This window comes from Quercus suber, unplaced genomic scaffold, assembly GCF_002906115.3.
Source record: "Quercus suber isolate HL8 unplaced genomic scaffold, Cork oak 2.0 scaffold_448, whole genome shotgun sequence".
Lineage (NCBI taxonomy): Eukaryota > Viridiplantae > Streptophyta > Magnoliopsida > Fagales > Fagaceae > Quercus > Quercus suber.
Window position 1 is genome coordinate 385,989 of NW_027069899.1, and position 61,852 is coordinate 447,840.

The 61,852-nt window shown below is 34.4% G+C and overlaps 5 protein-coding genes and 3 long non-coding RNA genes across 20 annotated transcripts in view; 4 read left to right on the plus strand and 4 right to left on the minus strand.

Moving 5' to 3' along the window:
• LOC112000097 (uncharacterized) overlaps positions 1 to 2,423 on the plus strand; it is a 2,736-nt gene extending 313 nt beyond the window's left edge. The window contains exons 1-2 of the mRNA XM_065762225.1: positions 1 to 8; positions 150 to 2,423. The exon at positions 1 to 8 is cut by the window's left edge and continues 313 nt beyond it. Coding sequence (XP_065618297.1) covers positions 656 to 1,888 — 1,233 coding nt within the window. The 5' untranslated portion in view covers positions 1 to 8; positions 150 to 655 and the 3' untranslated portion in view covers positions 1,889 to 2,423. The remainder of the gene's footprint in view (positions 9 to 149) is intronic.
• An 11,222-nt stretch (positions 2,424 to 13,645) lies between these two features.
• On the plus strand, positions 13,646 to 17,557 carry LOC112000105 (E3 ubiquitin-protein ligase MBR2). Of its 3 annotated transcripts, XM_065762228.1 has the most exons (6): positions 13,646 to 14,077; positions 15,321 to 15,935; positions 16,017 to 16,521; positions 16,624 to 16,674; positions 16,747 to 16,845; positions 17,067 to 17,557. In XM_065762228.1, exons 2-6 carry the CDS (start codon positions 15,346 to 15,348, stop codon positions 17,274 to 17,276), a joined length of 1,455 nt encoding a protein of 484 aa, XP_065618300.1. In that variant the 5' UTR covers positions 13,646 to 14,077; positions 15,321 to 15,345; the 3' UTR covers positions 17,277 to 17,557. The 3 variants fall into 3 exon arrangements, with proteins under 3 accessions (XP_065618300.1, XP_065618298.1, XP_065618299.1); XM_065762226.1 differs by having other exon boundaries at positions 13,656 to 14,077; positions 15,321 to 16,521; XM_065762227.1 differs by lacking the exon at positions 13,646 to 14,077 and having other exon boundaries at positions 15,318 to 16,521.
• Positions 17,558 to 19,066: 1,509 nt separating this feature from the next.
• Positions 19,067 to 20,491, plus strand: LOC136062743 (uncharacterized). Its single transcript, XR_010624451.1, has 2 exons — positions 19,067 to 19,489; positions 19,950 to 20,491. It is a non-coding gene; the product is annotated as an uncharacterized LOC136062743 (long non-coding RNA).
• Positions 20,492 to 29,509: 9,018 nt separating this feature from the next.
• LOC111987784 (pentatricopeptide repeat-containing protein At5g10690) lies at positions 29,510 to 34,284 on the minus strand. Its single transcript, XM_065762235.1, has 9 exons — positions 33,757 to 34,284; positions 33,444 to 33,541; positions 33,078 to 33,239; positions 32,901 to 32,969; positions 32,371 to 32,506; positions 31,049 to 31,281; positions 30,248 to 30,325; positions 29,759 to 29,827; positions 29,510 to 29,673 (listed from the first exon to the last, which is right to left on the minus strand). The coding sequence occupies exons 1-9, from the start codon at positions 33,809 to 33,811 to the stop codon at positions 29,599 to 29,601; spliced, it is 975 nt and encodes a 324-aa protein (XP_065618307.1). The 5' UTR covers positions 33,812 to 34,284; the 3' UTR covers positions 29,510 to 29,598.
• A 152-nt stretch (positions 34,285 to 34,436) lies between these two features.
• LOC111987786 (large ribosomal subunit protein bL28m) lies at positions 34,437 to 46,804 on the minus strand. 8 transcript variants are annotated; one of them, XM_024019527.2, is made up of 7 exons: positions 40,606 to 40,896; positions 39,523 to 39,638; positions 39,301 to 39,393; positions 38,230 to 38,304; positions 37,917 to 37,998; positions 37,602 to 37,816; positions 34,437 to 35,054 (listed from the first exon to the last, which is right to left on the minus strand). In XM_024019527.2, exons 6-7 carry the CDS (start codon positions 37,796 to 37,798, stop codon positions 34,622 to 34,624), a joined length of 630 nt encoding a protein of 209 aa, XP_023875295.2. In that variant the 5' UTR covers positions 37,799 to 37,816; positions 37,917 to 37,998; positions 38,230 to 38,304; positions 39,301 to 39,393; positions 39,523 to 39,638; positions 40,606 to 40,896; the 3' UTR covers positions 34,437 to 34,621. The 8 variants fall into 8 exon arrangements, 7 of the variants coding, with proteins under 7 accessions (XP_023875295.2, XP_065618305.1, XP_023875293.2 ...); XM_065762233.1 differs by lacking the exons at positions 39,523 to 39,638; positions 40,606 to 40,896 and adding an exon at positions 46,416 to 46,441; XM_024019525.2 differs by lacking the exon at positions 39,523 to 39,638 and having other exon boundaries at positions 40,656 to 40,896.
• Positions 46,805 to 46,867: 63 nt separating this feature from the next.
• Positions 46,868 to 48,440, plus strand: LOC136062744 (uncharacterized). Its single transcript, XR_010624453.1, has 2 exons — positions 46,868 to 47,150; positions 48,011 to 48,440. It is a non-coding gene; the product is annotated as an uncharacterized LOC136062744 (long non-coding RNA).
• Positions 48,441 to 48,643: 203 nt separating this feature from the next.
• Positions 48,644 to 50,913, minus strand: LOC112000099 (uncharacterized). The gene is made up of 2 exons (XR_002881680.2): positions 50,561 to 50,913; positions 48,644 to 49,430 (listed from the first exon to the last, which is right to left on the minus strand). It is a non-coding gene; the product is annotated as an uncharacterized LOC112000099 (long non-coding RNA).
• Positions 50,914 to 53,378: 2,465 nt separating this feature from the next.
• LOC112000106 (pentatricopeptide repeat-containing protein At5g10690) lies at positions 53,379 to 60,206 on the minus strand. 4 transcript variants are annotated; one of them, XM_024032215.2, is made up of 12 exons: positions 59,876 to 60,203; positions 59,484 to 59,666; positions 59,125 to 59,257; positions 58,802 to 58,899; positions 58,421 to 58,582; positions 58,248 to 58,316; positions 57,720 to 57,855; positions 56,348 to 56,580; positions 55,547 to 55,624; positions 55,058 to 55,126; positions 54,038 to 54,214; positions 53,379 to 53,672 (listed from the first exon to the last, which is right to left on the minus strand). In XM_024032215.2, exons 1-12 carry the CDS (start codon positions 60,026 to 60,028, stop codon positions 53,412 to 53,414), a joined length of 1,752 nt encoding a protein of 583 aa, XP_023887983.2. In that variant the 5' UTR covers positions 60,029 to 60,203; the 3' UTR covers positions 53,379 to 53,411. The 4 variants fall into 4 exon arrangements, with proteins under 4 accessions (XP_023887983.2, XP_065618309.1, XP_065618310.1 ...); XM_065762237.1 differs by lacking the exon at positions 55,547 to 55,624 and having other exon boundaries at positions 55,011 to 55,126; positions 56,353 to 56,580; positions 59,876 to 60,206; XM_065762238.1 differs by lacking the exon at positions 55,547 to 55,624 and having other exon boundaries at positions 59,876 to 60,204.
• Positions 60,207 to 61,852: the final 1,646 nt, after the last annotated feature.

Below are 61,852 nucleotides of genomic sequence, written 5' to 3' on the forward strand. Positions count from 1 at the left end.
TTCGAAAGGTCAGGAGCTCAATCAATCTCTAATCTTCTCTCAAGCTTACTTTTTTGCTCTTCATTGGTCTCTCTCTCTCTCTCTCTCTGCGAAAAATTCTTACTCTGTTTAATTCGTCGAACTCACTGATCTCCTTTGTTCGACTTCAGAAAGTTTGGGATTTTGTGGTTGTTGTTGTTGAAGTTTGAAGCATTTGAATTTCGTGAAAAGAAAACGTAGGGGGGGTTTTGGGGTTGGTACAGTGGTGCAATTTTTTGTAGTTTGTGCAAGTTCAATTTTGTTGTTGTTGGTGATGTAAAAGTTTAGGGTTTTGATTTAGAATAGGTTTCGATAAATTGAGCTTGATTTTGGTGGGATTTAGTGAATTTTTGTGGGTTTGATCTCTAGGGTTTTGGTTTCGAGAAGATGAGATTTGGGTTTGCATTGTATGGTGTTTGTGGGTGGTGTGAATTCAGGGTTGTTTGGAAATAAGGATACTGGTATTCCTGTTGGGAGTTGGGGGTTTTAGTGATTTCGTTGGATTTGCATTGAATGATATGTGGGGGGGAAATTTTTGGGTCGTTTGGAAACAGAAAGAGGTGTAATTTGGGTTGAATTGGGATTACTGGGGGGGTTTCTGATTCTGTGGATAGTGTATGAATTTGTTTCTCGAGAAATGCAACCTCAGCAGAGCTCGAGAATCGATTTGGTTGACTTGAAAGCTCAGATAGCCAAGAAGCTTGGGGTGAATAAGTCGAAACTCTACTTTTATCACTTGCATAAGTTTTTGAGCAACAAATTGGGCAAAAGTCAGTTTGAAAGTTTTTGTATTCGGGCTTTTGGGAGGGAGAATCTTCCACTTCACAATCAGTTGATAATTTCAATCTTGAAGAATGCATGCCAAGCCAAGACCCCACCAACAATTCCCCAAAAATCTGGGATTCAAGTTGCAAATAGTTCTCCTGGTGGGGAAGATGGGCATGAAGAAAGTGGGGCCCTTTTTCCGAATCAGAATCAAAATGTACCAGGTTGGTCAAATGGGGTTTTGCCACTCTCCCCACGGAAGGTTAGGTCCGGCTTACGTGATCGGAATAAGCTCAGGGATAGACCAAGCCCACTTGGACTAAATGGGAAGGTCGAGTGTATCTCGCATCAGTCCATGGGAACAGAAGATAGTTGTAATAAGGTCAATATGGTAAATGGTGATTTGACTCCTTGTGATTATCAGAGACCAGTGCAGCATCTTCAAGCAGTTGCTGAGCTACATGAACAGCGACCTGCAGAAAAGCCTAGAATACATGATAAAGATCAGACTGCAGTAACTGGTGTTGAAGATGGGGAAGAGGTGGAGCAGTTGAATCGCCCGAGTTTCTCTAGAAGTCCTCTACGTGCACCCCTTGGGATTCCGTATTGCCCAGCTAGTGTAGGTGGGGCCCGCAAAGTTATGCCACTGGTTAGCAGTGGTGATTTTGTTAGCTATTATGATAGTGGTGGATTGTCTGATACAGAGACGCTGAGAAAACGTATGGAGCAGATTGCAGCAGCACAGGGCCTTGGAGGTGTCTCTACGGAATGTGCTAACATGGTGAATAATACGTTGGATGTGTATTTGAAGCGGTTGATCAGGTCTTGTGTTGATTTGGTGGGAACAAGGTCTACACAGGAGTCAAAAAAGCAACCTGCTCACAAGCAGCAGATTCAAGGGAAAATTATCAATGGCATGTGGCCGGCTAATCATTCACATATGCAGAGCACAGCTGCACCCACGGATGTTATGCAGGAGCAAGGATCCCAGTACTCGATATCTTTGCTTGATTTCAAAGTTGCCATGGAGCTGAATCCTCAGCAGCTTGGGGAAGATTGGCCATTGCTGCTGGAGAAAATTTGTATGCAAGGATTCGAGGAATGAACCATCCCTTCAAAGATCTGCTTATTCAAAATGTGCTTGGGTTGGTTTGTTCTGGTACCAAAGGGGTGGACAACTGTTATTGGAGATAATTGATGCACTCAGTTCTGTTCCTACTGCCAGGGTAAACCAGATTTCTCCCAGTTGGTTAAAGCTCTGGTCCTTGCAAAATGAATTATGGGCTTGAGCATCTTAATGTCTGTATTTGCCTGCTGAAGAGCCTGGACTGGTCAGGAAATTATTTAACTGCAACCAAGCAAGGGCTACTTTCAAAAAGAATGCCCATGATTGGTTGCACTGTTGTATGTTTAGAATTGATATTGGCTGTATTTGCCATCTCTACAGACTCAAGCATTTCCTGTAATTTACACAGCCAATGAGGAGGAAAACTAAGAGTTTTGCAGGATACTGTTGTGTAGCTTGGTGAAAGGTAAAAAATTCACTTGTGTAAGAGCTGCAGTAACGCTCTGTATGTATTTTTAGACTGAGAATTAATTGGAATTTGAATATCAATAACACATTAACTTCCATTGTTATCTCCTTGATGGTTTGACATCACTGTTTTAACTAAATTACATCTGAATATCCTACTGCAAATGTATCTGCAGCAATTTTATGGAAATTTCTGACTGTAAATGTTACTATGTCATCTTGCAAATATTAGTGGTGGCATATCTTATTGTGCATTTGCTGAAAGTACTGGTGGCTGTGAAAGTGCTCTATTTTTAATTCTCTTTTACCATTCAGAAGGAGATAGCTTTCTCTCCATGGCTTGGACTCAAAAATTAGTTTTGATGTCTCTGTTTGATATTTACGAATCTCATGTAGCCTGCGGGACAACGCAACATAATTACGAATTGAAAGGGGGAAATAGCAATAAGTCATTTGTGTTGGCTTTCTTATATCATCATTACAGATCTTGGGCTTCTCATGTAATTTACAGCAAATGACAAGGATTTCTGAGAAATTTTTGAAGCTATATTGTTGTATAGCCTGATAAGGTGTAAGATGACTTGTAAAAACCTGCAGTATGCTATCTGTATATTATTTAAATTTGAGAATTAATTTCTTCCATTAATGACATTCTGATGTCCATTGTACTCTCCCCGATGGTTTATACATGAATTTTCCAACTAATGCAGTGTTGATTTATCTCAGAAGGTATCTTGGTGATTGTTCTATATTGTCTTGTTTCCTATAACCATATATCAAACAAAAGATTGTGGTTACACAAGTATTCTTTTATTTTGCTGAGGTTGTAATGTCGTCATAACGATATCATAAATGGGAGATGGGGAATGACTTTGATGCTGAGCACATTTGAATGCTTAGTACTGCTTTTGGTTATTGTTCTTCAGAAAAAATTTGGAATGAATTGAGGACAGCTATTTGGAAATTGATGAGTAGAAATTTGTAAAGTAGTGGATGTTAGTTGACTAAAACATTAAAAAAGTTTGTGGTATCTTTCCACATTACTCGATATATTCATAAAATATATGAGAAAAAATTATTTTATTTTACTTTATTCGGACCTTGGTGTGATGATTACTGCCCTCCATCCTAGAGATGTGTTGCGTGTTCGCTCCAAAAAATTGGGATAAGGCTGCCTACCAACTATCTCTCCCAATTTGCTGAAGTGGGAGCTTCATGCACTAGGTGCGACTATTTTATGATATGAACTTGCAATGAAATTGGGTTACTTCTTTAAATAGGTGAAGATCACTATATTGAATATAGTTTATTTGATCTTTCCTTTTTCTTCCTCTGTTTTCAATCCCTTATGCTGTAAAAATTTTTCATCAGTTGAATCACTACCTCTGGAAGTATGCAGTACAGCCTGTACTACTAAGTGCGCATATCCTGAGTTAGTCTTTAGTTCATGACCCCAAAGAAAGAAAAAAAGGCCATTAATGTATCCCTTAGGGTTAAGGGCTGGCCAAAAGTGCAGTATGCTGGAAGTCTTATTGAAAGGTTTGTGCTTAATTTTTCAATTTATTAGTCATTAATGGGCCTGTTGAAAATGTCTTTATTGCCATGACATCCTTCTTGTTGATCTTCTGGCATTGAACTCTTTTTGTCAGTTCTGTTGTTTCCATGAGTAGTTTCGGTTGTGTGCTGACACTTTGAGGTTTCTCACAGCATGCACAATATAGGTTCAAATTTCAAGCAGTTATCCAGCCAGTCCAAAACCATCCAGTTGTGTAAACTGCCTGCAAATCTGAAGGGAAGAAAAGTACAGGAATGCTTAGTATCTGAAAGAAGCAGAACTTTTCGATACATTATTGGTGCATCTTTTACCTGCAATCCTTGTACTTTCCATTTGCATAGGGAGTCCCATATATTATGGCAAGTGAGCTTTCCTTCAATTTCTGTTTTCGGTTGACTTAAGGACATTCCTTCCAAAATTGGAACATGTCACTTGTAACGAGAAGAATGTCAGTCTCATTTTGATTATATTGTAATAGCAGTACTTCCTCAATGCCTTTCCTTCCAAGATTTTTGATTGGAAGCTCAGAGCACAAACATGCTTATCATTAGTGATTTGACTCTGCATCTGTTGGACTCATTGTACAATCTGAGAATGAGAGCTGTTGGTCAGGGATTCATGAACCATGGCAATAAAGAATGCTTTTGTTTTTGGGCATAATGAAGATCATATTGAAGTAGCTGTAGTTGAAGATGTAGAAATGTGGACCTTGTCAGAAATGTGAATTTCGTCCTTTGTTTCATTAAATTCATTTTGCTCATCTTGTATAAGTGGGATGTGAGAAGGTTGACTCTTTCAAGTAGTAGTCATTTCAATGGTACTAAAGGTGGGGGGTTGTTTGGCCATTGAGCTATAGCTCAAATGGCACCTCCTCACCTTGTAAGAGTAAGATGGAGGGTGAGATTTTGGGTTCAAGACCCACCAGGTGCATTTGTAACTTACCATAAAAAAAGGTGTGGGGGAGGAGAGGTGGGGGGTATTTGTTAAGGAGATACTGACAGAATGTACAAAGTTGATTGTAGAGCCTCAAGGCCATAGATGGGTTTCATTTCGATGTGCTTGTATGTTGAATCTTGATAAATGACCACTAGCCCTAAAATCTAAGCTCACGCAGGATATTTGAACTTTTTTTTAAATGAGAAGTAGAGTGGAAATAAGGTTTGAACCCAGGATCACCTTCTCTGATATCATGATAAATTACGCTAGTCCCAAGACCTTAATTTGTTAGGAAATTGTGAATTTAATCATTATTCTAACAAATTTATGCATGCAGTGGTTCTTCAGTTCAGCATGATCTGTGCAAAGAGCCATAAAGCACTGTGCCCTGAAGCAGTAGATTCAAGTCAAGCTAAAAGCTGGTTTGTTGTCAAGTAATTTCTTACATATGCAAAGCTGTGCTGAACCTGTGCAAATTATGAAGGACGAGAGAATGCTCAATGATTTTCTTTTGTTTGATGTCTAGGCTGTAAAAAATCAAAATTGCAGCCACTTAGAGAACACCAAAATCTTTGCTGTTAATAATTTGCATGCATGTGTCTAAGGAAATATATATGAATGAATATTGATTTTCCCTTGGCAATGTTTGGGTCACTCTGTTCTTTGTTTAAAGGGCTTGTTTGGAGGGCTGGATTACTGTTCTTGGACTTGGACGTCATTGATGCACTTGGTTTTCTATATGTAGCCATGAGGAATCAGATGACTTCCTTCAGGTATTGCTCTGACACTAGTAAGGTGATTTAAGATTTTGAGCATCAAAACATGTACTCCTGCAGAGCCTTGATGAAATTCCAATCATGGGCTACTTTAGACATGATGCTCATGTGTGGTTGTCCTGTTATGTATTCAGCGTTATCTGTTGCCCTTATTCTCCCAATACCATATTTATTAACCTTTCTGAAACTACAGCCAATCTGAAGAGAATTTAAGAAAATTTTTCAAGTGCTATTGTATGGTTGGTGAAGGGTTGCAAAATTGAATTTTCACCAATGGTTTGACTTTGTTATCCCAAATAACGACTTCTTAATTCCTGTATTATATACTAGAACATAAGTGTTACATGTGGATTTATCCATCTAGTTTCATTGGTAAATCTTAGACTGAAACTTTCCTGTAAGTTCTCAACAGCCATTCAGAATTTATATTTTCATTAGCTGCAAAACATTGAGGTGGCATGAGTAACTATTAAATATATTATTTTGGATGCATTGGAGCTACACCATTTTTTTTTTTAAATTCCTGTGGGAAATTAAGAAGTTCCATCTTCTTCAGAGGAGGGAGACAGTCTGATTTGGATGAGTTTAAAATTCATGCAATCTCAAACATCCAGCTTGCAAACTAAAATTTGAGATTTGGGATTTAAGAAGAAATTTATTCAGAATAAGTTGGTTCAACCTTACAAATGAGGTTTGGAATTGTACAGAATGATTTCTGTCTAGCACGATTAGTATACTGATTAGAAATATGTTGCTGTTTGTGTAAAACATTTGATCAGGGTTCTCTTGATTTTTTGGGTGGGGGGTGTGGTTGGCTTTCAGTTCCTTGTCCCGTCAACTTTTGTAGCCTAATGCTGAACACACTAGTACATTTGTTTGAGTAATGAAGATGTTTCTTTCTATTAGTTAAGCATGAATTTTGGCTTTATTTGTCCGATACTTCATGCCTTTCACAATTGTATTGTAGAACTTTGAGCAGGTAGCCAGCACAGGTGGGACCACCCAAATTTGCCGTTTGTCAGAATCTGATGAGAAAGTGAATTGAGAGGAACAAGAGCACTTGGCATTTGAAGGAAATAAACTTTTCATACAGTTATAGCACGCCATTTGTCAGCTTGCCTTAAACAGTATATTTAGCAAGACCAAAAGCCTCTGTACAGATTGGAAGTATTGAGGTTTTCTTCAATTTCTCTGTGAGATTTACAAAGATATTGTTTCCAAATGGTACTTGTTGGCTAATACAAAAAAAAAAAGGTAGTATTTGTAATACTCACCATTTTGATGGTTTGTTTTGCCAATGTACTTGAGAAGGGCAAGCTGGGAATTATTATGAGAAGTGGCCTAACCCCCTTGGAACAATGTGAAGGTGACTTACTCTTATCAACACGTCTGAAAGACACAAGCCATAAACATAATGTAACATGTGGGAATGATTTTGTGACTTCCAGATGCCACTGCATCTTCCTCAAGTACTTGCTTCAGTTTCTCAACAATAGCAGAGGTCCAATTGAAGTGGTTATCATTGAAGTAATACGTGCAGCAGTCTGTCCACTGGAATTTTAGTATAAGTTATCTATTATGGTCAAAACTATCATAGGTGGGTTGCATTAACCTTTGTTAGCCATTTTGTTGGTGGTGACATAAATGAGGCATTTGGGAAACATCTGGAGGAGATCACAGCAGTGTTGGACCCTTGAGGCCTTCTAAAGGAATGTCTTTATTTATTGTTACTTGTTGGGTCAGTGTGTTTTTGAAGTGTTTTATTACAACTGGTGTTTAATTGGTGGGAGTATCAAGATTGAGCTAAAAAGGCACCCTGCCTCAAAGCAGCAGTCACAGCCATATGCAATGAAACAGTTGGGGGGTGGACCTAAATATGCAATGACTAATATATCACTGCCTGATGCTGCTGGAGAAAATTTGTCCCCAATGAGTGTACACGCGCGCGCACAAAAGTTGGCTATTTCCTGTTTGAAGGGCTTATATCTATCTTGGGACACTGCTGAAGCAGCCATTTTCCTTATGTTGATGAGGAATCAGATTACCCCTGGTCAAGCTAATCTGGAGATTGAATGAGGTCTGAGCATGAATTGTTTGTATTCTCTTTGCTGTGAGAAGCATACATATTCAGTATCCTCGCAAAAGCAAACAAAAATGGGTGTTTCCAAGCAGAATGCTCAGGTCTGATTACCCCAATTATGTGCTGTCATCCACCACTATTTGTGTTGGCTTGAGTATCAAATATCCTCAACCCATGATGCAGAGCTGTGTGTGACCAAGAATTGATCTAACAACAGCCAGTAAAGCTTTTTAACATAAATGCCTGTCTGCTTGCTGTAGGTGCATTCAGCTCATGTAGGTTTGTCTTCTGTCATAAATAAATATCTTGATCTTTCCATGCAATGTACCAACGAGTAGGAAACCTGAGAAAGTTCTGAAATGATATTGCTATGTCCAGACGTGGAGCGAGGAATTGTTCTTTTGGGATTTTGTTGGGAAGGGAGGCGGGGGGGGGGGGGGGTGCGAATACACTAAATGAACTCAAACTACACATCCACACATATGTACATAGTTATGTAAGCATTAACTTGAAAAACATATGACTAAAATAATATTAGAGAGACTCTTGATTAATAGAAAGATTAATGAGTTCTATACAAAATTTAAATTTCTACTTAAATTGAACATTCATGTTGTATCTACAACATATTAACTTTATTCACATTTTATGAAATAATTTTATGCTTTATTGAAATTTCTAACCTCTTAAATATTTAAAATTTTACTTTCAGATGTATATTTTTACTATTCATAATACTAACAAGCTTGTGAAATACGTCAAATGCCTAGCACATATTACAGTTATTTGACCCACAAATAACAAAATCATTTTAAGAAACTACTACTCGATTAATCTCTCAAAAAACTTAATCTTTTGCTCAATCGACATTCCATAGGATTTGTGCCATGTCTTGTCTCTAAAATCAACAAAATACTAGATAATAAGGGAAAAAAAAAATAAATTGAAGAAGAAAAAAACTGTAAGCACTCAAGGAACTTACAAAAACTAGGCATGTCGAACGTATACAAACAAATCTTAACACTATTTTGTACTCATACCAACAACGAGAGAGAGAGAGAGGGGGGGGGGGGGGGGGAGGAAGAAGAGGGGTGGTGCTTATGTACACATTTGTTTTAATGCTATGTTGCTTTATTTTTATTAATGACTATTCTCTACTGGACAATGTTAAATCTTCTATTGGGAATAAGTTCTATTTCCAGTTTTTTCTCTACTCTTGTCTGGCAGATAATGGAAAACATAATGGCAGAAAATGTTAAATCTTCCATTGGGAATAAGTTCTATTTCCAGTTTTATCTCTACTCTTGTCTGGCAGATAATGGAAAACATAATGGCAGAACAGATACAAATGGGAGAAGTTGTATGTATGGATAATATTGTGGAAGACTTGATACCCAATTTCACTTAAAAAAAAAAAAAGTGGAAGACTTGATGGCAGGTTCTAAGATTCATTGAGTTTTGGTGAACAGTTGATAAATGATATTTGCTTTTGCTTTTGATTGTTGAATTTATAGATGTCATAGCTTTATAAAACATGTGGATTGTTCTTGGAGGACTGCTCTTCCACTCAAATACTGTAACTTTAATGCTAGGGGAGTTGGCTAATGGAAGTCCCAAGGCTGGGGATTATGAGGGAAACAGGCTACTTATAAATTATCATGAAAATTTGAGGAAATTCAAAATTTGACGAATATATTTGGACTTCGAAAAAGTTAGGGAAGTTTATGCATAAGCTGACTTGCGCCAGTGATAAAGGTAGCAATTGTTGTGTTATGTGCCAGTATTATTCAGACAGCTTGAAAACTGACTTCTATGTGGAGGGCAATCTCAAAACTGTAAAGTTTATTTTCTATGTACACTAAAATTTTTCATTTTATAGGAATGGAAAACACAAAATTTCACTTTCATACTCATCTGAATGTTGCTGCATATAGTCAGTCATTTGAGACCATAATTTTTGGGAAGATTGGTCAGATGTGGGAAGGATGTCTCTTAGTAATCACGTTTTCAGAATGGGGCAAAATGCATTTCAGGGATTCGTATGATAAGTTTCATCTCATATTATTTTTGGTCAGTGCACTCCACTTCCTGGTCTGGTTGCTTTGCAGAGATCTCCATTCTCATTTCTTGACTGAGGACCAAGTTGAAGAGTCACAGCGACTTGATAACTTGGCTATAAGACGCAACAGGTGCCTTGTTTCTAGGGAAGTGCAGGTGAGCTTTGTGACAACATTCTTCTGATGTACTTCTCTTTTGCTTCTGTTTGTGAATATGAGCATGCTGTTTCCATGTCACACTTCTTTCTATCCCATCAGTCCCTCCATTTCTCATGTGTCTACTGCCCACAACTTTATAATTAAATCAGTAGCATGTTCAAACATTTGATGTTATCCATTTTTAGTTTTTCTCACAAACATCTTGATGCATTACTTGGAAATATGCTCATAGTTTTGGCAAAAAAGGATAGACCCTTAAAAATTACTCCCTCCGTCCCAATTTGTTTGTCTTGTTTGAAAAGTCAAACTTTTTAAGAAAATATCATTTATTATCTTGTCTGCCTTATAAAAATGTACAAGTTTACAAAACTACCCTTAAATAAATTTATCAACTTTTTTAAAAAAGAGTTATTCTTAATGAGGCAACTAAAAAGGTGCCCCAATTCAATTGATTTTTTTAAATATTAGTTAGTTTTCTCTTCAAATAGTTTTGAAAATAAAATAGGAGTATAATAGGAACATTAATAAACTAATAATTTTTGTTTTTAGAAATAGGACAATATTTTAGAACATCCTAAAATAGAATAGAGGACAAACAAACTGGGATGGAGGTAGTACATATCTTCAACATGATTATTATTTCTTAAGACATCTTACTTTAAACACAGTTTTTGGCAATTATTATCCACAGTTTCCATTTGCACATTACAGGATTTTTTTAGAAAATAACTATAAAACTCAAACAATATTATTAGTTAGCCAAAGTTTGAAACTATTTTGGTTTCTAAAAATTCGAGTTCAGAGAGGTCGATTTTGATGTATAAATCGAGTATATTGTACTCAATTTCTCATCACCCTCAGCTGAGTTAGACAAAGTGTCCACGTAGGCCGGAAATTGAGCCCAAAGAACTCGCTTTTCCTTCATTGAAGTCAAGTCCAAAGGACTTGGTTTAGCTTAATGGAAACCGAGTCTTCTGAACTTAATTTTAGTGAACGAAGCACGATTTCAACAAAAACAAAGAACAACACAGAACCTAGCAAACGATTTCAGTTATCAGTGCTTTCATCCTTGAACTTCTGCTTACTCTTCTCTTTCTTTTCTTTCTCCAATATAGCTGGTTCAGTAGCAGCAGCAAGGCTCGCAACCACTGAATCCCCACCAATCAGTAAAAACAGATTCCTCACTCACTCTTGAGGTGTTTTCTCATTTGGCTTCCCATGCTTATCCAACTTTCCATTCGCGACCAATTTTTTCTTCATTAACGCCCTTGGCCAATACCCAGCAATACCGATGAATGAAGCATGATTTCAACAAAAACAAAGAACAAACACAGAACCCAGCAAACGAAGAACAAACTTGATTTCAATAAAGAACAACGATGCAAACCCAACAACCCAGGCGCCGATTCTGACCAAACCCTAGCGAAAGCTTCAGGTCTTGTCTAATGGAGGAAATCGGATCGGACATGGTTTCTCGCCACCGTTCCAGTGGAAGAAAGAATCAACGATGCAAAAACCTAGCAACCCAGGTGGCAAATCGGATCAGATGTTTGGTTTCTCGCCACTGCTCCAGTGGAGGAGAAGAACACGTTGGAGAGTGGGATTGATTTGTTTTGGATTTGAGTTTTTCATGGGTTTTTGGGGCTTGGAAGTGGAGAAACCCAGGCGGCATTTGGGGGAAAAAAAAGGAAAGGGAAGAACAAGAAAAAAAATCTGTGTAAGTCTGAGTGGTTTTTGGCTGAACTAAAATTGAGTTCAGTGGACTCGGTTTCCATTAAACTAAACCGAGTCCTTTGGACTCGATTTCAATGAAGGAAAAGCGAGTTCATTGAACTCGAGTTTCGGCCTACGTGGACAGTTTGTCCAGCTCAGCTGCTGGTGCAATGGGAAATCGAGTGCAATATACTCGATTTATACACCAAAATCGACTCCACTGGACTCGAATTGTTAAAAACCAAAATAATTTCAAACCTTAGCTAACTAATAATATTGTTTGGGTTTTATAGTTATTTAAAAAAAATCCCACATTACGTACAACTAGAAAGAGCAAAACATAGGATCAATTCTTTAGGTTCTATACATTAAGTTATCTCATCAATTAACCATAGAGTTGAATTTAATTCTTTTTGAAATCAGATATACGATTAGTGTTGTTTTGGTCAATTCAAAGCGGTTATGAATTCAATGGTGTTTTGATCGAGCATATTAGTTAAGTCCAACTTATTCAATTTGATTCGGAGTTTAACATAAAATAGACAAATAAAACAACATTGCTTTAATAATTTATTCACTTTGTAAAAAAATAACCACTGTTTTTGCAACCTACCTATAAACATTTCTCTCAACATTAATAGCCAGTTTAGATTGAGGGAAAGGGAGGGGCAGTAGAGTAGAGTTTAGTGGGTTTAAAAGATTGAAGAGAATGATCTCACAAGCTTTTGCTTCGCAAAAGAAAATACGCAACTATCAATTGTTTGCTTCCCTGCCACACCATTACTTCATCAAGCTGATATCGAGTTCTTACCATAATTGTCACGCCTATATCCACCATTGGATCTGCATAGATTGCAGTATGTTACAAAGTGCCTCATTATCTGGTAAAAATAAAATTTATATTATGCCTAACATCAACTACAGAGACTGAACCAATTTTAGTACAACAGAGGGGTTGAACAGGGAAGAACTAAAATAAGGAAAATAACAGATGAGATTCTTCGAGACCGGAATGTTTATTCACAATTTCAATGTAAGAGTTCATCTATCAAGCCAATCGCCTGGGTTTATTAGTTCTTTGAGATGAAAGATATTTCCTATGTACAATAAAAGAAAAAAGAAAAGAAAAAAACAAAAAAGAATGAATTAAGGCAGAGACGCATTTAATTTGTACAAAATGAAAAAGACAGTCTCCTTTAACTGTGATTTAATCAATTGAACTAAAGACTGCAACTGATTTAATCAATTGAACTAAGAGGGCGACAAAGGTGTTGGCGAGGGTGAGGGCGCCGCCGATGCTTTGCAAATGGGGCACCAATTCTTCAACCCCAGCCACTGTTCTATGCAGTCCACATGAAAATTGTGCTCACACTGCAATCTACCCACTTCATCTCCAACAACATACTCCTCCTGCACAAAAACATAAAAGACACTTAGTTCAAAAGAAAAGATAACATTTCAAACCCATGGCAATAGCTGATAGATTGCTTGTATCATTGGTTAATGCAATCCAGAAACTAACTGGAACAATTTCATTCGTTTATTTACAAGCACATCCAGTTTAATAAATACCGAAAAACCATGACAACCCAAAATTACCTTCAGCAAGATATTGGCTTGTCAGTTGATCAAGTACCAAACTGTCTAGTCAATGGGGCTTACAGCCCAGTGCCACCCTTTCCCCTCTTTAAAATAGGCCAGGAAAAAAAAGAGAGTAACAAACTGTCTATTCAAGAAAAAAAAAAAAAGAGTAACAAACTTCCAAGGGATTGTAATTTTTTTTTTTTCATAATTCAATAATTATATTTTATTTTTCTTTTGGGTTTTATTCCTGTGGGTGAATTTTGTTATCAAATATTTGTGCTTTATTAGAAATGGGTTATTTATTATTTCTGTCAGTGAATTTGAAAAGATATTCTCTTTTGACAATGGATTTTTATTGGTTTTTAGCTCTGGTGTACATAAAATTGTCTTGTCTCAATCAATTTTTCTGTTTGGCTTCTTGGAAAATATTCAAATAGCTTTCTTTCTTTTTATTTTTTGCTATAAGTTTTTATTTTAATCTGTGAAACTTGGGTTCTTTTTATCAATGGTTTATGTGAATTATATTGAGGGAGCTATAACCATAATTTTTTTTTTTTTAAATCTTTCGCTTTTTATTATTGAACTCTAGTTTTGGTGGGTTTGTTGAGCTTTATCTGCCCCGAAATCACGGAGAAAGAGTCACTTATCAAAGGAGAATTCTCGGAGAAAGAGTCATGAACAAAAATAGAAAAAACAGAATGATTGTGCGGAGAAAAATTCATGCAAAGTTGATGTCTTTAAACAAATTGAAAGACACCCACTTTTTATGGGAATGAAATATGGGCATGTAGCCATCTGGGTCCTCTTTATACTCGTTTGTTTCTTCCCTTTTAATTGTTCAGAGATTGCCTAAATTGTTTGGTTGTCTTTATTGGCAAGTTTGATCACTTTGTAACCAAGGTCTTCTAATGTCCTCCTGCTTTCTCTCCTCTTTTGTTTCTGTAAAAGTAAAGTTGTATTCGCATTTGTGCAGTTGTTTGTGTTTAATTATGATCAAGTTTTACTTTTTAGGAAATGGGGTTCCTCTGTTACCTGTTAATTGCTCTACTTTATGAAGTTTTTGTTTCTCAATTGGTATAAAAAATTGTATTTAATTAAAATTTTATTAAATTTAGATCACAAAAAAAGAGGTATTTGATCGTTTTATTCTTTTTGAATTAGCAGATGGAGATGGTACTATTCTTTTATTTTCATCCTTGTACTATTGTAGAGCTTGGCTGTAACTCTGTTTGCATATAATTTATTTTTTTGGGCGCTTGACTGCTTGTTGTTCTGTTGATTTTGCTTGACTGTTTCAGTTAATTTTAATAAAAGTATAGGCAACACATTGGAACTCAATGTTATTAACAATCTGAAATATATATTTCAAAAAAAAGTTTCAAAAAAAGGTACATTAGAGAATTTTGAAGCCAAAATTCTGGAAATTTATTTTGGCATGGGAAAGAGCTTACTGATCTTCAGCTCTAAGCAGGTGTGCGATGTCAGCCTTCTAGAAATAGAGCTTGGGGTTTGTTTGCAATGTCACTGTAAAATAATTCAGGAAATTGTTTCCTGTGTTTTAACTTCCTATAGATTTGTTGGATCAATAAATTAAAGTTAAGTTCTTGTTGGAAATATCAATTATAATGCCATTCATGTCTCCCATGATCTTAGACTTGAATAAGATATCAAATTTTGTATTTGGTAGTCTAAAGATTTGGAGCATATTTTTATGCATGAAAGATGTTCCAATTATTTTTATGTATTGTGATTAAGTGTATATATAATATCATTTTTCCTTGGTGAAAATTTATATGTATGTTCTGCCTTATTTAGCCAAAGCTTTCATATTATTGATTCCTAGGCGTAGTGCTCATTCCTATTTGTTTGTTAGGCAATTGATTTTGTTTGATTTCTCCTACTTTAGGTCCCCTGAAACTGTAATTACATGTCTACCTAAGAAACATTTGGCTAACTTAAGTAATTTACACAACTTTGTATGATTTCCGTCAATGATAAGTGCCATGTGTGTGTTGCTTATATTTCTGTTAGGGATTCTTCAGCTGTAAAAATATTTTTGTTCAAGTAATTTTGTTCTTCATGTTAATACTAACCTGGTGGAGGTTCCAGTGATTTGAAACATCTGTTTTTGCTCTTTTAGCAGATTTGAAAGGTACACCTCCCTATTCATGGATGAATATTCTGGTAAAAGAGTTGTAGATGGGATTGTGGTCTCTAGAAAGGGATCTGGTCTTGCGTTGAGAGAGAATGCCAACAATAGAGATCATAATGCTCAATTTTGCAACCGAATTGGTTGCAATGGCAGACCGAATTCTGCAAGAGGTGTTCAATATGGCTGTTCAGAAAAGGCCAAACCTTCAAGGCCTTTACGCTCTTCTTCAAGTGGCAAGGAAATAATTGGAAGTTCCTCCAAGACTTCCTCTGTGATCAGCAAGGGAAGAAAATCTGTCACAGAGCCTTCAAAGAAGTTATCATCTCAGTTAGAAACTGATTCATCTGAAACTAGTAGTGTTCAGGATGAACCTGAGGTTTCAGAACTCACTGCCCCACCTGGAAAGATTCAGAAAGGGTCGGAAAAAGTGGAGTCTAGCGGTGTCACATTAATGGAAGAGGGAAGCTCTAGTGTAGCATCAGATACAAGATCTCGAAGGAATCTTCATCAGGGATCCGGATTGCGCAACCAAGATAATCTAGTGGCTTCATCCATGTCTTTGGGATCTAAGAGCACTGTCCAGGCAACACGTGCTGGTGCAAACAGGTATGGTTTAAGAAATCTCAGATGTAATTCAATATCAGATGTCATCCCATCAGGTTGCTCATCCTCAGAATCAAGTTTCAGTAAAAGGAAGGATATGGTAAAAAGGAGAAATTCTGAAGGAGAAAGTAGCTCTGCTGCCAGAGGGAAGAAGATGAGTGGGTCTTTGTTGGAAGGACGGAGTTCCAATTCTAGCCCCAGCATCTCCATTTCTGATTCAAGACGAGCTAGAAATATTCCTTCTCACAGGGATAATAGTGTACCATCAGTTAGGAATAAGAGACCAGTTAATAGTCACACCAGGGCAAGACTCTCTAATCAAGGAAATATGAACAGTCTGTCACCAAATGAGCCCTCTGTTGCAATCCCACAAATGCTTCAAACTGGCATATCTAGTGACATGAATGGTCCTAGTTCATCACATCAATTATCTTCTGAAATTCCCTCAAATCATGCACTTTCTTACAGTCGACCTGGCAGTAGCAGTGAGCATTTGCACAGTATTAGGCCAGCTAGTCCTGCAGAAGTGGGCATTACCCGCTCTTTGATGAATCGGGACAGCATCAGGCGCTACAATGGAATTGCAGAGGTACTAGAGTTTTAGAAATTTTATCAAGTACATCTCACTTAGTATGGTCTTAATAGAAACCTGCACCACATGTCACGTTTCGTTTATCTAATCTTTGTGCAGGTATTAATGGCACTTGAGAGGATCGAACAAGATGAAGATCTTACATATGAGGTAGTTGTTTATGGGTTTTCTTCTTCACCTGATTTACTGTTCATTGTTTAACTCTTCTTTTTTGTCTTGCAGCAAATACTTGTTCTGGAGACCAACTTGTTTCTTAATGGCCTATATGTCTATGATCAGCACAGAGACATGAGACTGGACATTGATAACATGTCATATGAGGTTAGTTATTATGTTAAAATGGTGCTAAATAGACTAGAACACAAGTGTTTCACAGCATCTTTCTTCTGTCCTATCTTCTTGTAATTATTTTTCGCTTTTATTGCTTTATTATTATGCATACTAGAATTAAAAGAATTTAAATGAATAATTTATGAATTATATAATTTTATGTGTTCAAAAGTAGTACCCGTTTGGCAACCCATTTTACTGCTACATAACAGGAATTATTAGCTCTGGAAGAGAGGATGGGAACTGTGAGCACAGCACTAACAGAAGAAACATTGTCAGAATGCCTGAAGAGGAGCATTTATGAGTCTACAGCTCCAGAGGATGCAGCAGCGGGCTGCATTGCGGAAAATGATGTTGGGAAAAAGGATGATGTCAAATGTAGTATATGCCAGGTTTTTTTCACCATGATACCTACTCCATAATTGATTTCATTTGCTTTTAATTAACATTGGCAGAGTAGTTAGGTTTGGATGCGGCTGAAGTCAAATTCAAACCATTTGTGGTCAAGAACACTAACATAGGAACACCTTAGTTTGTAAATTCTAGAGCTAAATCAAGCCATTTGAGTATTCTGGTGGCTGCTGGGATTGGAATAGGTTTCAGTTACTCTGTAGTGCCTGTTTGGCATTGTTGTAGGGCTTAATTTCTCGTCTGGAGCTTTTGTGATATAGAGCTTTAACTGAAAAGCTTTTTAATTTTTTGAGTGTTTGGAAAATTACAATGAATATTGCTTTAAACTTCTAGGTTTATAAAGCGTGAACAATGAATATTAGAGCTTTTCCCTAAAAGCTAAGCTCTCCTTAAAAGCTGTTTTCTTTGGCAAAACTTGCCAAAACATATGGCAATTCCAGCTAAAAGAGCTTTAATTCCCTTAAACACCCAAAAGCAAAACCAGAGATGTGCTTAGAATGAATTTTTAAGAGAACTTAGGTATTGAATTCATCTAATACCAAGTTCAATAGAGGATTCGTGGCTAAAAAATTACAAATCCCTTGGGCCAAGAAAGATGTCCAAGGTTCAAATCCCCTCTCCCCCATTGTTATAATTATTGAATTATGAAAAAAAAANAAGAAGAAGAAGAAAGAGATGATACTGTATTTATCCCTACCACTAAAAAAGAGTGAAAAAATAATACTAATAAATATTATAAATTCTATGTTTACACTTTAAATCTCTTCTAAGGGACTAGGCTTCTTCCAAAAAAACTAATGTTTTTCTTTTTTCTATAAAGCCTGAAATTTGATAAGCCATGCATATTATATGAAAAGGTAAATTCTAACCTAAATTAGGCACCATGTAAGTTGACACCTGGCTGATTTTAAAGAATGGTTGATGTCAATTTCTCAAGAAAAGTTTAGATGCATTCATATTGAATGTTGGTCAACAAGGTATAGAAATGTGATATTGACTGAAATTAAGCCATTGAACCTTCAAGAAATAAATAAATAAATAAAGAAAAAATGTATGGACAAAACTGAAAAACCAACAAGAATAGTCAATTTAATAAATTAAAACCATTTTTGTCTAATATTATAGCAGATGGACCTTTCTCCCATACGGTGTAATCAATTGAATAAAATGGATCATTTCTTCAACTTAATCATAATTAAGAAGGATAAATAAATAAAAAATAAAAATAAAAACTTGTGGACGAAAACGAAAAACCAACAACAAATGTCAGTTTCAGTAATTAAGAAGTAAAAACCATTTTCATCTAAAACAATTTAAAATCGTCAAGATTTCTTTAAGAAAAAATTGACTTGCTAAACACAAAATACATAAGACAAACAAATAATAAATTTCCAAACTATATTTAATTTTACAACCAAAAAAAAAAAGTATAAACTAATAACGAATATGATTCACCTCATTAGAATTTATATAAAATGATATTGTGAAAAGAGGCCTCTAGCCAACAGCCTCATTGCAGCTCATATGGGTATTTCTAAAAAGTCGCACATATTTTAAATTACACATCTTTCTTATAATTATCAAATTTATAAATAAAATCCGATGAGTTTTGAACCTTGTTAATACTAAAAATCAATTAATATTTTCTCACGATATTATTGATTAAAATTTTGTCTTATATATATAAAATAAATTTAAAAAAAAAAAAAAAAAAAGCGATAAGAGGAAAAAAGACATACGTGTATATAAATACAGGCGCACAAACTGTTAGAGGACTAGGCGGCTCAGCCGGTGTGTGGGGCAGAGGGGGTAAGGTAATATTCATTCCCTTCCGTCCACAAAAAGGTACAAGAGGTTGAAGATGACGTCATGTAATCAAGAACCGTTGATCCTTCCATAAGCATCCCCAATCGTACGGCTGTGATCTCACCGAACACATTTTTAAGAATTGGGACGGCACTAATTAATTTTTTTAAAAAAAGAAAAAGAAAAAAAGTAACAGTGTTGTGTTTTCTGTTGGGCTTTCTAAAAAGACTCCTTAATTAACATTGGACTTTGCTTAGTCTCGGATCTTCCACACACGTTTGATTGTGCCTCTCTCTCTCTCTCTCTCTCTCTCTCTAAAAACTCAAAGCTTTGTTTGCTCTTTGAAGTCTAAAAGCTGTGAACTCTCTCTCTCTTTCTGTCTTTCTGGTATTCAAAGGAGAAAGAATATAAGATAAAGGTACAAAGAGAATTAAATTTCAAACCTTTCTGCCGCTTCTGATGAATTCAAATAATATTCATGGTTTCCTTACGTGGGTGTGATTTAATTTTTTATTTTATTCTTTTGGGTTTTATTCCTGTGGGTGAATTTTGTTATCAAATATTTGTGCTTTATTAGAAATGGGTTATTTATTATTTCTGTCAGTGAATTTGAAAAGATATTCTCTTTTGACAATGGATTTTTATTGGTTTTTAGCTCTGGTGTACATAAAATTGTCTTGTCTCAATCAATTTTTCTGTTTGGCTTCTTGGAAAATATTCAAATAGCTTTCTTTCTTTTTATTTTTTGCTATAAGTTTTTATTTTAATCTGTGAAACTTGGGTTCTTTTTATCAATGGTTTATGTGAATTATATTGAGGGAGCTATAACCATAATTTTTTTTTTTTTAAATCTTTCGCTTTTTATTATTGAACTCTAGTTTTGGTGGGTTTGTTGAGCTTTATCTGCCCCGAAATCACGGAGAAAGAGTCACTTATCAAAGGAGAATTCTCGGAGAAAGAGTCATGAACAAAAATAGAAAAAACAGAATGATTGTGCGGAGAAAAATTCATGCAAAGTTGATGTCTTTAAACAAATTGAAAGACACCCACTTTTTATGGGAATGAAATATGGGCATGTAGCCATCTGGGTCCTCTTTATACTCGTTTGTTTCTTCCCTTTTAATTGTTCAGAGATTGCCTAAATTGTTTGGTTGTCTTTATTGGCAAGTTTGATCACTTTGTAACCAAGGTCTTCTAATGTCCTCCTGCTTTCTCTCCTCTTTTGTTTCTGTAAAAGTAAAGTTGTATTCGCATTTGTGCAGTTGTTTGTGTTTAATTATGATCAAGTTTTACTTTTTAGGAAATGGGGTTCCTCTGTTACCTGTTAATTGCTCTACTTTATGAAGTTTTTGTTTCTCAATTGGTATAAAAAATATTGTATTTAATTAAAATTTTATTAAATTTAGATCACAAAAAAAGAGGTATTTGATCGTTTTATTCTTTTTGAATTAGCAGATGGAGATGGTACTATTCTTTTATTTTCATCCTTGTACTATTGTAGAGCTTGGCTGTAACTCTGTTTGCATATAATTTATTTTTTTGGGCGCTTGACTGCTTGTTGTTCTGTTGATTTTGCTTGACTGTTTCAGTTAATTTTAATAAAAGTATAGGCAACACATTGGAACTCAATGTTATTAACAATCTGAAATATATATTTCAAAAAAAAGTTTCAAAAAAAGGTACATTAGAGAATTTTGAAGCCAAAATTCTGGAAATTTATTTTGGCATGGGAAAGAGCTTACTGATCTTCAGCTCTAAGCAGGTGTGCGATGTCAGCCTTCTAGAAATACTTCTTCTTCTTCTTCTTCTCTCCCCCTCTCTCTCTCTCTCTCTCTCTCTCTCTCTCTCTTTTAATGTGTTGTCTTTTTTCATTTATTTATTATTTATTTTTTATATAATTAAATAATTACAAAAAGAGATGGTGAATTTGAATTCAAAACATATTTGTTAGAGATGCGAGTCATAAGGCTCTTAGCTTTACTTGTTGTCTTTCAAACTCTCATCCTTATAAAATGACAATAGAATTTATGAAAAAAATTTATATGGTTGTTAATTCATAATACTCTCTAGAATCTTTGATATAAAAAATATATTAATTTTTCTTTTCCAATTCCATAAATTATATATTTATTTTAGTAATAGTAAAAACTAAAAAGCAGTATTACTTAAATTGGGCAAGGTTTTTATTTATTTATTTTTTTTTAAAGAAGATTGATATTCGGTTTTATAAATAGGGCAACTATTAATAGAGATTATAAATAAGGAAACTATTACTCAAATAGGGCAACTATTAATAGATATTATAAATTTTACTATATATAGATTCTAAAAATGACCCAATTTTATGTTTATTTCTTATTTAAGTAAAGTAATACTTGTAGTTATAACTTCTAAGTGCATTCATATCAGTTTGTGCAATTTTTTTTTACCCATTTTAGTATAAGATCCTACTTTTTCTGTTTTACATATTTACTGTTCATAACACTCCATTATCTATTTTATACAACATTTTATTAAAATGTCATTTTTTAAATTATTTCTCTTTTTTCACACACAACAACTATTATCGGTTCTCTTCCTTCATTCTCGAGATACGTAAAGAAAGAATAAAAAACTAAATGCAAAATAAATAGCGTCAATGTAATTTTATATGGTTACTGTAGCAACGTTACAAATTTATACATTTTTAACTTGACAAATATTGATGATTTGGAACTTAAATATGTAAAATTGAGCACTTTTTCTATGGCGGAGCGGGTCAACCCAACTCAAGTATAGAATACTAGAATGTAGCAATTTTAGTCGAAAGAAATTTTCAGGGCAAAAACAAATCTTCACAATTTTTAGCTTGTTTGGATGAAGGGGGAGTAAAGGGGAGCAGAGTAAAGGGAGAGAGAGTAAGTTAAATTACCTTATTTGGATATTTTATAAGAGAGGAGGAGGAGGAGGAGGAGGAGGAGAAGAAGGAGGAGGGATTTGGAGGGATTCTAACTACTTCTAACTCCTTATTTTTAATTTTCCCAAATTTGAGATATTTGGAGGGAGAGTAGAGTATAGAAATGCTTGACCAAATGAATTACCAAATTTAGCCTTACCATATTAACAAAATTACAAACTATGAAAATGTCAATTATTCCCCATTCCCTTACTTAATTTTAAAAACATTCAAATAAGATGGAGAATAATCATTCCTCTCTACTCTTCTTCTCTCTACTCCCCTCTACTCTCCTCTCCCTCCAAACTTCCAAACATGGCATTAACGATTGACAATTGTTAGAGAGTACATGACGATTTCCCACCCCATCTTCACGTATATTGGGGGAAACAAAAAACCCCGAAGAGAATTTTTTTTTTTCTCATAATGAGATAGATTTATGTTTAAAAAAATAATTTAAAAAAAAAAAAAAAAAAGAGAGAGAAAGATTTGGTTTTAGTAGTGTACACCACGGCAATACAGCTTTTGGTCCAACATCATTTTCTTTAGTACCCATTACCTATCCATATTAAATATTGGTCACGAGAACCATCACAAAATTAAGGAGAAAAGAACTATTCTGCATCGTTTCTGATTCTGAATGGCACGTTTACCTTGCATGGCCATCTCTTCCTTCTTATTATTTTTATTGTTTATTGTACTTATAAGCTGCCCTTTTTCTATTAAAAAAAATAGACTTATTTTGGATTTGAATCTTTAACATAGCTTAATTACCATATTTCAGTCACATTCTTTTTTCAATGAGAATTTCATTTAGGAAACAAATAAAAAAGAAATGTCTAGATTACTAGATATATCACATTGATTGATTAAAAGTCTTAAATTTATGATTAATTCATCGCGGTTCAAATATGAAATGCTCAATTTTACTTTTTTTTTATTTTATTTTATAGAAGCTCAAATTTTAGTTAAATATTGAATAATCTCTGATATATTAGTTAGATGTGCACATAGATTTATAAAATATACATAGATACATTTAGGTAGCTAAAGATTATTGGCATTTCTATACCTAACTTGAAGGGATGACCAGAGAGTTTTTGTTCCTTCTTCCTTTTCTAAACTTGACCATCAAGTTTGTAAAATAAGTTATTCCTCAAAAAAAAGTTTGTAAAATAAGTTCCTCTAAAAAAAAAAAAAGTTTGTAAAATAAGTAATTTGGGGGTATTATATTCAACGAGAAACCAAGATCTATGTCTATGATTTTGGCTCTATAATCTGAATAGTAATAAATTCTAAACCTTGTTGAAGTACATGGTTTGGGAGTGATTCTATTTAAGGCCTTAAGATTTTGGAAAATAGATAGAAATTGTGAAAGATGTTAAGTGGATTCCTGTTTTTATCAAGAGGTAAAGTAGAAGTTGCTTGATCCTGTGGGCAAACAAAGCTGCTGACTAGGTTGCCAAGGAAGCTCAAAAGAAAGCCTTTTTCCCCTACCAATAATTGGTTGCTGTCTGTCCTGTTAGCCTATATCATCATTATTGTAAATAGACACTAAAATTATATTAGTCAATAATTGTTTAAACATTGATGAATAATCATAACTAGTTAGAATTTTTAAAAATTCCTCAATGGGAGTTATCCTAAGATTTCGGAAAAATTAATCTTTTATCTTTTTATTTATTTATTTTTATCTTAAATAGAATTATATTTTACCTTAATATAATTGTATAAGTGTGAAACTCTCTCTTGAAGACTTGAATCTCGACTTTTGCCCCTTATATATCACAATTGTGAAGTGACTATTACACTAAAAATGCATAATAGTAAATTATTGCTTTTTTTTTTTTTTTTTTTGCCATTCTTGTTTTTTGGATGAGTAATTAAACAAAAAGGAAAAGAAATGAGGCAAAGCAATGGCTTGTTTCAAGCAATTAATTGGCAAGGGCTTCAAGTTACAATTAATGTTAGAATACGCATCACTCTTTGACTCATTGTTTGTATTGGATTTGGCTCTATTGGGCACTTAGCCAAAAAAGGTTTCAAATTTTCAATATGATCTAATTAAAATTCTGACAATTCAAGCCACCACAACCAAAAAAAAGAAAAAAGAAAAGAACTCACAAGTCACAACTTTGAACAGCTACATATTTGCCAAGTGTTTCAGGTAGAGAGGGCCAAGCTCCCACCACAATCAAAGTTGTGTCCCTAACAAAATTGTTAAATTCTTCCCACTTCTTGTTTGCTAGCCAGAAAGAGATAAGCTTAAAAATATTTTATGTTAATGAAGTAATGACCTGTATCTTACAAAGAAAGAAAGCAAAGCATGGTGTGACACAAATTGGACCGGGTTCATATTATAATTATTCATATAAGAAAAGCATAACGTACAACTTGGTTTTATCCACTAATATTGACTAGGTCATATTTTAAGATGACATGTAGTGTTTGGGCAAAGCCTTATAGAACTAACCTTAAGTCCCTAGAAGCAACTCTTTAGAGCTTTTATAAAAACTTATATGTTGCTGTCTAACTTTGTTCCCATTTGCTATTAAAAAAAACATTTTGTTCCCAAAATTGACTTGTCATTTTTGCAAATTTTCAAAACTAACATGCTATCCAATATTGTGGTACCGAGCACCTAGTAAAATAACATATCGAAACCAACTTACCAAGCATGCTTTAGGTCCCCAAACCATTTCTAAATTAAAAGGCACAAAGTGGGATTTTTAATATAGATGCAAGCATAGTCTCCTGCAGCTTTAGCCAATAAGAGAAGAGAAGAGAGGGAAGATAGCAACATCCTTTTCGCATGGGGATAAATTCTACACTTGCAGGGTACATTATCATCTAATTTAGAGAGATACTACATGCAAACTGTTACGAAAAATAATAAATTCATCAAGCCTAATGTGACACATTGGGAGCAAAATATCAACAAACTCTTTGTGAATGGGCCAACAAGTGTGGTTTATTGTTTTATAATTGAAACTAAGTCAATCTCTATTTTATTTTTTATTTTTTTGTTGATAATTCGATAGTTATATCAAGTTAGGAGGGATTTGAAACTCAGATGTTATGAAAATATTAAGAGGTGCCAACCAATTGAATTACAAGACTCTTGGTAGTTAGTCTCATTTTTAGATGATTCAACCCTTGTAAATAGTTCGGATGTTATGGAATATTAAAAAGTACAAACCAATTGAGTTACAAGACTCTTGGCCGTTGGTCTCATTTTTAGATAATTCAATCCCTTGTAAATAGTTTTTTTTTGGCTAAGACTCCCTTAAATAGTTTTGTCAAGTAAATGGGACTGAGTAAAATTTAATTGAATTTGTTAATAAACTGGATTTACACTGACGAATAAACTAGACCAAATTGGTCTTTCTTAAAAGACTATTAAAAGTAATTTAATTTTTTCTCTCAAATACTCAATAACTGTATTTTCTAAATCTAGAGTATTTGATACTATCTCTCAATATATATACTTATAATACTAATACTAATGATCAAGCCTGTTGAGCTGGTGAACCAGCCGGTCAGCTTTTGGTTAATATTCCATTTTATTTTTTCTAATTTTGGTATGGAAGGAGTTATAGAACTCTTTTTTTATGCATTTTCTTTAATTTATTGAACTCAGCTCCCTTAAACCAAATCCACTTATCCAAAAAAAAAAAAAAAAGAAACTAAATAACATCTTTTTTTTTTTTTTTTGAGAAGAGAAACTAAATAACTAAACACTGCCTTTCTTGTAGTTTGTGACCGACCCCAACCCATGAATACGATCAAACTTGACTCACAATCTGCAAAATGGTAATGCATGCAATTTCTTCATCTTAATATCATTTGTAAATTAATTTTGAAAAATAAGTAGTAGTGTTAATTTGGTGGGATTCAAAGTTATTGGGCAGCATTCTCATGCCAGACGAGATTCCCACTTTATAGCGTTTACAAAGTTTCTCCACTTTCGTTTAGCCTAAAAAGATAAGTGCTTCGTTGGAAATATATACTTAGAATCTTCTGTTAGGCATGTCAAGAGGCAGTACAAAAATAATCATGGATTTTTTTTTTTTTTTTGAGAAGATAATCATGGAATTAGAAAATAAATTATGGAAAAATAGTATTTATAATGAACTGGGAGGCCGGACTTGTAAGGAGGTTATCAATGTACCATTCCAAGAATTAAGAGCTGGATTGTGTAAGGTGGGTTCAAACTCATCTGATTATATCTAACTTATAAGGAAAAAAAAAAAAAAAAGACTTTGGACCGTGAGGGTACAATTTCTTAGATATTGTGTCTTTTTTTTTTTTTTTTTTTGCTGAAAAAAAAATAGTCATTCACTATATATATATATATATATTGGAGAATTAGTTCACTAATTAATTTAGGTTACTAGAGCAATGAGACAGGTAAGATGGGAACGATCCAAAATGTCCACACTCTACAATGATTATATATCCATGGACTCCTTCTCAAAAAGTATATATATCCATGGACTGGCTGGTACATATTTAAAACCTTCTTTTCGATAATAGTTACATTTTTTTAAACCTTAAAGTTGATAGCTAGTGATCATATCATATGGCGGGGTATTTGATCTTTTTCAAGTCACATGGAATAAATGTACCCAATAAAATCATGTTATTATTAGTATGGAGCCTAGGCAGAGCTGTTATGTTGGTACCCAAAGAAAAGGAAGATTCTTAAGTTTTTGTTTTTTATTTTTGTTTTTCTGTTTTTGTTTTTGTTTCTTAATTTTAATTTATTTTTTTGCCTAGGAAAAAGTCAACCAATTCCCCACCTGTCTCGCTTGTTTGGCGAACAAGATTTTGTTTTCATTTCATGGCCTCCAACACCTTCACCACCAATACCACCACCTTGAGTTATGCGTAATTTGCGCTTCTTTAATCAAATCAAACCCCAAAACTCTTAACTAAGCCTCTCTTTAATTCCCTTCACATTTTTTCATCTTTCAATGAATTTTCTTCCCTTTATTTTACTCTTCCCATGAATCTTCTTTGATCAAGGTACGCTACATCTCTCTCTCTCTCTCTCTTTTACCATAGATTTACTCTTCCATGGTACCTTTGCTTTTCATGTCAAAATTAGTATCTCTTCGTTTTTTGCTTCCTTTTGCTGTCTAAGATATGGTGAAAGACTAAATTTTTATAATGTTTTTCAATGTTTATTTCATTTTCTTGGTTATCTTAGCATTGAAAAAGAGTATGTAGTTCTAATTTGTGTGCGCTCTACTATAACTCGTTGACATGTTGATATAAAATTTTCCTACAAGAAAGCAATCTTTCATGAATTTCCCAATGTATTGGTTTGAAATCAATTTATGTTGATTGAGCACAAAGCAATTGAATCAAAAGAATTGTTGAAAAATAAGGTAATGGGGCTCTTTTATTTGCTTGCTTTTTTTTTCTATCTTAATTTCTGACAAAAGATAATGAATAATTAAACGTTATCAGTTACTTGTCCTGGAAGATAAACTCACAACTTCTTTTTGGAGAGAGGTATGATTTGGTGTTGGATTTGGTTCTCGGTAGTTTAAATTTTTTATCATTCCTTTGCTATTTCAACAGTCTTCTGTTGTATGTGTGTAAAATGGTTTAGTAGTTCGTACGTTTTTATCGTTTTGAAGTAACATTGTGGGCTTTATAACAGTCATTTGGTTATGAGAGGTTTGAGCCTAAAAGAGGGTATCTCATGCATTTTACCTCTCACAACAACACTTAGGTTTCAATGTTTTAAGAAAGAATATATATATATAAATGCATGAGATGTCTTTTTGCTAATAAATATTTTTCACTAACAAAAGTTTGAAGTTTGAACGATTAGCATCAAGGAATTATGGTGAATTTGGCATCTTTGTTAAGAACATAGATTCTGTAATTCCATATTAGGATTTTCAAAATATTTACTCAATAAAAAGTTAAGTTATATTAGGTGTAAGCATAAGTTGATCCTCACATTCACATGCACATAATTTGATATTTTTATTCTCTTGAAAAAAATTTATAAAAAAATGATAACATCGAGGAAGGGTAAAAAAATAGATAATTATTATTTAAACAAAAGTAATTAAATTAAAAAGTTATCATAAAAAAAAGAACACGTCATCGGGTTGAGCCCGGTGATCGGCTGAACCGTGTCTAAGGTGTAGACATCAATCTCTGCTAGCCACGAGGAAAATTCTAACACTTCAATTGACTTCTATGTTTGATGTGTTGGGCTATTCCTTTTATTTTCTTTGTATTAATATGCATACCCCTGTCCAGAGCATCATAAAAGAGCCTGATAAAGAGCATGAGAATGACATTATTTAAAGTGATTACATTTTAGAATATATTATCCTATTTGTCTATTCCATGTTATTGGTTTTGAATTGAAACCAATAGATGTTACAAATTAACTCCAAATATGAACATATACACTTATTGTAAATAAAATAGTTATATAAACTTACTGCAACTCATGGTATCGTGACTTAAAAATAAACAAGGTCTTTTGTCAAGAGTTTTGTAGTTCAATTAATACCTCATAGTGTTTCTAATGAAGATATCTACAGTTTAAATTCTCTACCTCCAACAATCAATATATCAACTAAGGCAGGGCCTTTATATTATTCTTATACTTTTATTAAATTTAGTTTATAATATAATGAATTTCAAAAGGTCTTATAGTAATAGGCAGTTGAGCTTGAGCACAAATAGTATATAGTTCCTCCAAAAGAAAAATGATAGCTGTGGAATGTACAGAGCTTAGGCAATGATGATGTGAAGCAATGAATCATAAAATTGGCTATTTTTTTAATTCCAAATGACTGTACTTTCTTTGAACTTTACATAGTGTCAATGTCTTTTACATTTTAAAATCTACACCATATATTAGTTCATCTATTTGCATGTGTGAATGTGTAAAAAACTATTGGGGACAACTTTTTATGTAACAGTTGAAATTAGCAAATACCCATTTGTTTGTTAAACTTGCTCGTCTTTTCCCCCAGTTGCACATACATACTCATTGCTCTTTCATTTTTTTCAATTTTTGCCGAAACACCTCACAGTATATGGCAACTACGAAGAGAGAAGGTAATAATGCTTGGAAGGAGAAGAAGGTGATATCCCCTTCAAAGTCTCGTGCCCCCAATATCACCAAAACTCGTCCAAAACCATCCACAACAAGCTCTACAGATCACAAGGCTGCTTCTTCTTCTTCTTCTTCTACAACTGCTACTACTACTGCTGCAACTGAAAAGCCACTCCCAAGCTATCTTAGGCCAACGCTAAGCTCACGCCATGAATCTGTCAAGAATGCAAAGAAACCTGGCCTCGAAGACACGGCAAAGAAGGCCAGTTCTTTGAATAGAAGAAGATCCTCTGATAATAAGCCACAAAGTGCAGTTGTCTCCCATGGCTTGAAAGAGAAAACCACAACAGTCCGTTCTAGTACAATTCCACCCAAAGGTACCCATTCTCTGNGGTGGTATCACTCAAGTATTGTGATAATTCTAGAACCGAAAATTGGATTTATCAGCCTAGCCCAAAAGTACCAAATTATAGATTATAAAGGTCATTGAATTTACTTAACCATTTTGGCCCAAGTGATCTTCCATATAAGAGCCACTGATGGTAAAAAGTGAGTCTACATGCACTGACACCTAAAAATGTATCGCATTCAAAAAATAGTCATTAGGACCTTATGAACATTCCGCAATTTGAGAAACAGGGAGACAAGCTGGAAACCTGAGGCAGTAGATGAGGACTGAACATGGATTTGGTGAATCCCAACAAAGCCTCTAAGCGCAGAGCAGCCTACATTACAGATGTATACTAAAGGTGAGTATATATAAAAGCAAAACCAGAAAATAGCATGATAAACATGTCCGGAGCAAAAAAATAAAATCAAGAAATTCAGAATAAACAGCCTAGTTTTTCAGCTAGCACAAAAGCAGGTGATATTATATGGTGCAACACAGAAGATATAACCTAAAGGAGACACTTAACATGATTTCTGGATCTTTAAATGGAACTTAAATGGCACGTTGCCAGTTGCTCGGCACCACAAACAATTTTTTTCCATGCATCTTCAAAATCAGGATATCATATTTGCATCAATCGCAAACAAAATATTATACAGACAATCATCACATCAAAACATTGAGTAGTTTAGGGGTTTATTTTGCATTTCATTCATTCCCATTATGCAATCATGGAAATTAACGTGATACGCACCAAGCCTCCTCGACTTGTCCATGATATTCCCTTCCATCTTTTAATGATATTTGTTAGATGTTCAACAGCCTCATCAACCTGAAAACAAGCACCAAATACCAAACAGGTTTGAAAATATTAACATCAGTTGCACATGACAATAGTATGGGAAGATGTGCTCTAAATAAAATGGAAAGGAAAGGTATTTTTTTTCTTGTTGTGTGTTAAGGAAAGACGGGGGGGTGGGTGAACAAATAAGTACACAATGGTTTAGTTAATGTATGAGATAAAAATTCCAAAGACCATCACAATGCATGCAGCTACACCAAACAGGTTTGAAAAGTTCCAGATATGTGACAGCAATAAAACAAGGGTAGGATATGTGACACATTAAGAACATAAAACAGTTGGCTCAGAGATATGTTTGACCAGATTCTAATCCAATATAATTTCTTCTCTCTTAGTCATCATATATTCTTAAGTTCATATTTATACACCACTTAATATCAATGAATAAGAATGCAATTTGGAGACTGGAGGTGAAACTTATGCTAGCATGATTGGCACATAATTACCACTGACGGGCCCTCGTTAGTGCAGACTTAATTTCAAATTTTTATGCTATAATGCAACAATGTCAAATGATTGAATGATAGCAATCAGCTTACACATTCTTCTAGAGGCAGGGTATACTTTTTATTATAGGCCATAACTAATTTGCACCAACCATCATCAGGGAAAACACAAGTAATTTGGGAAAAAAGGACATCTATGCCTGAAAAGACATCAATGTTGATGATTATGTATAACCAGCTCTAGTACCTGACCATCATTTAAAGCTGCTTCCATGAGAAGATTATCAGCTTCTTCTTGACTTGTCAGGGAGATAGTTCCAGCAGTATCCGGCCACATGTGTTTATGCAGGGTTTTGACCACATCATAATCTCCTCTACCAGCAAAAGCACGCATCAAGGAAAGATAGAGATGAGGCTTCGGTCGCAGGTCTGAATTTCTGCCAGCCTGCTTTAGCATTTCTCCAAATATACAAAGAGCATCTAAACATCACAGACAGAGATTTTAAAGTGTTAACATTTAATTTTTATAAAAACGAATTTATTTTTTAGTTATTAATACATTAAAACAGGATCTGGATCTGCCTTGAAATGTATTAAGTGGGAAGAATACGAAGAATTGAATTTCACATTGTCCAGCCTCAAGTAACTGGGTTCAGATAACAGATATTGATGCCACTAAAAGATACCACCCTTTTGTAGTGTGTACACGTGAACATCAGCATGCAAATATACAAGCTTTATTTCAACAATATGAGCTTGGTGCTTCTCAGCCAAATTCTCTAAATGTAACATGAGCTCTGCTTAATAGTTTTTACGTCAATAGACCCTCCAGTTTCATAATCCATTTAATACTAATTTAGCAACCCCCCCCCCTCTCTCTCTCTCTCTCTCTCTCTCTCTCCCTCTTGTTTTCTGATGAGAAATGAGTTCATATAGTCATTTTTGGAACATACTGATTCTTTGTTGCCTTACATTTTGTACAATAAGATAGCTGTCCTTGATAGGTTTTCAGATAACATGACACTCTGGAAGCACCTAACTACATCTATCTAGCCCCAATTAAGTATGTAGTCATTTAAAAAGAAATAAAGAATACAGTTAGATAATTCCTAGCAATCAATTAACTATTCTTTAATTTTACTCCACTTTACTGCTAGGTTTATAGTCATTTTCACAGGAATATACTCAAGAAAGTTACATACTGAGAAGACACTATAATATGTAGAATGTGACTAACAAACAGTGAGAGAATGCTAGGATATTTGCTACGCGATATTCATGAAAATCAACTCCAACTCTTGTTCATAATTCAACTAATTCTATTTGGATTTTCAAGTACTACAAAATCTTTAAAGGACATTTTATACTAGTTAGATAATTTTGAGAAATGTGTTGGCCCTTAGTTCAGTCTTACCATTCATTAAAGTCATATCAACACATGCTGAACAAATGCAACATAAATTATATTGGATCTAAACTTGGATTGCCACCATACAATCCAAATCCGAGTCCATTACCTAACCTAGTCACCATTTCAGAATTCTGAAGGAAAATTCAAATGTAACATACCCCTAAATGCGTCACAAGTTAGCAATGCAGCAACTATTGCAGTGTATGCAGTTCGATCTATAAGCAAATTATGACATGATTTCATTTCCAATACAATCTTCTGAAGTGAAAGCAGATCCTTGCAAAGTGCAAAACCCTACCAAAGGAAAAAGAACAAAGAAATCTTGCTCAAAATTTGAATCAACAAGACAAATATACAAATTTTACATTAACCAAAAGAAAAGCTAAAAGGCCCTTTCCTCAAAGACAAAGTCCTGCTAATTGTATCCTACCGAAAGAAGGATCAATCACATTTCCAATTTGTGATTACAATGAATCAAGAAAGACATGTTTTACAGAGGAAGACACAAATACTTTTCACCAATCCCTGCCAAAAAATGCTATGATGTAATAACTAATAACTTTTAGATACTGTACAGCTGTAAATGTTTTTGAAATACTTAGATAATGTTTTGCACTACACACATTTGAACTTCTACAAACTAAGCATTATATAATTACAAAATAAGATAACCACAAGAGCAACCAACCTTAAGTAATGTTGTATAGGTGACAACATCAGGGAAAAGATCATCGTGGCCAAATTTCTGTGCTCTGTCCTAAAAAAAGAAAAATGTATAATTTTAGTAATCTAGGCTATTCTCTCTTGTGCTATTTAAGAGTAATTTCCAGGCTCTAAACTGGCCTTCTGGATACATGCTTGCGACCTTCATTTCCTCCAACACGTGCATTGCTATGTCCAATTTGTCAGTCTTGACACAAGCATAGATTAGCTTATTATAGGTGAGCTTATCAGGTTTTAACCCTAAATGCAATATCTCTTCGTACATGGCTACAGAGGCCAGAGGATGGCCAGTGTTTATATATCCCTTAAAGTTTTAAAAAAAGAGAGAACGTTTAGGCAACATAATTGAGCTTCAGAGTTAGATAATTTACATCAAACGCTCATGACCACATCATCAACAACTCCAATTTGGTGAGCTTAATGCTAAAGCACTAAAGGGAAGAACAAAAAACAAAAAAACAAAATCATACACTGCAATTTGTACTTTTCTCACAGATAGGTATCAAACCTTCATTAATAAGTTATATGCTGAGACTGAAGGATTACCGCCTTCACGAAGCACAAAACCATATCGCCTAAGAAGACCATTAGCACGGCGTAAATCTCCTGTACTACAGCAATCCAAGTGAGGACATATCAGTGAGCATGATATGATTGTAATAAAGCAATTTGTAGCTTGAACATTAAATCAAAAACAAAAACAAATTCAATCATAGTCCAAAATACAAAACCAAACATACCATAATAGCTATCTTATGAATCTGGTATAATAAATAAGAAGTGTAAAAAGAGACCAATGTTATCAATTTTCTAACACTGACCAGCGTCAATCAAAGCATCAAGCAAGCCGTAGATAAGTGGTGCAGAGTAATTCATGCGCTTGTATCTTCCAAATCAAAAAACAGTCACCATCCGACGAGGAAGGGAGCCCATTGGTCACCTTTGTAGCAAGTAGCCTATATGGTGACTTTAACCAAATAATTTCCATCTAGAGATAGGGGCCAAACCAGTGCATCTTCGTTACTCACTTCATTGACATAAATCTTCATGATCATCTCAGTTTCCCAGGGGTAAAAAAGTTCTTGTATTAGTCCCGAATCCCATATTTTTGTGCTAGGATAAAACAGCTCACACACTTTCTCCACCCCTGCACCATTCCTAGGCGAGATCACTCTACTCTGTCCCAAATCCAGCAACCATTTGTGACTCCAAATATCTATCATCCGGCCATCTCCTACTATCCACACAGCCCCCTCATGAATTACTTCCCTAGCTTGTAAGATACTTCTCCAGTCATAGGTTTGGTTTATACTACAGACCAGGTAAAAATAAAATAAAACAAAACAAATTTAAAAACGGCTTGTACAATTTGTTTTATCTATAGCGTTATTGTTTCAAAAATGAAATTATATTAGCAACGTTATAAGACGTTGTACCATGAGAAGTTAAGTCCAGTAACAACTTTCTCGTTACTTTTATGTTCTGTTAAACTCATGATCCATCAGAGGAATATCAAATAATTTCCATCAGAAAATAATAAATGATTTCTGTTGAATATTATTTTTCCATCAGGCCTAAGACAACTAAAGACTACTTCAAAAAACAAACATTAAAGAGATACAAAATTTCAAATGGTCAATAAAAAACAAAGATGGGAACATTTGAAGATGGTGAATGGTCCAAAACTTAATAGTTTGCAACCAACTGCTCGAGAGCTGCTTCTTCATCAGTCAATCGATCTTCCACTTGGCCTTCTCCAATCTGCTTCTGTTTGTCTGACCAACCGGACATTTGTCTCCTGGCATCCCTACGAGCTGTCCTCTCGGCCACTTTCAGATCTTTAAAACGTTGTTCGAACCTAGCTTCATCCTCAAGTGAAAAGAAAACAACTTCCCTCTTCCCTAGCTCTTCATACATCTTCTCAATCCTAGACTTCCAGTAGAGGCCCATTTCTGTGTCCATCTTGTGGTAAGGAGTTTTCAGCAGGTACTCATCAATCCCTCCTGCCTTGTCTATGCAACGGAGGGCATGAGTGGTGACTTTCACTCGAATATGGCGGTCTAAAACGTAACTGAAGAGCCGCTTCTCTTGGACATTCGGCTTCCAAGTCCTCCTTGACCTATCACCAAAATTGCAAAAAAAGTTATGATGAATAAAGATACTTCTTCTAAGTTGATAAATGACAAAAAGCTTCAAATGCCAAAATGGAGCAAGCAAGAGACACAACTTATGTTGCGCAACAGCACAAGACAAATTCATTCTACAAATTGCATAAATGAATCCAATAAAACATTAAATATTATGTAGTAGAAGCGTACAAACTGACTGATTATATGCCTAATTTTAAAATCCTCATCCAAAACAATCTGCAACAAGCAAATCAATTAATATCATGTATTAGAAGTGTTAAGGCTAATTGATTAAATGCCAAATTCTAAAAACCTCATCTTAACCTAACCACCACAAGCAAATCCATGAAAAAAGAAAGCACTTCATATATTTGAATGGCGTTCGTCAAGATTATAAATATTCATTATCATAAAGATTTATAAAAGTAGATGTATTCATGTTTTATCCAGGCACAATTTAGCATTTGTCATCATCATCTCTGACAAGGATTCGATGACTTGATTAGAAGAAATCTACAGCAATGATGGCCAGATATATGATATCATTGAATCCATTCAATCACATAGCAAAGTCCAAGGAATTGGAGGCTTATGCAAATACTTTAATACTCCATCGCTTCACCAAGCCTCATTCCTATGTTTCAATGGATTAGTAGGACTATAACTCTGACTTATTCTTAATGCATAATACAATTTTCTTTAATAGTGAAAGAAGAAATCTACAGGTGAAAGGTTAGGAGCAATGTAGAATCTATCTCACTAGGATCCAGGAGTCAAGGACCTTTGGCTCAGTTTCAATTGGGAGATGCTCTCCTGCCTAAGGTCAGAAATATGAATTACCAAAAGAACATACAATGGCAATGGGCATGTAGCCCATGGGTAGTGTAGGGAGGACAAGGGGTAAAATAGCCAAATAGGAAATAGTAAGTTTTAAGACATCAAGGATACTAATGTGTCTAATATCATACAAAACTAAAGTCAAACTCATAAACAGTGATTGGTCTTCTAATTTCAACTAATACCTCCTCCCATCCCCTTGCTACTACATACCCACCAAGCATTGCAAGCACTTTCTGGCAATGAATCATATGAGGACTCAGACTCCAATATATGATAGATGCGCAAATTTTCTAGCTAACAAAAATCATGATTTACCTTATGCCAGTATAGTATTTATTTTTATTTTTTTTATAAATAACGTAATTTATTGACAATAAAAGACAATATATACATGACGTATACTAGAGAGCATCACAATCATGGTGCAAAGCACAATGATCAATGAAATCTTTTTGATAGGTGAAAAAGAATAAAAACCAATGAAGGCCCCAGTAAAGTAATTGATGAACCAACTCCAAGGATGGGCATATTAGAACTAGCAGACCTTTATGGGATTAGCTTTCTTTGCTAAATGCATCCATTGACCCCTCCTCCCCTACCCAGGTTTTTCTTTCTTCTCTTCCCCCAACCTTCCCTCACAAAAAGAAAAGAAAAACATAGATGTGGGACTAGTGGTCAATGCTCCGTAAAAACACACTTATAAGTTATATCAAGGGACCCAAACATATACCAGCTCCCAAATTTGTAATCAGTCACATACAAGGGATTGAACTAAACTTTGGTGGATATATACAACCTTCTACAGATTCAGGAACAAAAAGGACGAATAGAGTACCATTACTCTTCATACTGCAGCAACTTTTAGAATGTTCACAATACAAATTTGAGTATGGTTTTAAGTATCTTGGGTAATAAATAATATTGAGGCAAAAGCTCTCTCTTTCTCTCTCTTACAGTCCAGTCCTTGGAGAAAATTAACTATGGAAGAAAATAAAAGAATTTAGCAACTTGATTGAAATTAATTGAGGACCTAAGCTACAATACCTAATTTTTCTCCAATTTCTAATTCATTATCATATATGCACAGTCTAGTTGTTTACAATAAAAACTTACACAAATCAAAAGCATTTCACCCATGGGATTCCTGGTTTGAGGCTGTAATTTCAAGTTTTAACAAATTAGATAAGCACAGAATGACAAATTCTCCTCAACTAATGCCAAACAAAGTCTAAAAGTATAAGACTTGGAACACATTTAAACTTTAGCAAAGAAAATTGTTAATTGATCCTACATACAGATTGCCAAAGGTCCCATTTTTAGAGGATTTGAAATGACCACCCATACGAACAAAATCGAAAGCATTTTGGCTTTTAGATTAGCTGTAATTTCAGGTTTTAACAAATAAGATAATTACATAATGACACATTCTTCTCAACTAATGCCAATCAAAGCCTAAAGTATAAGACTTGAACAAATTGAAACCAAACTATAACATAAAAAAATGTTAATTTGATCCTACTACATACAGATTGTCAAAGGTCCTATTTTTAGGAGATTTCAAATGACAACCCATATGAACAAAATCCATCCATTCATTCAATCATAAAATCTTAACATCAAAAACCCATGAAGCAAAAACAATCACAAATACACATACATAAATTCAAAGAGAGAGAGAGAGAGAGAGAGTAACAGACTTGTTGCCACCATCTTCACTGACATGATTGCCGAACTGGATGTGGCGGCCAGCATAGAGGCCGCGTTTGGCTCGGCCCATAACAACCTTACTGTCCGGTATGCATTTCTTGAGTGACTCTCTCAATCCGGGAGCCAAGCTATTCTCTCCTACATTCTTCAACACTTTCTTCATCATCTCCTTTCCTCTAAACGCCATTTCTTTCTCTCTCTATCTCTGTGTAATATATTACAATAATCATAATGTGCTCTTACATTTGGTCTAATAAGTATTACAAAAGAACCAATAAATATAATAAATATACAATTGTGCTTACATTTTCAAGCTTTATCCAATGCTTTTTCAAGAATGCATGTCCTCCCTTTCTTAGGCTCTTCTCTTTTCTCAACTTCTTCAAGCTACTTAATTTTTTGCCAAATTAGTATCAAGTATAACACCAAATTATACCAATTCATCAAAGATTTACAATGTAAAACCAAACACACTCTTAATGTCAATAAATTTCATAATAACCCCACCCCAATTTATTCTACAATTTGACATCCAATTCTCTTTTAATAGCATCCAATGATTCATTGTATATTAATAATTGATGAAAACTTTTAAATAATAATAATTTATATCAATACCTGTAAGCTCCTTCAACAAAATCACCAAGCAAGTCCAATTGCTTCCACTATCAGTACTGAATAGAGCCTATAAAACTATATAGAAACACATAAAAGAACTAAATAGAATTTATAAGCCAACAAATAACAAAAACCAAAAATAACTCTATCTCTACCTTTCAACAGCAACCATCATAAAAGGATTGAAGAAAAAAGAATTAAAAATAAACTACAATAGTAGGTACTCAGTTGAATGAATTAAACCCTTAAAAAAGGTGTGTACGCAACATGTATTCCTCCTCCTCCTCCTCCTCCTCCTCCTGTTTCATAAATGGATTTCTTTTATGTCCACATCCAATTAATTACATGACCGAGCCAGCAGCAAGAATTATTTCTAATAGTACTGAATAGACAATCACTTTTAAGTGAATGCATTAACACCGCTCACAATTTTACATGAAATTTATATCAATACCTGTAAGCTCCTTCAGCAAAACCTAACATTTATCAAAATTCATCATCTACCACTATAAATTGATGCAAGAAGGTCACTCCTAAAAATAAATGATTTCTAAACATCATAACATAATGAAAATGATAAATGTAAGAGTCTATAGAATAACACATAGGAATGTAATGAAAACAATAGTGTGATCCATGAATCAAATTTTAAAGTAAATTTACATATGGTTTATCATATTTGTGGTTTTCTTACTAAGTCTTAGTGATACCCATTGAGAAGCTTCAAACAAGGCCAAAAAAAAATTAAAAATTTAAATAAAAAAATTAAAAAATTAAAAAAAAAAAAAAAACCTTTTAAAACCTTTTCTTTTAAAGATATACAGATAATAGGTCATACAGTATCAATTGTTTTGTGATAAATTATGATGAAATAAGCTTCAAGTTCCCAATATTTATAATTCACTTAAGTTAGAAAGTAAATTCCCAAAGTCATAATCTATTTATTCTAAAGACAACCACAGAAAAATACATGAAAACACTAACAGTTCTGCATAAACAAAATTAAAACTTAAAGAAATAAAAATTGAAAGAAGAAGATGAAGAATAAGAAATATTAGAAGAAATTCTTACCCCAAAATTCTCAGCCACAAGTTCATGTTGTCTTTCCCACCATGCCTCTTGCTTTTGCACATCCTTTACAAAACTCACTCTAACTTGAAACACCTAAGCAATCCCAACCAAAACGAAAATATCACCCATTGAAAAGCCATAAAAGAGTCAAACGTTACATATAAATAGATAAAAAAGACAAACTTTACACACATACACATATACATGGAGAAAGACAGAGACCTTGCAGGTAGTGTAGATATCAATGGCTTGAACTGAAAATTAAAAGGGGCTGTACAAAGGTCTGAAATAGGTGGACAACCTAAGTGCTTTGGTTGGGATATTGAACAGTATTACCGCTACAGTGGGAAGAATCAGCAAAAAACCATCAAGGTATAAGACTCATCATATTCTAATAATTACGAAAATCCTTGTAGTAAACAAAACAAATATCATGTTGTATTGGCATGAAAAAAAAGCAATAAATAATCCAAACGAAAATAGAGGATTTCCATAAAATAAACATAAAAAAAATTTCCAAGCTATTTTTTTTATTTTGACTTCACTCAGACAATTGTCGAGCACATCGGGTGATGCTATGATAGGGTTGACCTATCTTCAAAAATCTTTTGTCTCAATGAGTCTTATGTAAAGGTCTAGAATTTTGAAGAAAGGACACCATGCAATTCAGCTTGATCCAAAATCTACCAACTAAAAAGGGCAACTGATGATATAAACTATACTATATTTTTAAATAACAAATCACAACACAGATAGGAACATGAAAATTCAATGTGTCCAATAATTTGAATTATCTAAACCCTCTACATCTAAACCCATCAATCTATGAATTCAATTATAATTCACCCATGATCCAATTCTACGCATCACGTATGAAAATAATAATAATAGCAAAGTAATGTAAATCCAGAACCAACAACCAAAAATTAAAGAAAGAATCTTCCACCTCTAGAGGAAGAAGCCCAAGTTTGAAAACCCACTAAAGTGTTCGACTTCTACCACAATAAGATATAAAGCCTGGCGAACTAAAGGCCAATCATTCAGCCATAGCAACCCAAAACACCAAAAGTAAATAATAACACGGCAGGACATTGGAGAAGAAGCTTAGGTCTGCAACCAAACAAAGAATCAAACAAAACCCCTCAAAAAATCTATTTGGGTTTCTCATAAACGACCCTAAAAGCCCAATCTTTATGACCAATCTTGAATCTACAACAATACTCCACGACTCATGGCTTCTTTGCTTAGTTTGTGGTTTTTTAGGATTGTGAGAAACCAATCAGCAAAAGGAAAAAGTAGACTTACAATTATGAAGCGAAATTAAGAACCAAGGGAGTTAAACACAGTAGCCATACCCTCTGTCACGGCTGGGACAGTGGTTTGATCGGTGATGCCTTCTTTCTATCTCGGACCTGACAGTGTGGGGATGGCTTCTTGGCAGGATTGATTTTCAGTGTTGGGTTTTGCAGAAGGAAAAGGTAGAGACTAGAGAAGAAAGAGGAACGGCAGAGCGTGTGTCTGCGTTTCGGAGGAAGGATAAGGCAGAGCGTGGGTTAGGCTTTTCAAGTATATGTTTGCGTTTATCGGGTTTTAGAATAGGTTTTTTTTTTCGGTTGGGTTTATTTATTTATTTATTTTAATTCGGTGCATACGTGAAAAATTGTAAGAATTTTAAGGACTTCAATTTTATATATTAATGATGATTATGGACTTCAGTTTATAAGCTGCTCATCATCCATCACTTCATCATCTCTGTTGCCTAATCTTGGTTTTGATGTCTATTAATTGCAGGAAGAGTCTCAGCTTGCTAAGATTACTCGAGACAGTGCTTAGATAACTGTGGAGCAGGTTCATGGTCTAATGTCACAGCTGACTAGCCTTTGCAGTTTTTGAGCACTAATGCTTTTCTTTCACACTTTATTGTGTGTTTTTAACAAATGTATTTCTTTTCCATTCAGGTTATCAAGGACAACTGGGTGAGACAATCGAACAGGTCTAGCTCAGAGCCATCTGGCCCTGAACCAATGATTGAAACCTGATTTTGGCATACTAGTAGTGAGGCAAATCTTGAGCGTATTACCTTCCCGATGCTTCATTTTCTTGAAGATTGGTTTAAATTTAGTTCAAAAAAAAAAAAAAAAAACCCCATCAAGAGGAAGATATTAAAATGATTAGGAAAATAATTATATTAAAAAAATTACTAAAAAAAATAAGCAAAGTTAATTGGTATAACTCAAGGGAATCAAACAAGTATTAAAGTAAATTTAAGATCATGAAATAAGCAGAGCTCATCAAAGTCATTGACAAAGAGTTGAAACTTGAAAGTGGAGGTAGATAATGTTGCCATTTAAGTCATTCATTTTTCTTTTTTTTAAGATGAACAAGTTTTGGCCCCAAGGAAGAGGAACAGTAGTGACCTCCACTTCATGAGCCAAAAGTCCCCAACCGATTATGCTGCTCCCTTGGGGTTGTTATTAAGTCATCCATGTAGTTTCGAAAGAGTGAGTATTCAAGGTTGTCATTAAAACATCAAAGAATTTCCTATAGTTATCCCAAAAATTGAAGCTAACCCAATATTAGTAAAAGTGCATGTGCAAAAACAGAATGAGCACCGTAGTTGAACTCAAAACCCACCCACCTCTCAACTAGACTATTCTATACCATGGTTGAAATATATGATTTGTGTTTTTAAATTTGAATTTTGACGTTGATCAAGAGTGACAAAATATATTTAAAACAAAACTTTAGGCACTGCCAATCACTGCTATGTTTCCTTTATTGTGCTGCATGTTTTTCCACAGAATTAAGTCTTCTTAAATAACTCTAATGCCGACAAACAATTATATTAAGCCTAGTTACACAACCTCAACAAACAGGATATGAAGAACATATATCCCAAGTCAAAATTTTGGCAAATAACACGGTTCAACACACCTCATTAAAAAGACCTCCTGCCTAAACTCTCTCTACATATCTGAATTTACATGCTCAGACTTGAGGACTTTAATAGCTACTTCCACACCAAAAAATTATATTAAAACAATACCAAATAACTCAGCTGCTTGGTAAAATATTAATAAGTTGTGCAGCTGAGTTTAATAGATGGAAGCATATTAGAAGAATGAAAAATCCAGCAAACTACCAAGACTCTGTAAACAGTACTAATTACAAAGACTCAATTGGAAGTTTAGAAAAAGATCCCCTAGTAGAGAAGCCTAAGAGTTAAGAGTTAAGACATTGTAATCATTATTGATTAGCATTCTCCAATTTCCTCATCATATAGTCTAACATAGATTGTCAACACCAAACTGGCAACACGTGATATACAAATGCAGTCACGCAAAGTAAACAGAACAGCTAGAATCCCAAAGATACATGGGTTCATTCGATTAAGAGAGAGATTTACAATAATTACTTTAAAAAAAAAAATAGTAAGATCAACAGTTATTTAGAGAAAAATAGGAAGATCAATCCAATGCAATTGCAGAAGACATGGACTAGACATTCAAATACAGTGTATAATCAGAACTCTTCTAGCAGGAAATATAGAAAATACAATAAAATAAAAAGAAGAAGAAGGCATAATAAGAAACAGCAGCCACACCAAACATCCAACCAAAATTTTATTCTAGTACCATCAGCTACCTCAAATTAATCATGATGCATCAAATAAGATAACAAAATTCAATCATGAGTCAACAATAATCTACCTATCTTGACAAATGCCAGTCAAATAAAGGCTTGTTTCCTGCTATTTAGCTGATTTTCATGTTAATAATCTACCTATCTTGCAAATCGCTCTCTGCTACATGACATTCCAATTTCTTACTGTAACATCTTAATTCTCTTACTCTACCCCAACAGCTATTCTTGAGGTCAGATTCCCTCTAAACAACCACAACAATTTCCACCATTAATCAAACCAATCCATCTAAGACCTTAACATGAATCTTGTCCCTCCTGTTCATATAGTCTCTATTTATACTTGCATTTTGACAATTACTGTCAGTTTTTACTAGACACATGTATTTGAGTAACCTCAATCCTTAGGACAACTTTCATGATGCAATGTCAAGCTCTCCCTGATTTTTGGAGTGGCTGCCTAATTGTACACAAATCCCTTCAGTTCTCAATTTTTAAATTATCATAATTGCTTTCTCAATTAATATCTTATTACCAAGTAGTAAGCATTTGTTTTAGATTTCCCAAGCTTCTCAACTACTTTATGACTAATGATTCACTCACTTTTAAACTTGCTGACTTTTGCCATCAAAAGAATCAAAACTAAAACACCAGTGGACATTTGGAGTGGACATGGACATTACATGAACTTGGTAATGTTAACAAAAAGTTAAAATTTTATATAGTGAGTGAATGAACTTGGTAATGTTATGAATCAAAACTAAAAGAATCAATACGTACCTATATATTTATTCATGTACATGTTCATTTAAAATTTTGACTCTTTGTTAATAAGTTATGCAGAGTTTTTCTAGCATGATGGAGCTTTTATTTCTATGGCCTCAGTTACAATTATAGTTCCTAATTCAGGAAGGGTTGGTATTATCAACATTACTCAAATTCTTTGTCTTGCTAAGGAATTCTAGACATGATAGGAACTGCAAATTTGTTATAGTCTGGAGTGAATCAAAACTAATCTTTTTGGAGTGGTAATATAATTTTAGGATGAACAAATTCCCTACAAACTAAAAGAAAAAGCATATATATATATATATTTTCAAGTTTTGAGCATATAGCCCACCTAGTTAGTTCATGGGCAGCTCTATTCATCTCTCTAGGAACCCAATTGAAGGAGGGTGCTCTGCACTTGGTCACCGTGTTCCTAATACCATCAATAATTGCAATTGGGTGACAGGATACTCTAGAAAGATTGGGAAAACAAGTAGCTTTGAGGCTGAAATCTGGGGCATCCGTGATGGCTTGCTACTTTGCAATCAGATGAATATTGATGCCATTATCATAGAGCTTGATGCTAAGGCTTTAGTTGATGCTTTCAATAATCCAGCTTATGCAAGTTCTGTGGTTTCCCCTCTGTTTAAAGACTGTAGGCACTTGGCTAGCAAAATCCCCCGCCTCCATATTCGCCACATCTATCGCGAAGCTAACAAGTGTGCAGACAGATTAGCTAAGCTAGGTCTTCATCAATCTTTAGATTTTGTTATCCATACTAGTCTGCCTGTGGACATTATTGCTAGTTATAAGGCAGACTGCCAAGGATTGTTTGTAAACAGGCTCTGCCCTGACTCTTGTATTTCTGTTTAGTCTTTTAATGACATCCCTATTACCAAAAAAAAAAAAACAAAGGATATGGATTTGGTATCATACTTACCTCCACATAGGTTTTTACATCTCCTTGAATCAACATAAGCCATGCTTTATTGGGAAATTTCACATACTAACTATGGTGAATATCCTCTTATTTCACCTTTTTCTTATTCCTATATGGCCATCCAACAACACACATAGCAAGGAATACCCATTAAGCTTTTTATCACTAAAGAAAATTAAAATTTGAATTTTTATTAAAAGCCCATAAACACAATCTTGATTCTTGAATGAGAAACAAAATAAAGAAAACTCCTTTATCCATTTATTCTCAATCCCACCAAAAAAAAAAAAAATTCTGATTTCAATGACATCTGTGTCTACAAATATAAAGCAATTTTAAACAAAACCCAAATGGGCATGTATCAAAAGCAACTGAAAACCCAAGTAGATCCACAACCCAGAAACAAAAACAACAGCAGCAACAAGTCCTTCAGTCAAAATAAGTTCTAACATTTAGATTTCTAACAATGTGTAACCCACTATGCAAAAAGCCCAAATCTATAACATAAATTCAGCAAAAGAGGAGCGGAGAATTGTTACCTAGCAAGTGAGATGAAGAATGAAGACCATAAACAAAGCAGAAGAGAGCCGGTGGAGACTGAGAGAACAGGGTAGCAGATATGCATGGAGGAGTATAGACTGACTGAGAAAATTTTGGAAGAGATATACATGGGGAATGGATAAAGCTGGTATTTTGGTAAAACTGATTATTGTTTTGGCGCAATTTTGATTTTCTGAAGAAAAAAATTGCGGTAACCCAATTTGCGTTTCTGAAAAAGCAAAGCTTTTGTTTTGTAAACGTGAAAAATCTGGATTTTGAAAACGCAAACGTGCTGATTCTTGTGGAGCCAAACGGTTTATAAATCACGTTTTGTCTAAAACGCGCGTTAAGGCTTTGCGAACAGCCTATCCAAACGGGCTCTTCATACTGCAGCAACTTTTAGAACGTTCACAATACAAATTTAAGTATGGTTTTAAGCATCTTGGGTAATAAATAATATTGAGGCAGAAGTTCTCTCTTTCTCTCTCTTACAGTCCAGTCATTGGTGAAAATTAACTATGAAAGAAAATAAAAGAATTCAGCAACTTGATTGAAATTAATTGGGGACCTAAGCTACAGTACCTAATTTTTGTTCAATTTCTAATTCATTATCATATATGCACAGTCTAGTTGTTTACAATAAAAGCTTACTTATAAAAAAAACAATAAAAGCTCACACAAATCAGAAGCATTTCACCCCTGTAATTTCAGGTTTTAACAAATTAGATAAGCACAGAATGACAAATTCTCCTCAACTAATGCCAAACAAAGTCTAAAAGTATAAGACTTGGAACACATTTAAACTTTAGCAGAGAAAAATGTTAATTGATCCTACATACAGATTGCCAAAGGTCCCATTTTTAGAGGATATGAAATGACGAAAGCATTTTGGCTCTCGGACAAGCTGTAATTTCAGGTTTTTAACAAATAAGATAAGCACATAATGACACATTCTTCTCAACTAATTCCAAACAAAGCCTAAAGTATAAGACATTAACGAATTGAAACCAAACTATAACATAGAAAAAGGTTAATTTGATCCTACTGAATACAGATTGTCAAAGCTCCTATTTTTAGGAGATTTCAAATGACAACCCATATGAAAAAAATCCATCCATTCATTCAATCATATAATCTTAACATCAAAAACCCATGAAGCGAAAACAATCACAAATACACATAGACACATAAATTCAAAGAGAGAGAGAGAGAAAGAGTTACAGACTTGTTGCCACCATCTTCGCTGACGCGATTGCCGAACTGGATGTGGCGGCCAGCGTAGAGGCCGCGTTTGGCTCGACCCATGACAACCTTACTGTCCGGTATGCATTTCTTGAGTGACTCTTTCAATCCGGGAGCCAAGTTCTTCTCTCCTACATTCTTCAACACTTTCTTCATCATCTCCTTTCCTCTAAACGCCATTTCTTTCTTTCTCTGTCTGTGTGTCTTTTCTTTGGCTAGGGTTTTGGTGGAGAAAGCTAATGAAAGGGGCTTGAATTCTTGGATTTTTACTACATATGTATGGGAATTGGGTTCAAGTGAGAGCTATATGGGAAAAGAAAAGAAAAGAAAAGAACGGAGCTTGATTTTCTGCACATCAACACAGTGCCGTGCTCTCTCACTGTTTGTTTTGGAGGTGAAGGTTTGGCTGGGTTTTGGAGAGTGCCCAGTTAAGGGACAGGATTCATTTGACATACATCTAGGGTCTAAGATGTGCCACGTCAATTAAAATGTTAAAAACTTAACTCAACAAATTCAAAACCAAGGTTAACTCAGCATATTCATTTTTCTCACCAGCCCATCTGAAATTTCAAACTCTCTTCTCCAACGATTTTCTCTCTGCATCCTACGGTCCTCACTGTCGCCGGTGCCACCAGCCATCGTGCCAAGCCACCGTTGTCTCACATCAACCTAGCATCATCGGAAAGTGCCGCCCACCTGCAGGCATAGGCACTACCCAGTAAGTTTTCTCTCTCTGCTTGGTTTCTGAGAAAACGAAGGAAATTAAACTATTGATACTGCAATTTTGTTGATTGATTTATTGGTTCTGAATATGGTTTCTTTTTTTGTGCTATATTTTTTCAGTGGTTGGTTAAATCAGTAGGTGGGGTTGTTTCTATCTGAATTCGTTACTAAAATTATTTTAGTATTTGATTTTTTTTTTCTCTGCTTTGCCTAATTCCGAACTCTTACTCCTCATCATTATGACAAATATGGTCATTAACTCTTACCATTTTAGCTTATAAGCTGAATTAAACCTTTTACTTTCAAATTAACTTGTCAGTGTAAACACTTTTAGGTCCTAATAGGAAGAAGTCAATATGGGGTCAAATGCTCTTTCGAGGTGTAACTCTTCTATGGTATAGAACTGCTTTGTGATATGTTCATTCCATTCTTCCCATACCTTTATCAATTTACCTCAAGAATGGTTGCTGCAGTTCTTGGCACTAATTCTAAATTTAAGAACTTGGTTAACAGTAATGCTTGATGATTGGTTTAATGCAAAACATGCTTCTTTGAACTTCTTTGTGCATTAACAATACTTTTAAATACCTTGCTGAAATTTATGTCCCTAACATTACTTGTTATCAGTAGTGCTTTGTAGAATTATCATTTAATTTTTTATCACATCAGTTTTGCATCTTGGCATGCTTGAATTTACTCCTACATTATATCATATGCTTTATGTATCATAGCTATTTATCATGGTTGAGTATGTGAATCACTTATAGTTTGTTATAGTGTATTTGCTATATGTGTAGAACTTTCATTTGATGGTATGTATTTTTGTCATAATGCATTTGATTTTTATTTTTATAGCAAATGAGTTGAAGCAGCTAGCAGCCATCTATTAAAAGTCTGAAGAGAAGGGTATCTGTACAAAAGTCTGTAGAGAAGGTTATAGTTGTTATTCAAGAAGTCAAGTGCAAGATATATGCAAAGCTTCATGTACCAAATTTTACATACTTGTTATCAAGAAAAGGTTTTGAAGTATTTCATGACCGATTGAAGACAACGTATTTTGAAGCTAGCAAGGCTAATTTTCAGTTTTAATAAAGATTTAGATTTGATATATTCTTAGCTTGTAGGACAACTTTGACAAGTGTCTGCATAATTTGTAGTAGCATTTGGATAGTTTTCATAGTTGGCTTATGAAGGTACTCATATATGTTGGTTTATCATATGTACATGTTTGAGTAGTTTTTAGTCGATCATTGTTCATAAATGTGACAAGTTATTTTCCCTTGAAGCATTGCAACTATGTATGTACCTGTGCACGACAAATTTTCCCATTTATGCGTTGTTTTATAGAAACCATAAACCAATGGAATTTGTACCACATACATGACTACAAGGTCATAGAGTATCATAAAAAATAGCGCAATTGCTTCAAATTGATCAATTTTGATGTCGCATGAAATTTGATCCAATAGAGTAGACAAGAAAGGAATATAATAAAAAATGAACAAATTTTATTAAAATGTACACTTTGGTCACATAACAAGAATTCCATTGAAATATACACTTTAATTACATGATTATAATAACATGAAACTTCTACAATTGGTGTGCCTATTGCTTGACTACACATTCCACCTCTTGCTTCTTGACTATACATTCCATCCAAAGTCCACAACTTTCAATCTTAGCTTGATCACTTCGACTTGCTTCATGTTAAACAACTTGCCCATTCCATCCCTACAAAGGACAATTTACACACACCCAATTCTGCAATCAATGGCATGACAGGGAAAATAAAGAGACATTCACAATAAATTCCCTAAACCTTTCATAATAGAGTGAACAATTAAAAATAAAATCAAAATCCATGCCAAAGCACATACATTTACATAACAGTGAGACCAAAAAAAAAATACCCACAAACCAAAAAAAGGGAACCAAGCACTCTAATAACCACAGCATAAAACACACACAGATAATTCTGAACTTGGTGTTTCTCCTGCTTCTTGACTACACATTCTCTCCATATCCTGCAATTTTCAGTCAAACTCACAGCTTTATCACTTTGACTTGGTCTCATGTTTACAACTTGCCCTACCCTTTCCTGGTATGATGTCTCTTCATTATGTAATTCCTTTTGTAATCAAAACTCTAGAATCTGAAGTTTCACCACACATGAAATGCAGTCACCTTGAATACCTGACACTTTGACAATCTTTCCCCTCACGTAATTGATGATTCAAAATAACATAGGAAGTATACCAAGGATTGATGAAACCTACAGGCAATATCCAAAAAATGCCAATCCTTCATATTATAAACTTCTCCATTATTTCCAATTGGTTGAACTATAATAATTAAGTTAAACAAAGAGCTTGTATTTTGATGATTTCTCACAACCCAATACCATGTTTTAAGAGGGTAAAAGAAAGAAAATAGTTAACAACAAATTGAAAGCCAAATTGAACATTTACAGTATCTTACATCTAAGTCTATGCATCCTCAAGCCAATATAATTGACCTATAACTAACAATGCTTTAAGCTTCTAAGGTGAATTAGTGCATTCATGCATGCTTATTAGATAAAATTGTCAAAAGTTTCCTTTTTCTTTATCCCTTAACCAATAAAAAATCAGATTGAACGTCTACAAACAACTAAATGAAAAGTTAAGATAACATAACAAATTAGAAGATGAGGCGCAATAAAAGGACAGTTTTCCCTAGTATATGCATAAAAACTGATGATACTTCCTCCCCTATCATTATTTTTCATAATAATACAAGGCTAATCGTACTAGGTGCTTAAAAAATCACTCATGCCTTTCTTTTATGTTGTCATTTTCATGTCTTTTTTCTTAACTTATGCAAAGCATATGGAGTATTTTCCAATAATTAATTCTTCACTCATCCTTTATGTTAAACTAGCTTTGCTTCTGCTGTTTATTCTAAAAAAATTAGCTTTGCTTATGCTTTTCCTTTTTGTGTTTTTATCCTAGTCTCAAGAAACTTGGGCATGGTATCAAAAATATAACTCATAAATCCCATTGCTTTTAGAACAAATTCAAATCAAAACAATCCATAACTGTTTTTTATCCTAGTCTCAAGAAACTTGGGCGTGGAATAAAAAATATAACCCATAAATCCCATTGCTTTTAGAACAAATTCAAATCAAAACAATCCATAAATCCCCCAAATCTAAAACACCCCACCAAGCTCAAAACCAAAAGCTTAAAAAAAAAAAAAAATTTAAAACACACAAACAAAGAGACTGCTCTATCAAAAAAAAAAAAAACCATATTTAGCACCAATAAATCAATTAAAAATAGCGGTATCATAATTTTTTTTCCTTTCATTTTTTCAGCAACCAAACAGAGCTTATCAATAAAAAAATTAGAGAGAGAAACTTACTGGGCAGTGACTGTTCTAGCGAAGCAGTCCGGTGATACTGGCCTATGAGATGTGGCCCCCGTGACAAAGGTGGTTTGGAACGAGGGTCATGGTTGTAGCGGCAATGGTAGGGTTGAGCAAAGAGTGAAGCTTAGAGATGAGTTGGAGAAGAGAGAGATTTTGAAAAAAAAAAATAGATTGGAGGGTTTCCTGAGTAAATGTTAACCATAGTTGAGTTTGAGCGTTTTAGGTTTTAATTAATGTGGCACTTCTTAGGCCGTTGTTTTATTTTAAAGAGATCCTGTCCATAAAATGGATACTCTCCATTTCAAAGAGAAATGGAGAGGATCTGGATCCGGGTTTTGGGCTTTCCTCTGCAGTGAAGATCTATACGGTTTAGTTCAATTGGGGGCTTTGGGTTTGCCACGTCAGTGACTAATTAATTAAAAAGATCAATGTTACGTAACTAATAAATTTTCAAAAAAAATGAACAATTTTTTTTTTCCTTTGAGAGAGAAAAATAAACAAATTGAGGTACAAGTTTTCATTAAGAGAAATGATATGTCCACAACATTTTTACAACAAATCCTAAGTAGCAGGTTGTTACTGGTTGTTATTGTTGGGGCAAAAAAGTAATCTTAGTGTTAGTTTCAAATTTGAACTAATAACAACTAACCACCTGTGATTTGTTGTAAAAATGTTGTGGATGTAGGATCTCTCTTTCATTAATTCTCATCTAAACCCACTGGGAATCATTTTATCGTATGCCATTTCCGGTTTGATATTTCAACAATTGTGAAAAAAATTGAACCATACTGAATGTATTAACTAAAAACAAAATTATTACATCAATCCTCTCCATTAGTAAAATGTAAAATAACTAATTCGCAAATATATAGTTGATGGTGATTCATAACAAGTTGATGGTGATTCAGTGACGTCCAAGACAATCTTCAGAAGGGAGAAAGGTGAAAGACACACCACAAACATGAAAAGTGGTCGTCCAAGAAGAAATTAGTCGTCTACACCACAAGAAGGTGTAGATGACCAACAAACACTTAATAAATTTCAGAGTATTTTCTACATACCCAAAACAATCAAACCATGATTCACTATTCTGAGACGTGGGGTAAATTCCCTGAAATTCGCTATACTCTTCCCACTAAGTCTACACATATCCCATGATGTTAGTGAAGCCTAACAAGTAGGCCCACTCTAAAAATCTTTATAAAATGGACCAAGCCTCATCCAACAAAGGTACATTCTACTATTCATCTACTCACTATACTTGAGTCATAGAGAAAAATTTGATTTAATCATCAGAGGGTCCTTGGCCGGTTTACCCTCGTCACATTCGATAGTCTTTTTGTTTCCTTTCGGGTCATCCATATGCCGTTGAAACCCGAAACATTCAACCTACTGATTTCACTTATCATCAGTAATAATAGTCACAATCTTGTGTGTTGCACTAGATAGTTAAATAATTATTAAGGTATAATCAATCTCATGCAATTCATTTAAAAGTAGTAATTTTAAAACAAATAAGTAAATACCCTAAAGTTACATTTATATATTCATATCCTTCATGTTTAAAAATACTTTCACTTAAATTTAGTTGAACCGAAATGGACCGAAATGCTACATTAATGTGATTCAACAAGAGCATAACAATAATAAATGTTATACTTAAAATTTTAGATATTATGAGTTTGAGATCCATATATGTTTTTAATAAATTTGGATTTAGAATAGGTGTTCTCAACCCAAATTTGTCTTTTCCCTTTATGTAGGTGCACAAAAATGGACTGAATGCACCCAATAGACCAAAATATACTGAATAGGACCAACTTGGACTGAATAGGACCAACTTGGACGGAATAAGACAAAAATGGACCGAACAAGACAAAAATGGACATAATAGACAGAAGTGGTCCGAAAAAGACTGAATAGAACCAAAGTGGATCGAGTAGGACCAAATTCGATCGAATAGGACCAAAGTGGACCGAGTAGGACCGAATAAGACCAAATTAGGCCGAATAGAACCAAAGTGGACCGAGTAAGACCGAAGTGGATTGAATAGAACCGATTAAGACCGAACTAGACCAAAGGGGACTGAATAGAACCAATGTGGACCGAGTAGGACCGAACAAGACCAAAGTGTACCGACTAGGAATAGGACCAAAGTAGACCGAGTAGGACCGAATAGAACGGAAGTGGTTTGAATAGTACCAAATAAGACTAAATTGGACTGAATAAGACCAAAATGGACCAAGTAGAACCAAAGTGGATTGAATAGGACTGAATAAGACCAAAGTGGACCGAGTAGGACCGAAGTGGATTGAATAAGACCGATTAAGACCAAAGTGGACTGAAAAAGACCAATGTGACTGATAGGACGAATGTGGACTGAGTATAACCAAATACGACCAAAGTGGACCAAATATTATGTTGGAAAGACAAAAAAAATGCCCAATCAAACTCCTAAAAATGAGGATATTGTGTGCTTTTGTGAAAAAGGCCAATAAATCAGTGGAAATTTTTATTTTTTACATCGTAATATATTCATAGATGTTTTTGCTTGAAGGATGTCGGCAAAATTTACCAAAGTAGTCCAAGCCTTACTCTCACCCTAATGGGAATACGTATGAAAATTGAAACGTCATGTTGTACCAAGCCACCAATTGCATTTTCTTACCTAAAAACAGAGATCGTCTCTTCAAGATCACAATGTCATTGGCTGTAACTCATTCAAGCAAAACTGAATTTACAAGAAGGAATAAGTGGGGAAAAAAGAAGCCAAGCAAAATTGAAAATACGAGGGAGAAGAGGGGGAAAAAAAAGAAGCCAAAAACAAAAATATATTATCAAATATTTACATTCTTCTACAGACTGAAAGCGTTTGCCCAGGCAACTCTGATATTGATGTTACAAGCCTACACAACCGTTCCGCTGTAAAAACTCCAAAGGCCCTTGAGCCTGAGCTGTAAGGAGTACCATATATGTTGCTATATCTTACAACAATAACCATTTTGTATCTCTTTTCCAAAATTAGATCAACCACATGACCAATAGATGTCGCGATTGTTACGCAAGGAGGTGGGCTTCTCATCATTGTTGAGAGTGGCGCATCCAACTGAATAAGAACACACAAATTTGTATTAGCTTTTTAATTCACTGTGTTACAGATAATTTAATTTCTCATCACTATTATAACAAAGAGTATATATGTTCATAACCACTATTCTGGTAAACTTGCAAACATAGAAATTACATTCTAAGAATTAACATGAAGTTTGATTGTTTGATTGCATTATCCTAACAATTCTAAGAACAAGGTCTACCCAACACTGGCTAGAAAAAATATCTTGCACAGACTTATTTACAACTGTCTATATGATTAATTACAAGATGAATCTCAACAAACTGAATCAACGAAGTTAACTGGATGTAAAATACAAAAGCAGCTCAAGATGGTTAGCTGAAAGAAAATAAGCAAACCTCATTGCAGTCTTCACGATGCAATAGTCCTACGCAGCTGCCCCAGTCATCAACTATAGGCACAACTGGATTTCTTAAGAAACGCATAACCACCTTCTTCAAGGCCAGAGTACCATGTAGAGGCCGAGATGCTTCAAAAGGAATCATAATACTCTCAATTGGTTCATCTGGTGATACCTGAAGAGAAATGGTGTACTCAGGCAACCTAAAAGAAAATTTTCTAGATCAAAAGGAAAAACTAATATATATCATGAAGACAGTCAAGCAGTGCTGAAAAATATGAAACAAGGGAAACTAGCATTTGCACCCAACATTCATAATGCTCAATTAAAAGGTCTGATAATTTACTGATTGTTCCAAAAGCTTATACTATTAGAAAATGGTGATTTCACACTCAGCAGTTATTCGAACACTCTCCCTCATGTGTGGGCTTAATAAATGGTCTAACACATGGATTTTTAACTTTTTAAGTAGGAGGTAAAGTGAAGATAGGGTTCAAACTTAGGACCACCTACTTTGATATCATGATAAATTATTTGTGAGTCTCAAAATCTTAAACTATTAGGTAACGTTGTTCTAGTAACGTTGTTTGTATTTTTTTGAAATACGTGTGAGTGAAAAAATGTGTGAAAATGCGTGTAATGTTGTTTAAAAACTGAAAACATGTTGTTAAACATCTCTACCAAACGGGGCCTAATCACTGAACCATTTTTCTAACAGTGTCCATACAAGAGTCAACTAAATCTGCTTCTTGTGGGTGGTATCACTCAAGTATTGTGATAATTCTAGAACCGAAAATTGGATTTATCAGCCTAGCCCAAAAGTACCAAATTATAGATTATAAAGGTCATTGAATTTACTTAACCATTTTGGCCCAAGTGATCTTCCATATAAGAGCCACTGATGGTAAAAAGTGAGTCTACATGCACTGACACCTAAAAATGTATCGCATTCAAAAAATAGTCATTAGGACCTTATGAACATTCCGCAATTTGAGAAACAGGGAGACAAGCTGGAAACCTGAGGCAGTAGATGAGGACTGAACATGGATTTGGTGAATCCCAACAAAGCCTCTAAGCGCAGAGCAGCCTACATTACAGATGTATACTAAAGGTGAGTATATATAAAAGCAAAACCAGAAAATAGCATGATAAACATGTCCGGAGCAAAAAAATAAAATCAAGAAATTCAGAATAAACAGCCTAGTTTTTCAGCTAGCACAAAAGCAGGTGATATTATATGGTGCAACACAGAAGATATAACCTAAAGGAGACACTTAACATGATTTCTGGATCTTTAAATGGAACTTAAATGGCACGTTGCCAGTTGCTCGGCACCACAAACAATTTTTTTCCATGCATCTTCAAAATCAGGATATCATATTTGCATCAATCGCAAACAAAATATTATACAGACAATCATCACATCAAAACATTGAGTAGTTTAGGGGTTTATTTTGCATTTCATTCATTCCCATTATGCAATCATGGAAATTAACGTGATACGCACCAAGCCTCCTCGACTTGTCCATGATATTCCCTTCCATCTTTTAATGATATTTGTTAGATGTTCAACAGCCTCATCAACCTGAAAACAAGCACCAAATACCAAACAGGTTTGAAAATATTAACATCAGTTGCACATGACAATAGTATGGGAAGATGTGCTCTAAATAAAATGGAAAGGAAAGGTATTTTTTTTCTTGTTGTGTGTTAAGGAAAGACGGGGGGGTGGGTGAACAAATAAGTACACAATGGTTTAGTTAATGTATGAGATAAAAATTCCAAAGACCATCACAATGCATGCAGCTACACCAAACAGGTTTGAAAAGTTCCAGATATGTGACAGCAATAAAACAAGGGTAGGATATGTGACACATTAAGAACATAAAACAGTTGGCTCAGAGATATGTTTGACCAGATTCTAATCCAATATAATTTCTTCTCTCTTAGTCATCATATATTCTTAAGTTCATATTTATACACCACTTAATATCAATGAATAAGAATGCAATTTGGAGACTGGAGGTGAAACTTATGCTAGCATGATTGGCACATAATTACCACTGACGGGCCCTCGTTAGTGCAGACTTAATTTCAAATTTTTATGCTATAATGCAACAATGTCAAATGATTGAATGATAGCAATCAGCTTACACATTCTTCTAGAGGCAGGGTATACTTTTTATTATAGGCCATAACTAATTTGCACCAACCATCATCAGGGAAAACACAAGTAATTTGGGAAAAAAGGACATCTATGCCTGAAAAGACATCAATGTTGATGATTATGTATAACCAGCTCTAGTACCTGACCATCATTTAAAGCTGCTTCCATGAGAAGATTATCAGCTTCTTCTTGACTTGTCAGGGAGATAGTTCCAGCAGTATCCGGCCACATGTGTTTATGCAGGGTTTTGACCACATCATAATCTCCTCTACCAGCAAAAGCACGCATCAAGGAAAGATAGAGATGAGGCTTCGGTCGCAGGTCTGAATTTCTGCCAGCCTGCTTTAGCATTTCTCCAAATATACAAAGAGCATCTAAACATCACAGACAGAGATTTTAAAGTGTTAACATTTAATTTTTATAAAAACGAATTTATTTTTTAGTTATTAATACATTAAAACAGGATCTGGATCTGCCTTGAAATGTATTAAGTGGGAAGAATACGAAGAATTGAATTTCACATTGTCCAGCCTCAAGTAACTGGGTTCAGATAACAGATATTGATGCCACTAAAAGATACCACCCTTTTGTAGTGTGTACACGTGAACATCAGCATGCAAATATACAAGCTTTATTTCAACAATATGAGCTTGGTGCTTCTCAGCCAAATTCTCTAAATGTAACATGAGCTCTGCTTAATAGTTTTTACGTCAATAGACCCTCCAGTTTCATAATCCATTTAATACTAATTTAGCAACCCCCCCCCCCCCCACCCCCCCCCCCCCCCTTATCTCTCTCTCTCTCTCTCTCTCTCTCTCTCTCTTCCTTTTGTTTTCTGATGACAAATGAGTTCATATAGTCATTTTTGGGACATGCTGATTCTTTGTTGCCTTACATTTTGTACAATAAGATAGCTGTCCTTGATAGGTTTTCAGATAACATGACACTCTGGAAGCACCTAACTACATCTATCTAGCCCCAATTAAGTAAGTATGTAGTCATTTAAAAAGAAATAAAGAATACAGTTAGATAATTCCTAGCATTCAATTAACTATTCTCTTAATTTTACTCCACTTTACTGCTAGGTTTATAGTCATTTTCACAGGAATATATTCAAGAAAGTTACATACTGAGAAGACACTATAATATATAATATGTAGAATGTGACTAACAAACAGTGAGAGAATGCTAGGATATTTTCTACGTGATATTCATGAAAATCAACTCCAACTCTTGCTCATAATTCAACAAATTCTATTTGGATTTTCAAGTATTACAAAATCTTTAAAAGACATTTTATACTAGTTAGAAAATTTTGAGAAATGTGATGGCTCATACATCAGTCTTACCAAAAATGATATTCATTAAAGTCATATCAACATATGCTGAACAAACACAACATAAATTATATTAGATCTAAACTTGGATTGCCACCATACAATCCAAATCTGAGTCCATTACCTAACCTAGTCACCATTTCAGAATTCTGAAGGAAAATTCAAATGTAACATACCCTTGAATGCGTCACAATTTAGCAATGCATCAACTATTGCAGTGTATGCAGTTCGATCTACAAGCAAATTATGACATGATTTCATTTCCAATACAATCTTCCGAAGTGAAAGCAGATCCTTGCAAAGTGCAAAACCCTACCAAAGAAAAAAGAACAAAGAAATCTGGCTCAAAATTTGAATCAACAAGACAAATATACAAATTTTACATTAAGCAAAAGAAAAGCTAAAAGGCCCTTTCCTCAAAGACAGTCCTGCTAATTGTACCCTACCGAAAGAAGGATCAATCACAGTTCCAATTTGTGATTACAATGAATCAAAAAAGACATGTTTTACAGAGGAGGACCCAAATACTTTTAACCAATCCCTGCCAAAAAATGCTATGATGTAATAACTAATAACTTTTAGATACTGTACAGCTGTAAATGTTTTTAAAATACTTAGATAATGTTTTGCAGTATGCACAATTGAACTTCTACAAACTAAGCATTATATAATTACACAATAAGATAACCACAAGAGCAACTAACCTTAAGTAATGTTGTATAGGTGACAACATCAGGAAAAAGATCATCATGGCCAAATTTCTGTGCTCTGTCCTGAAAAAAAAAAAGCATAATTTTAGTAATCTGGGCTATTCTCTTGTGCTATTTAAGAGTAATTTCCAGGCTCTAAACTGGCCTTCTGGATACATGCTTGCGACCTTCATTTCCTCCAACACGTGCATTGCTATGTCCAATTTGTCAGTCTTGACACAAGCATAGATGAGCTTATTATAGGTGAGCTTATCAGGCTTTAACCCTAAGCGCAATATCTCTTTGTACACAGCTATAGCGGCCAGAGGATGGCCAGTCTTTATATATCCCTGAAAGTTTTAAAAAAAGAGAGAACGTTTAGGCAACATAATTGAGCTTCAGAGTTAGATAATTTACATCAAACGCTCAAGACCACATCATCAACAACTCCAATTTGGTGAGCTGAATGCTAAAGCACTAAGGGGAAAAACAAAAAACAAAAAAAAAATAAAATCATACACTGCAATTTGCACTTTTCTTACAGATAGCCAGATAGGTCAGTGTCGAACCTTCATTAATAAGTTATATGCTGAGACTGAAGGATTACCGCCTTCACGAAGCACAAAACCATATCGCCTAAGAAGACCATTAGCACGGCGTAAATCTCCTGTACTACAGCAATCCAAGTGAGGACATATCAGTGAGCATGATATGAATGTAATAAAGCAATTTGCAGCTTGAACATTAAATCAAAAACATAAACAAATTCAATCATAGTCCAAAAAAACAAAACCAAACATACCATAAAAGCTATGTTATTAATCTGGTAAAAGTAACCAACAATAAATAAAGTGTAAAAAGAGACCAATGTTATCGATTTTCTAACACTGACCAGCTTCAATCAAAGCATCAAGCAGGCCGTAGATAAGTGGTGCAGAGAGCCTTGGATTCCCCGTAGCAGTGCCTTGCTCCACAGATTCAAGTAATTGAAATGCTTCGTCGATTCTTCGAGCCAGACCCAACCCCTTTACAATTATATTTTAAATAAACAAAACTTCCAATCACACTCAAGATAACAGAAAAGGCAGGGCATTGATTCTCACACACTCCATACTGTACATCGTCCATACACATCACGCATTTCAAATTTTAAATGTGAACACCGAATAAAAAATGTGAGAGTAGTACATTAACGAATGTGAGAGAACAATTACCAAAAAAAAAAAAAACAAAGAGTAGAAGAAGTTATACCTTTAAGAGTGTAGAGTAAGATATAGTGTCAACGCCACAACCGTGTGGGAGTGACATGTCAGCGAAAATCTTAAGCGCAGAAGCAATGTCGTCGCAGTGAACACAGGCTTCCAAAACCGCGTTCATCACGATTGTGTTCAGCTTCCCGTGCCGTTTCTTCGCAACCTCGATTTCCTCTAATATCTACAACGCACCGTAAAATAAATAAAATAAGAATTCATAATTGTGGTCTAGTTTTGTAACAAGTGAATTATTTGTAATATTCATTGCGAAAGCCGAGATAACTTCCTCATACACATAGGAAAACCACCTCGTCATCACTACTGTTCAAGGTTTTTTGTGCTTATATTCCACAGAGAGAGAGAGAGAGAGAGAGAGAGAGAGAGAGAAACCTTATGAAGTTGTCTTCGACGAGTGAGTTGGACGATGCGGGAGGTGAGTGGCTTGAGATTGGGTTTGCTGACGAAACGACGCCGTGTGGGAATAGAGGAAGATGAACATATAGATATAGAGTGAGAGAGCGAGAAGACGTGGATCTGATGCATTCTTGTTTGGCAAGTTATAGTAATTACCCATCAGCCATAGAAAAGAAAGAGAGTAAAGGTAGTACTGCTGGAACTGTGGAAGTGGATAACGTGAGAGATCAGAAAAAAGAACCAAGTTTGTTCTCTTTCTCTTCTTTGCAGGGAAAATTAATGGCGGGTAATGTTGGTGGTGATCCTCATTTTGGGCCTAGCCGGACTCGGCTCTTTTGTCTCTATGAAACTTAGCCCATCATTATGTGTCCAATAAGTCCATTGAAATGCCTTTATCCCCACTTTCTTTTTCTTTCTTTTTTTATTATTAAAAATATACATTGACATATAGCAGAGTGGGATTTGAATCTGAATATCTCCGTTAAAAATATTAGGAGATGTCAATTAAGTTACAAAACTCTTAACTTATTTTTTTTTCCACTTTTTAAGTATAATTTTTTCAAACAGCTTATTTTCAAAAGGCTAAAAAAAAAATTGTACTAAATAAATACCAGACCTAATCTCATACAGAAGAAACCCACAAAAAAAGAATACTAATATTTTTGTGTAAGATTTTATAACATAAGCTATAACTAGGGTAGTTAAATTATATATAATATCGTATAATTACTTGTGATGTTCATTTGGTGTCTTTTTAACATAAGATGAAGAAAAAAAATATATTAATTTTCATTAGTTTTGCTTTCGATTTTATTTGTTGATTATGTGTAGTGAATGCCTAATATTAATTTTCATTAGCTTATGAGTTTAAATTGAGGGTTATAAGAGAAGTACTCATTCATTTCATTTCGTAGAATGTAATTATATTTATGAAACCAATCCATATACTTTGCTCTCTTAACCTGTAATTAGGAGATAAAGCTTTACAATTTTCTCAACATAATCGAATTACCAAACCAAGTACAAAAGTTTACCAGCCCTTATTGTTGTACCAATAAAACCCTTCAGCCCCAGGCAAGGAAACCCCTGATTTTATCCCATCAGGATGCCTAATGTTGTAAACTTGTAATGCACTTAAAAAAAGACTTAAGACTATAATAGGAAAGATAAATATACACATGAGAGAAGATTAAAAAAAAAAAAAAAAACGGAAGGCATCTATCTGCCTACTGTTAAAAACCACCATTTCATACGGAATATAAAAATTCCTTGTTGAATTCAAAGTTGTATTGCCGAATGTAAAATTTTCTTGCTAGTGAATATGAAATTTCAACTTTTTAAAATACACGATTTTTTAAGTCTTGCCAAATGTGTTATTTAGCCATGTGGAACATGTTTTTTCCATTTTTGCTGCATATATTTTCTCCTCTTGCCAAACACGTTATCATATGTCGTAGCTTTACTAAACAGGTTTCCTATGCTTTGTTAAAATGTCTTTCCTGCCTTATTGAGTACATTATTTTATCTTTATTGATATTCCCGATCGTATACAAATATTTTCTTGCTAAATGTTTTTGTTTAACCCATACTAAAATTAAGCAGAAGCATCCATTTCTTGACCCATCTTGCCATACTTTGTTGCTATTTTGTGCTGGGAATCTGAGATCATTCTTGTTTGAGCATCTTCTTTTCCCATTCTTAAAGAAGTTTACCGAAATGGACTTAATCAGTTAATTGAATCTCAGTGGACTGAATAAACCGAAATTGACTGATATAGATGTAATTGGACCAAAATAAAACAAAGTGGACTGAATGGACCAAAGTGAACCGAATGGACTGAATTGGACTAAACTGACCGAATTGCTACTCTAATATAACTCAATAGGAGCATAACAATAATAAACAATACAGTTTAGCTTTTAGATATTGTATAGATAATTAAAAAAAAAAAAT

Coding starts and splice junctions, on each gene's coding strand:
- LOC112000105 (XM_065762226.1), top strand. CDS start 15,346: ATGGATGAATATTCTGGTAAAAGAGTTGTAGATGGGATTGTGGTCTCT. Junction 16,522..16,623: donor GCTACAATGGAATTGCAGAG/GTACTAGAGTTT, acceptor ATCTTTGTGCAG/GTATTAATGGCACTTGAGAG. Junction 16,846..17,066: donor TTGATAACATGTCATATGAG/GTTAGTTATTAT, acceptor GCTACATAACAG/GAATTATTAGCTCTGGAAGA.
- LOC112000106 (XM_024032215.2), bottom strand. CDS start 60,028: ATGCATCAGATCCACGTCTTCTCGCTCTCTCACTCTATATCTATATGT. Junction 58,317..58,420: donor ACGTGTTGGAGGAAATGAAG/GTCGCAAGCATG, acceptor TTTTTTTTTCAG/GACAGAGCACAGAAATTTGG. Junction 53,673..54,037: donor ATCGTGAAGACTGCAATGAG/GTTTGCTTATTT, acceptor GTTCTTATTCAG/TTGGATGCGCCACTCTCAAC.
- LOC111987784 (XM_065762235.1), bottom strand. CDS start 33,811: ATGAATTACTCTGCACCACTTATCTACGGCTTGCTTGATGCTTTGATT. Junction 32,507..32,900: donor CCTATACAACATTACTTAAG/GTTGGTTGCTCT, acceptor TTCCTTTGGTAG/GGTTTTGCACTTTGCAAGGA. Junction 29,674..29,758: donor GTCCTCATCTACTGCCTCAG/GTTTCCAGCTTG, acceptor ATACATTTTTAG/GTGTCAGTGCATGTAGACTC.
- LOC111987786 (XM_065762234.1), bottom strand. CDS start 46,612: ATGGCGTTTAGAGGAAAGGAGATGATGAAGAAAGTGTTGAAGAATGTA. Junction 35,055..46,415: donor AGCGAAGATGGTGGCAACAA/GTCTGTAACTCT, acceptor TTTTGGTGATAG/GTCAAGGAGGACTTGGAAGC.